This window comes from Artemia franciscana, chromosome 7 (assembly GCF_032884065.1).
Source record: "Artemia franciscana chromosome 7, ASM3288406v1, whole genome shotgun sequence".
In the NCBI taxonomy this organism is placed as follows: domain Eukaryota; kingdom Metazoa; phylum Arthropoda; class Branchiopoda; order Anostraca; family Artemiidae; genus Artemia; species Artemia franciscana.
In genome coordinates, this window is record NC_088869.1 from 15,601,365 (window position 1) to 15,673,453 (window position 72,089).

The 72,089-nt window shown below is 35.5% G+C and overlaps 1 protein-coding gene and 1 long non-coding RNA gene across 3 annotated transcripts; one reads left to right on the plus strand and one right to left on the minus strand.

Moving 5' to 3' along the window:
• Positions 1-429: 429 nt before the first annotated feature.
• On the plus strand, positions 430-33,278 carry LOC136028892 (protein FAM98A-like). 2 transcript variants are annotated; one of them, XM_065706855.1, is made up of 8 exons: positions 430-540; positions 11,477-11,679; positions 15,607-15,764; positions 18,625-18,735; positions 23,423-23,602; positions 27,615-27,799; positions 30,657-30,754; positions 33,047-33,278. In XM_065706855.1, exons 1-8 carry the CDS (start codon positions 503-505, stop codon positions 33,211-33,213), a joined length of 1,140 nt encoding a protein of 379 aa, XP_065562927.1. In that variant the 5' UTR covers positions 430-502; the 3' UTR covers positions 33,214-33,278. The 2 variants fall into 2 exon arrangements, with proteins under 2 accessions (XP_065562927.1, XP_065562926.1); XM_065706854.1 differs by lacking the exon at positions 430-540 and adding an exon at positions 5,179-5,306.
• A 3,148-nt stretch (positions 33,279-36,426) lies between these two features.
• On the minus strand, positions 36,427-59,313 carry LOC136028893 (uncharacterized). The gene is made up of 3 exons (XR_010617902.1): positions 59,252-59,313; positions 45,455-45,558; positions 36,427-36,529 (listed from the first exon to the last, which is right to left on the minus strand). It is a non-coding gene; the product is annotated as an uncharacterized LOC136028893 (long non-coding RNA).
• Between the last annotated feature and the right edge of the window lie 12,776 nt (positions 59,314-72,089).

Sequence of the window (72,089 nt, forward strand, 5' to 3'; positions counted from 1 at the left end):
AAAGGAATATTTTTTTGTTGGTTAGTATTAGTCTGCTAGTTGTGTTTTTTTTGTGCCCCATTTGTTAATAACGAAAAAAATAACATTTGGACAAATTAGAGACAAAGCTCATATAAATACTTTGAAGTCAACAGTAGTTCAGTTAAATGTTCGAGCAGAACATGAATCCAAGAACGAAAATTATTATTTCATTCAGTATTTAGAAGTACATTTAAGTTGGGAGCCCTCCTCACTTTACTTTAAACGCATTTGAAAAATTTAAATGTAATATGTTTAATGTTCTCAGGATAACTCATGGTTATTTGTAGATGACTTAAGAGCTGTCAGAACAGGGAGAGGGGCTGCGCACACGGCTACCGCCGCGCGTGCATATATTTGACTTGCACTCTTTTTGAGCAGAATCCTTCTTTTTTGGCCTTGATTTGGACTCTTCTTACATCCGAAGTTGACAACCCTGCTTAAAGCATTCCTGCTCGATTGTTAATATTTGATATTTGACAGAATGGAGCAGGACATTATTGATTGTTTTCAAGACTTCAAGTAGGTTATACAAAGCTTGGAAAATATACATATTAAAATGCATGTTAATCCCTTGAGCCAGGGCCAATATCTCTGACTCTCTTGCTTCTGCTAGGCTATAAAAAACAAGGCCTTATACAAGATCTAGGCCTAGGCAAATTCAGTTTAATGTTTTGGTAAATATTAAACAGTTCATATTATTGAATTACAAATAAAGTGAACATACCACTAGGTGCCATTTTTATGCTCTTTCTGAGCATATATCAATTGCCTTTCTTGCAAATTCAGTTTTAGCCTAAGCCTTTTTTGGACCCTTGAAGATGATAATTTTTTTGTATATTTTTTTTTAATAAAAAGGGCTAAGACATTCGTTTCAAACTTATTATTTCTTTATGAAATCCATTTTGATAGAGTTAGCCTATATGATCTGCAATAATTGACTTGTCACATTTAGCCTAGCCTAAATTAGATAAAAGAGTTGAAAACAATTTTTCTATTTGCTATGTTTCTTCTGTCAGCTTTATATTTTTCAACATATAAGTGAAATGGCATTTGTAAGCAGCCTAACAGAATACAAATAGAACATTGCAGATTTGTTTTGATTTTTTTTTTCTGTTCAACTTAATCATGTTTGTGAAATGTAGGCTACAACTCTTTACAAAAAGCCATTATTTGTTAGGATTTTATTTTGAACACACCTATTGAATCAGCAGGTACTCTATCTTCAGACAGTTGATTCCATAAGTTTGTTAGGCTACTTGCTGGCTGAAGAAATGGTATCTTTCTAGGACTGAAAAGTATTTTTTGAAGATTTTGGTGAAATGTCTTCTTGCCACAGAACAGTCTTTACCAATATCTTTTTCATTATTTTCATTGAAGATTGCCTTTTTTGTGATTTTGTTGAAAAAATTAAAAGAGGAACAGTAAAATGACCTCTCCTAGATTTAGAAAAATAAGTTTGTCCTCCTTCTTAATTTTTGTGAATTGGTGCAATTGGCTGTTCAGTTCTCTATTCACAGAGCTGTTCCTAGGGGAGAGTGGGGGCAACCAGGTCAGCCTTCCCAGGTATAGCTTGGGGGTTTGTCACACCTCATTTTTCACTTATTGGCTTTTTTATATTTGAGTCAGGAGAGGGGTTTTGTTGGCTAAGTAATTTTTCCCTGGGCATCACCAACCCTAGGAATGGCTCTGTCTATTCAATACTCTGTGTAATTAAATAGGCATCAGCAAACTGCTTCAGACAGAGAGGAAATGAAATGAATATAAATACTTTGAAGTCAACAGTAGTTCAGCTAAATGTTCAAGCAGAACATGAATCCAAGAACGAACAGTCTATTAAAACAATAAAGTTAAAGTGAAAGCTCAAAGACACCAAGAGTAATATTACTAGATTTCTTGTTCTATTCTTTGTCTTAATGTTTATAGTTGTGTTTGTGACAAAGAAGAACTCCCCTCCCCCCTTATGGTGCCAGATATGGTCCTAGGTTGTATACCAAACTATAGATAGCCTAGGCCTAATTCTTGTAATATAATTCTTCCTTTATGATATACAGCATATATCAGTTAATCAAATTTTCATCTTTCTTTCCATTTTTTATCCATATTTTAAAACCATTTTTAAGAATTAAATTTAATTTAATTGCATTGGAATCTACTTTTTCATATTTGCAATATGATGGTATTTGCAATTACATTGCTTTTGTTACATTTTTCATGCTAAGTCACTTTTGCAGAGAAATAGTGATTTTTCTCAATCTCTTGTCAAATTACCTTAAATACATTAAGCAATGTTTTTTTTGCTATGTATCTCTTTAAACTCAGCTATACTCATAGAGTAGAAGTAGTGTAAACTCATAGGAATAAATTGTAATAAGAGCTCTTCATTCTATCCACCTTATAACAACCTTTTTCTTAATTCAGTTCTTGTTTTAATGGACTTCACCTTTCAAATTGTACAGCAGCTTGCAAGCAGTTTCAAGGTTAAAGTGCTAGTATTCATCATGCATTGGAAAATCAAGTAAATTATTATAATTATATAACATTTTAGAATTGTGTTCTTTTTGTGATCTTCATTGATGATGTGTTTTGAAATCCCAAAAATTAAATTGAAGGAAGTGTCTACACACAATACTCATCAACATTACAAAAAATCATAAAGAAATATCAGATGATATCTGACTGCTTCACAAACCTCAACCATTTTACAAGGGGGGAAATGATACCTCCAAACGAAAGGCTCATACTGCTTTGAATAGTTTATGAGTAACAAAGACAACTAATTGTAGAAGCTGAATGTCAAATCTAGGCTGACAATGAAATATAATTTCTGGAGACACAAAATAAGATGATAATAAGATCTTTTTTAATCTCATATGTTGTGTCTACAAAATTTCAGAATAGTGTTTCAGCAGTCTCATTATTAATAAAACAGTCACAAGAAAAACACCTTACACCATTTTTTAATTTTTCCTATTTTTTTAAACCTGAATTTTCAAGCCATTGTGCTTATCAACAGTTGATTGTATAGGAATGAAACAAGATTTTTATATTTATAATGAAGTCCTTGAACCATTGACTTGCAGTTGCTGTTGTTATGTAAAGGTCTTTGTAGGACAAGATACTAATAACAGGGATTTATTTACTTGAATTCAACAAAAGACTTGTGGAACAAAAGATAAAAAAGAAGAAACTCAATACACCAAGAAAGAGAAACACTTATTATTATAGAAGAAATGTATCATTAATGGAGTATTGATTTTATCACTGACTTCTCATAAGTTCTTGACCACTGTTTAATTTGGTTTGCAACCCCAAACATTTTGTTATGGGAATTTGGGTGTTGTCTATGAATAAACTATTTAAATCAAGTCATTTGTTGCAAAAAAAGGTTCACTCTCATGGCTATGGTCCAAACAAGATATCTTTTAGTCAATCAGTTAGCTATGAGAATTAAGATATAGTCGCCCCAAGAGAAATTCATCAAGAAGCACAAAAATTACAAGCATATTTGTCAGAAAACACCAGTTACAAATTGCTAGAAGCACAAACAAAATTTGGGGTGATGTGATTTTAACCAAAAGAAAATCCTTTCTAAAAACACCCTTCCCAGTCTCTTTGCACAGCCCTTACATTCTGGTACCAGAGGACATTCAATGAAGCTCCCTATACAGCATTCAATGAGTAGACATTTAAGTCATTTCTTTAGCCAAAGAGTCATCAATCTGTGGAATCAACTATCTGAGGAAACAGTTTTTGCTACTTCAACCAACACATTCAAGTTTCACCTTGATAAGGAATGGCTCTGCCAGGAGTTTTTTTTACAATTGAGAGCTGAGTCCTCCACTTGAGTGTATATCAACAACCACTACCTACATCAAACGAATTCTTTTTCATCACTGTAGCATCACAAGGATAGAAAATCCTTATGTTGCTCCAAGCTATAATTTAAGGTAGGTAATTTAAGGTAAAGCTTCAAGAAGAATGCTCTGACCTTGAGTGAACTGGTATCAGTTTTTGAACTCTCACAGCCACATCTCTAGGAAGCTGAGATCTAAGAAAGACAAACAGAGGTGGGAATAAGCTCCTGTACATGGGATGGAGAAGGAGAGTTGAGCCAACTTTCCGTGACAATTTCTCTCAATGGATAAAATGGGGATTAAATTCAAATACTTGTAGCTAAAAAAAAGCAAGGAACTGAGAAACTCCATAGAGTATTTGTAGTGATCACCAATTTGACTTTCTTCTTTTGCTAGAAAAAAATAACAAGCAGGACATGTACATTTTAATAGTGGGGAGACAAAAATGTAGAAGGTTAATTTAGTTTATCCTTTAGAACCTGGAATTTCTTTATTATTTTCTGAATTTGGATTGCAATGTCTGAAAATTTTACAGTCAATCTTGTATCTTCATTCCAAGTTAGACCAGAAGTGATACTACTCCTGGTAGATTTGTGCTTAGTTCTATCAGTGTAAATTAATTGAAGTATTGTTGGATTGACTGAATATTCTCTACCGTATCTACTCTACCAACAAGTTTCAAGCCATTTCCATAGAGGCTTACTTTGTTGTCAAGGATTGTAGACACACCATTTGTGTATACATAGAATATAATAGGCCCTAAGACTACACCTCTGGGTACTTCACTTCCAACTTCAACCACCAAAGAGAAGAATGTCTTTTCTCCCCCATCAAAGATTCTAACTGTGTTTTTTGATTTGCTAAAAGTTGTGTCACCAATTTAACTGCATCCTCACTCCAGTGGCTTGCAGCTTAACTTTGAGTCTTTTATAGCAAACATTGTCTAAAGTTTTTTCCAAGTCTAGTAGTATTATAGGAACTGGAAACCATGTAAATCTTTTTGTTGGGTTCAACTCCTTCAGCCAAGTCTTTCAGTCTACCATAGTGACTGTAATTGAGGATATAGGACTTATGAAATTATAAGCAGTGGGGCTTGAGAGGAGACATTATTAGGTGGATAAATACAGAGATAAAGTAAGGTACTGTAAAATGCAGAGGCCTTGTTTTATAAAATTACAGCATTTTTGAATGCCCTCTATGAATAACAGCTGGTAATATGTGCCCCTGGATTCAAGCAGCTGTGATGTTATTATGACCTACCTACATTGCGACCTGGCCCTGTAATATTATGCAAATACACCTCAATCGGATAATTTTAATGAAGCTGACACATCACCATGATGTATGTACTGGCAGCAAAAACCAGACAAAATCTGGCAGCAAATGCAAAATTGCTGTTTCTGTGCAAAAGTGCAGCTGTGTGTATCTAAGGTTATTTGTCTCTTCTCATTTTAGTACTTATCAAATTGGGGACATTTTTATGAATAGCTTAAGCTCAAGGTATTAAATTTCACCCAATAAGATTGTTTAAATATTACAAGAAATAAAAGTGCAATATGACCAATTTTCAAAAATGATAACTATTATGTTAATAGTGTCCCAATTATGTTAATGCCCATAAAGTGACTTAATGCGCAATGTTTTTACTCATGTATTTGCACAATCCACTGCTTTGAATTAGACATCATATCTAAAGAAAATTATTTATTTATTTGTTGATACTAAATTTAATAATTTGTACAAACCTTGTTGCACTAGATATTATAGCATTAAAGACACACGCACACAAACTAGTAAAACATGCTTTATAACAACATACACATGTATAGAATAATGAATATCATGACATTCAATTGCATGGAGTTTTTTATTTTTTCTTTATTTTGATGTAAAGATTTTCCAAAAAATTACAATAGAAATATTTATGCACATACTTTAAAAGTTAGAAGTAAACAGTCATTGGAATCAAAAGGGACCAGAATTCCAATTTATCATTTTTTATCTTCATCCCCCTAGCCTGTTGAGATTTTATTTTTATAAATGGGTTAATGCTGAATTCTTGCTGGTTTAAAAATTAATAGTAAATGCAATTTTTTCGCCAATATCTGCAGCATGATATCATTTCTGTGAAATTATATAGGATACACTGCAAGCTTTTGCACATGAACAATTTTTTTTCACATTTATTGCAGTTGGCCAGTGGTGCAGACTTGATATCAATTTATTGGAGTTTCAAGCGTACTCTAGTGCTCATCTCCTCTGTGATTTTAATAGTTTATGGCAATTTATATCAATTTGCTCAAATTTTGGGGAGATTTAAAAAGTTTTTTGGCCCTTTTTTAGGAGTTCATAATTTTAGTACACTGATACATCTAATTGAGGGACTGTTGAAAATTATATGATTGTGTTCCAACTATGACAGTTGTAAATGTTCTGATTCCCCAATGTATGATCTTTGAAATGGTGCAGAATTTTTGAATTTTAGTAGATTCTTTAAGTTAAATTATGATATAATCTTATCACTTGATTCTCTGCTCAATGCCGTTTCCAGATATTGTGATCAGCACTGTAACATTTGTATCATAGTTAATTTTGTTGGTATTATAGCTAGTGTGGAAGAGCCATCTTGCCACAAGATTTCCATCAGATATTCAGTTTCTGTACAATATCCATGATGAGCTTCAGTATCTTGAAAAGTAGCTAAATTAAATATTAAAACTTTTAGGAATATAAGCAAAGCCTAAATCATGCCCCAAGTCAATAAGGTCTTTTAAAGCCGGCTTTACATCTCTATCCTTTCCTCTCCAAATGATACTGAGCTTACATAAACTTAGACAAGTTTTGTGTTCTGAAGGTACACCATTCTAATTAGATCTACAGTACTAATGAAGCCCAGGGAAAGGGATTGAGCTTTGTACTTTTGCTGAATTCTGATTCTTTAAGGTTTTAAAGACTTTCGAAAAAATTACTTTAAATTTTTTTTACTCTTAATATGGCCTAAGGTCCTACTAAGACCACCGGAATTGTGTTTTCAAAATCCAGAGCCAAAGAAATAAAAACTCAAGCCAAAATTAAAAAGATTTTTTTTTCCCAAAGTTACAGTTGCCATTGGACCTGTCTTCTGTCCAGTATTCTAGGCATTAGAACTAGAAAAGCAGTCAAGATAGGGACTTGAAAATATGTTTTTATGACCTACTAGAGGGTCTAGATCTATTCCTGAAAGTACTGTTTGCCAAATTCAACTGCTTTCCAGGGCAAGGTAATATTCAGTTACCAGTATTGCTGTGTAGTTGCTGAGAAACTGAAATTATTGTCAGATTCTAGATAAGTGGCTTTTCACTATCTGGAAAAGTAGTTTAGTTTGGCAAAATAACTTTCAGGAATGGTTTCAAGCCTAAAATGTGCCCCAGGCTTGAAAGGTATATTTAAGTATTTACCTCTACCCCTTCAAAGCACATTGACATTCAATTAACTTGGACAAACTTTGTGTTATAAAAGTGGAACTTTCAGGAACGGATCTATAGCACAAATGAAGCTCAAGGTAAGTGTTTTGTTTCTTATACTCTTGCCCAATGCTGATTCTAGTAGCTATCAAGATTTTATAAAAATATATTTTAAAAGTATTCTTCAAATTCTAATGCAGATTAAGATTCTTCTTATATCACTGGAATTACGCTATGTTTCCCAAATTTTGTAGATGAAGGAATACAGACTCAAACCGAAATTGTGAAACAATAATGTTCTCTGTCAACTTCAAGACAGTTTTAAGACCTGTCTACTATGCAACATTTAGGAGCTGTTTGAAAGTGTTGAAAATACATGACATTTCCATTATGTTCCATGTCATGGGACTTCAAGTTCCATGATTTTCTGCAGGCTCTAAATCCGTTCCTGAAAGTTTTGTCACCTGGCTCAACTATTCTCCAAGTCTGCGTACTTACAGCCTTCTAAAATTCGAATAAGTATGTATCATTATGAAGTACTCACTTTAATGAATTTGAGTTGAATGTACAACTTCAACAAAAACGCATCTCCATTTAATTTTTAACGAGTCAAACTTAATACTATTGGTAAACCACTTTCAACCAGTTAATGTTTAGTAAAGCTTAAACATGGATGATGGATGAGAACACGAGAACACTAGCCTTTCAAAGGGTTTGATACCACCCTTGTGGTAATTTATGTTTGGCTTCATTGTTCATTATGTATTTTTTTTTTCTATTTTTTCATTCATAATAATTTCTCCATGTCTTAGGTTTGATGCCGTATATAACATTATATATGTTTTTAAAGAATTATTTTTACTTTTCATGTATTTTATTATTTTATTAATATTTTTTTATTATTGTTATTTTTTTTACATACCATGACTAGAAGAACACACTAGTCTAAATATTGTTTTGCATTTGAAGACTCCCAATAAACACTTCAGTGTTTGTTTCCTGTACCAAGGAAAAGTCCTTTGATCTTTTCGTGCAAACAGGGGAAGTCCCCTCTTGACTTTGGTCTGAAGGCTCCTCCCACCCACACACATGCATTCATAGAATACATGTGTTTCCTTTTTTCCTGTGTTCAGTGCTCCCTCCCCCCTAGTGTTGAACTCAGCTGTACCTATTTATTACTCTAGCATAAATTAAGCAATTTGTTGACAATGTTCTGCTAAATCTGACATTATTGCTTTACATAATGGTAATTTTTTATATCTAACATCAAGAAATCCCCTCAAGTGATGGAGCCCCTCTGTTTTCTTGTAATAGTACCAAAGTTATCTGACATTATCTTCAATTTAAAGGTGCAGAATTTGGGTAATTTTATGGATTGAATCCCAGTCAAGGACACAAACTAAAACCCACAAATTCTTACCTTCAATGCACACTAGAGAATTCTTACACAAATCTAAACCAAAAAGCAGGGCTTGTATGAAAATGCGGTTTGATGAAAACTTGATATGGTTTATATTTGGTGATGTAGTATTACTACTACTAACAACTCACTGCAGCAACAAGCTGCCTGAAGCCAATACAGCTACGTACGCTCCTCCTCCATCCGAATCTATTATATATATATATATATATATATATATATATATATATATATATATATATATATATATATATATATATATATATATATATATATATATATATATATATATATATATATACTAGCTTTTGGGGTGGCGCTTTGCGCCACCCCAACACCTAGTTAGTGGGAGTGCATCGCGCCCCCCCCCCCGCGCGCGTAAGTTGTTACGTGCCATATTAGTTACGCGCCATTGTAGTTGTGTCCCTGTGTCCCACCTGTGAATATAGATAAAAGAGAAAAGATTTCTCTTTTCGTTATAGATATATATGTTTTTAACTACGTAAAACTTGCGAATATACAACATTCTTCGATGTCCCATTGTCTGTGCATATAAATAGATTGTCAGGTTTACCGACTCTTGAACATGCGCCATAAAATTGTCCACGGGAAAAACAATCTGTATTCAGATCTATACCTCATTATTCTTATGATGGCCCTTGAGCTTTGTTGATGGTGATTGCTAATCGAACATTCCCTGTGTCCCGGTCGTCATTTATATTCCCAGTATCCCGGTCGTCATTTGTGTCCCAGTGTCCCAGTCTGTAATTTCTCTTTGAGCATCCCGTTCGTCATTTATATTCCCTGTGTCCCGGTCGTCATTTGTGTCCCGGTGTCCCGATCTGTAATTTATCTTTGAGTGTCCCGGTCGTCATTTATATATCCCGGTCGTTATTTGTGTCCCAGTGCCCCAGTCTGCAATTTCTCTTTGAGTCTCCCGGTCGTCATTTATATTCCCTGTGTCCCGGCTTTTAGTTTTCTTTTTCTCCTTTATTTTTCAGTTTTTTTCCTTTTTTTAGTTTTTTTTCTTTTTCAGTTTTTATTTTTTTAGTTTTTTTATTAGTTTTTCTTTTTTTTTCTTTTTAGTTTTTTTTTGTAGTTTTTACTTTTTTTAATTATTTTTTTAGTTTTTTCTTTTTTAGTTTTTAGTTTTTTTTTGTTTTTTTTTAGTTTTTTAGCTTTTTTAGTTTTTTTTTAGTATTTTCTTATTAGTTTTTTTTGTAGTTTTTACCTTTTTTAGTTTTTTTTCTTCTTTCGTATTAATGCTAAAGCCAAGGTTCAAACCTGGAGCCTCTCGGACCTAGAACCTGAAACATAACGCTTTACCAACTCAGCTACTTCGGCTTGAATACATTCGTTTTGAGCAGCTTCCTCGGGTGTTGCCATTTTAGGTTCTTCAGTCATTTTACAATTAGAAATTTCTCTTTCAACGATCTTCTTACAATTAAAAATTTGTCTTTGGACGATATTCTTAAATACCTGTGTCCTGGTCGTCATTTATATTCCCTGTGTCCCGGTCGTCATTTGTGTCCCGGTATCCCAGTCTGTAATTTCTCTTTGAGTGTCCCGGTCGTCATTTATATTCCCTCTGTCCCGGTCGTCATTTGTGTCCCGGTCTGTAATTTCTCTTTGAGTGTTTTTTCTTTTTAGTTTTTTTTTAGTTTTTTACCTTTTTTCTTTTTTTCAGTTTTCTTTTTCTTCTTTATTTTTCAGCGTCACTATGAAATACATATCACCGAACCTTTGTTTTTTTTAACTAAAATCTGGTAGGCATTGATGACCTATCCAAGTCAAAATCCCAAACCCAATCATCATCGCTATCATTTTCAGTTTTGATATGTTTTGACTCTCGCTGTCCAGGTGGATTTTCATCTAACTGCGCGATTTTGCGTTCTTTAGCCGCAAGCCTGTTTTCTTGCTGTTCTTGTGATTCCTCGGCACGCTTTCTTTTCTTACTTTCTCTATCAGCCGCAAGTTTTTTGGCATAGACTCTTTGAGCAGCTTCCTCGGCTGTTGCCATTGTAGGTTCTTCAGTCATTTTACAATTAAACATTTTTCCGTCCACGATCTTCTTACAATTAAAAATTTGAACGTCTTTGAACGGTTTTCTTAAATACTTTTAGCCTTCTTTTTTCACTTTCTCTTTTAGCAGCAAGTCTGGTTTCGCGTTGCTCTTGTGATTCCTCGGCACGCTTTCTTTTCTTACTTTCTCTATCAGCAGCAAGTTTTTTGGCATAGACTCTTTGAGCAGCTTCCTCGGCTGTTGACATTGTAGGTTCTTCAGTCATTTTACAATTAAACATTTTTCTGTGAACGAATGTCTTAAATACCTCTAATGACGTCATCGTCATAATGATGACATGACGACCTGATGACATGACGTCACTCGACACACACACACAGACAACTTATTTATTTATATATATATATATATATATATATATATATATATATATATATATATATATATGTATATATATATATATATACATATACATATATATATATATATATATATATATATATATATATATATATATATATATATATTGTATATATATGTATTGTTGTATCTTCCACTAATAAAGATGCAAATATGTCAACTCAACATTTATATTCTTGACCCTCTCTCCATCTTCCTTTGAAAATCATCTGTATAGCTCCTATATCTCCTTGAACATGTGTGTATCTATTCTATTTTCAAAGACGTAGTTGCAATCTTGGCTTCTTTTTTTCAGATTCCAAGAAAACTTCCAGTCAGATGATTTGGAAAAGATTTTGAAATGTAGCCTTGCTGGGGAACAGTTTACAACAGTTATTAATTGGATCTCATTGAAGCTAGCTAAGATAGGCAAAACAGAAGAAATAGTCCATCCTGTTGCCTCTGAGCTTGAAGTTGACTCTTTCTTAATTGAATTGTCCTCTCTTTTGAGGGAACTTAGTAAGTGCATTTAAATCTGACAGTTAATTGTTTTCACGAACTTCTTTAATGGATTTTTTTTCCTATCAAAATTTCAATTGTGGTAAAAAGCTTTGTTATTGCTTAATCAGTATTTTTGCTGAAATATTCAAATATGTCTTGTAAAGTATTTGAAATTTGTTTGACATGCCTAAGACATCAAAGGGAAAGTAAGAAATATTTAGTTGGTAATATTAAACTGTCCCATAAATTGGATAAGTGATGCTGGTAAAGATTATCTGAAAGGTGATTCATTTCTCTTTCTTGAGATAATTATTTATGAATCCTGTCAACTGTTTAAACATCTTGTCTTTTGTCAAGTGTTAACAACTATCAAATAGAAGAAACAGAAAATATTTGACACAAACTTGTAACACCAAATCAGACAAAATATGGTCTCTAAAGCAGCATTTGATATATTTTACATTATAAAACAGAAAAGAAAAAGTCATGTAAAAATAGTTTTATTTGTCTATGAAGGGATACATCAGCTTTAAGATATATCAAAGATTTCAATGTAGCTGCCAATAGACACAGCTTTGGAGCTGGTGTTTAATAGGATTTTAAACTTCCGGCTGTTTCAGCTTGCCTCTAGGATCTATGTTGCCTAAACAGTAGGTAAATAGCAAGACTTCTCCTCTATCCCATTCCGTTTTCAGCTTCACTCTTCACTCCTTCCCTGAACTTCCACTCCTGCAGGTAGTCTGAATGAGAGGCAAAGCTGGCATATTCCTTTTTCACGATTGTATAAAAATGATGTAATTTTCACTTGTTAGATTTTGTATATCATCCCTCCATCTATCCCAGGATTGAACTAAGGTAGATAGCCATAGAAGTAAGGAATGATCAAGGTTTTTGGTTTGACTCATGACAGAAAATGTTGACTGGACTTGTATGCAAGAAGTGGTAACTGAATCCGCTTGGACTCGCAGGCAAACAAGTGACCTAAGCCTAATAGGCTTGCCCGCTTAGAGTCTCAGACAGACTTCCGGATTTTAGGTTTGACACATGACATACAAGTCCCCTGGATTCGCGGGCGAATGGGTAGACCTATAGGTTTCCAAGTGTTTTGGTAAACGTCTTGGGCAAACGGCAGGAGTAGCTATGACTCTCCAGTTGGGCAAATACTTGTGTGTTAGCTTTTGGAGAGCCACTCCAACCTAGAGTTTCGGACAGGTTGACCAAATTTTAGAATTGACACATGACCATTAAGTCGCCTGGAAATAAAGGCAAATAAGTGTCCAGTCCAAAGCCTAACAGGGCTTGGCCACCTGCCTTGAGTGTCAGGTTAGGTTAGGTCATCCCATTTGCGGTCATGTTCCCATCCCATTTGAGGATGTCCTGCTGTTTGTTTAGCCGTAGGTGGATAGCCATAAAGCACAATTGTTTGCAACGTAGCATTCTTCAAAAGTAAAACATGACCTAACAATCTTAACCTTTCTCTTATCATAAATTCAATTGCCATAACAGTATATGCACACAACCATGACAGTAGAGAATATAAAAATGGATAATAATTATTTCTAGTATAATTGGCACTTCAAATTAGGTGTTAGACAACTATTGCTGATAACCAACAACGCTCTGACTAGAAGAACACAATTTAAACTTTCTGTTAGCATTGCAGCACAGAAAGTTCAATGTCTAAATACTTTTGTCATTTATTTTAGGCATAAGATGCTATATCATTTTATTTAAACTTCCCCTCCCTCCTGCACTAATACAATGTAGGAACATACATTAAAATTAAAGAAAAAAAAATTACAAAGTAATTACATAATTAACAGTTCAAGTTTGCTATTTAGACAAATATTAATAATAACCAACAACATGCTGAATAGAAGAAAAAATAATTTAAATATTTTTTTGCATTACAACACGGGAATTTTTTATACATCAGACACTACCAAATTCAATTTAAACTTCCCTTCTCCCATCCCTCTCCTATTCCAAGGTAGGAATATACATTAAAATGAAAAAAAAAATAAAAAGTAGATAATAGATAATTTAATAATTGGCAGTTCAGATTAGCTGTTAGACAAATATAGGTGATAATTCACAACATGCTCATTAGACGAACATAATTTGCATTTTCTGTTAACATTATAACACAGAAAGTTTTATGTCTAAACAGCTTTGTTAAGTATTTTAGGCACAAGATACTATCAAATTCAATTTAAATTTCCATCCCCCCCCCTCGTCTAAGGTAGCAACATGCATTCAAATGAAAGAAAAACTAAAAAAGTAGATAATAATTAATTCTACAATTAACTGTTATACAAATCTTCGTTTTAATGGGTTTTTTTTGCTCTGCTCATTATATAAGCTGATTGTGCAAGAATTTGGAAATTTGTATTCATAATTTGTCAAGTTGTAGTACAACAGTTAACTAGAATTGACCAATACTATGGCCGAAAAATATAACAGAGAAAGGAGTATGTGACATTAAATTGTCTAGACAGTTTAATGTCACAATGAAAGGGTCATAGAAAAGAGGAATATTAGGCCAAAGTAATCCTAACTTTTAACCCTTTAAATATTGCAAAATTTTCAGCCCAACATTTCAATTGCAGGATTTACATGGTAATTTCAAACATTACAAAATTTAGCATCAATAGCCAATATATTTAACACCCTGTACATAAAGTAGATAGTATCTTTAAATATTGATATTGCGTTTTGGCTTAAAAATTTCAAAAGTGTCTCAAGAACACAAGGACAAATATGTCCCTTATTCTTCAGAGATTTAAGGCTTCAGGGAATATTTGTTGTATAATATAGGGAATATAGATGATAATGGAATATTCTTTTCAGGGCTCAATATAGGATTTAAACATACTCTTTTAAGAGTTTTTCTTGAGGATAGCCCTTGTATGGGGGACTTCTCCTTGGGTAAGGTGGAGAGGAAGACTGCAGGGTTCCTATTTTCGCAATTTTTATCCTTTAACGTTTTTTATGAATTTCCTGACTTGGCAAGGAGGTGTATGTCTTAGCACTTCTCCAGATTTTATCCCTATCTTGGACAGTTTCTCTACAATGCCTAATCTACATTGTATGGTTAGCCCAAATATAATCTTTCAGATAAAGGGAGGATAAAACTGGGATCTAAAAATACAGGTTTTGTGGCTGATAAATATCTGTCTGTTTGATTAAACCCTATCTTTGTACTCTACAATTGGTTCGCTGAAGTTAACCCATATGTGACAGTCTTTCTCAGGGCACATGACTTTCTTGGATTATCTATTTTTGTACATAGAGAGCTAAAACCTATGCTTGGTAGTTCACAAACCTGTTGAATTTGAATACGTCAATTTGTCAATATTGTTCCAGTTTTGGGTGTTCTCCCTTTTTTTTTAAATTATGTACGAATTTCTTTTGTTAATAGCTGTTGATATAAACCTATAACTATATGTAGCTTTACGATATATTAAATTACATGCCCGGCGTTAGGAGTGTATATATTGTTATTAAGCTTCGATTTTCTGGGGTTTTCTCAGTGGACGACTACTTGAGTTTAAAGTCTTGCCATGTCCCCATTTTCTCCAATGTCTGTATTAGAGTAAGTTATCACTAGTAGGCCTAATATTTAGGACAACATTTCTCTTCTCTTTTTATTTACTGTGGCATATCAACAGTTATTAATATAAGACAAATTATGCATAATTTAAAAAAGGGAGCAAAATGCTCAAAACTGGGAGTAATCTCGAAAAAATTACAGAGTAGAATTTGACTGGTTTGTAGACTCCCAAGCATAGTTTTCATCCTCAAAGTACGAAAGTACATAATCCGAAACGTAAATTTCTCTTTTGTGTTCTTTATTTTTCCCTTTTCTTTCCTTTTTTCCTTTTTTGTTATTTCCCATTCCTTTTACTCTGCTTGTCTTATTGTGTTTTTGTTGAACTATTTCAGGATGTCCCTACTCTATTATCATTGAAGGATCTCTTAAGGAGAATCTCCAAAAACGAGATGCAAGACTACTGTTGCTTTTTTTCCTTTCGTCAGAGCTACAGGCCTCTGCTATGATTTTAGCTGATGCTCCCGTTGATAAAAGCATGCAGATTGAAATTGTGAGTACTTTGAATACAAATGCTTAGCTTTCACACAATAAGATAAGATAATATTTTCAAAAGATTTAATAAATTTATTTAGTTTTTAAGTTTTAGTTAAAACAGAACAGAAACAACCAAAACAATAATACAAACGTTAAAAATTAATCAAACAAGAAATCTATTAAATAAAAAAATGGTAAATACAAAATTAACTCAAATTAATAAAATATAACATTCAAAAGTTTTGTAACGATCTTTGTACAATTAATAACGGAAAAATGAAAGAGGGGGGGGGGGAGTAAGATATGCTTTATCGATAAACGACTATTAAAATCTATGAAAAATAACTGAATCCACTTTCCAAGTCAATTTTTTTTAAATCGAAACATTTGGAATAAAAAACAATACAAGTCAAAACGTAACGATCGTAACATTTCGTAACGATCTTTGTACAAATAATAGCGAAAAAACGAAGAGTGGGGGGATAAGATGTGCTTTATTGATAAACGACTATTACAAGCTACGAATTCACTTTCCAAGTAAAAAAAAAAAATTTAATCGAAACATTTGGAATCAAAACATAATACAAGTCAAAACCATTAAGAATAAGAGAACCTGACAGAAATATTGATAACTGGAAAATGATTATTTAAAAGATTAGAATAAAAAGTAGAGCTCAAAAATTGAAAAACATTAAAAAAGAGCCAAAGAAACATCACAAATGGACAAAACGAAAATTGCAACAGAAAAGGATGAAAAGGGTAAATTTTTTAACTATTCATGTATGCAGTGTTTTCTCTTTTGTATTTAATATACTCCATAACTATCCTTTTGCATATGATGCGGATTAAAAGTAAATTATTATTATTATTATTATCAATAACTATTGGCGGATGAAATTCCTCATGCTATTTTTTGATTCAATTTTGAATTTTGTACGGCAAGGTTTAAAAAGAAACTCGACTTCTTTTTTTTATCTCATAGTTTAAAAAAAGAAAAGAGAAAGAAAACCCTAGAGGAGTGGCAACTCTGTCACTGAGCGACAGCTAATGCCTCATTTCTAGCTGTTTTAATGTTTTTGTTGTTTTTTTCTGTCTTAAATTTACCGTATTAGCAAGTTCAATTAATTCAAAACTTGAGGTTGGACAGCGAATAACCTACAAGCATACCGGTAATTGGGAAAAATGCTAATTCTTTTGGCCGTATTCAGCAGAAGGTTAGGGGCTTTGAACTATGTTGAAGGTATGATGAACTATGAACTATGATGAAAGTTCAAGAGATCTTACTCAATTGCAGGTAAAAGGGTGGTGTTTCCACAGGTTGGTTTAAACATAACGCTGCTATTATGAATAATTTTACATTTGATCAGGACCAAGCATAACCGAAAAAGAAAACAGACTGAGAGGAAAGACCCAGTTACGTTATAAGACCCTATTTTCGATTTTTTTTTTTTTCATGGTCTCGGTCTGGTCATGCTTAAGTCGTTTTCTTCTATTGCTCATGGATATGGTAGTTCTAGGTTACCCTAGGTTCATATTACTAGGTTGTCCTAGGAATGTCCAGTTTCGAAATTTCGAATACGAATTCCTTCAGATCCTTTGATACGTAAATTTTTGGTTTCCTTCGTTTATTTGACAAGATTGAATGAAGGTAACAAAGACTGAGACAACGATGCGAGCGAAAGAAGTAGTTTATTTTGACCCCCGCCACCACCACCATCAAAAAAGAAAGCCTTTGACTTTAAAGTTAGTATATTTAACTAAACTAATTGGTTGTTTTGCTTTTCTTGTCTTCGATTTGCCGTATAATTGAAACCCTGTACCCTTGGTATCCATGGCACTCTTGTAATTTTCTATAAATTCACTACTGCTTGAGTCTGTGAAGCTTTTACTGCACTCAAATTTTCGAAATTTTTAAATTTCTTATATATTCTCAAAAAATAACCTGATTTTATCAAAAGAGGAGAATAGGCTAAAATTAAGAATCTGTTTTGATTGTTCCGTTAGAGATTTATTTTATCTAAATCACTCTCAATTATCATAGTTGTCACTAAGGAACGTTGTTTCATTTTTCTTTCACTTTCCTACTATTTTCCTTGCATAAGGAAGCTACAACAATTTTGGCTGCTATAACCAAAAACAGAATACGCTATTTTAGTGGAGGATCGATATATATATATATATATATATATATATATATATATATATATATATATATATATATATATATATATATATATATATATTAATGAGTACATTGATGACGCTAAGCTGGACCATATCCTCTGCATCTGCACATTGACGTTTCAAATAACAATGTACTAAATGGAATTCCTTGGCGATGGAAATTCAAGCTGTTCTCCAGCAGCAATACAAATCAAAGCCAATTGACGTCTCTTAGCACAATCAGAAAGTTTGCTTGTTTTTTATAGTGTTACTTTGTATGGGTGTTTATACCGCCTGTATAGTTCCAGGTACTGGTGGAACTTGTTAACCAGTTACTGGTTGAAGTCATTCTTCCATTTTGCTGTTTAATTCAATGAGTAATCTATACTATCTGGGGCGGTAGAAATTCATGTAAACGCTGCGTCAAAGTTTCATCCATTGCTTTCTACTTTTTTAGGAGTTAGCACAACTTTTTGAATATATTGATAACAATTGCTTATTTTGAAAGTTGAATCTAAAAGCATCTCCTTGGGCTTTTAGAAGCCCCACCACCAAGTCTAGCACAACCTAAACTTGAGTGCTGGGAACTTTTGCTGGTCAGTACTGGATATTGTCAGCACTGACACTAATCATTATTTCTGCGGGATTTAATGCCACTTTTCAAATATACTCGTAAAATCTTCTTAGACCAGTAAGATTTCTTTATTTTCCAGGTTGAATCTGAAACCGCAAAGAATTTACGATTGGCATTGCAAGGACTGGGGTTATCAAAACCACCTACAAATATTTCAGCTAGCCAGCTCTTTGGAAAATTAGAATCTAAGGTAAAATATTGGATCAATACTTTTAAATAAACAATAAGTCAGTTTTGCGCCTCATGAGTGGAAAGCTTAAGCAATTTCCATTTACTTTCCACATTTGTCAAAGTTATTCTGTTGGATTAGGAAATATATCCGTCCGACGGATTTGGATCCATTTTATTTAATATTACGAGCCCCCCTTAAGGGGATCTCTGATTGAACCCTCAAGAATGATGACTTTCAGCATTCTTGGTGCAGTAGTATAACCCCTTCTCTTTGGCTGTGGTAAGTCTGAATCTTAGATAAGACAAATTTTCGTCCTAGAGAAGACTAGAGAAACTTAAAGGTCGAAATTAACACACGTAGAAAAAAAAATAATTCGTTTTCAAAATGGACAAAAAGTAAAAAAAAATTTTTTTGAAAATCTGTGAATGGAAGTGGAAACTGGAATTACTGTAGAAAAAATCACCAACGCTATCTATCATACGTTCCTTGGCATTTTTCAAACTTGGTATTCTTGGCAGTTCATCACTTTTTTTAATAAAAAAAAAAAATGATTATGTTTTTTCATAAACTGAGATAAGACATTTGTTATACACTAGTTTTTCCAATTATTACCTTAGACCTTAGATCCTCCTGTGCCTCCAGAGGCGCCCAGGGCGTCCAAGAAGAGTCTCCAGTCGTCTCTGAAGCTTGCGGCTGCGACGATGTCTTCCCACTCCGGCTGTATTGAGGCGTGAAGGTGCCGCAGGTCGTTGTTGTAGGTACGACGGAGTGAATTTTTGGGTCTTCCTCTTTGGCGTGTGCCTTCGGGTAACCAGAAAAAAGTAGACTTGAAAATTCTGGAATCGTCCATGAGCAGCACGTGTCCGAGGTAGCTCCATCTGCGCCTTCGTATGGTCTCGATGAGGGACGGTTGACCTGTAATTTTTCTAATGTGCTCGTTCGGTACATTCTGGGTCTAATGAATGCCGAGAAGTCTACGTAGGCACAAGTTTTCAAACGACTGAATTCTCCTCTCGAGCCCAATTATAGTAACTATAATATTTCTGCCTTATTCTTATACTATAGAATGCCAGGAAATGCCAAACACTAGATGGCAGTGGCAATTGTCATAACACGAGCACCAATTTCCACTTCTTAAGTTAACCGTGCTCTATGTTACAGCCCAGTTGGTTAAACTCAAGACTCAATTCATTTGTCTAATCTGTTTTCCTGCAGCTTAGTTAGCCCTCAAGGTGCTTAAATGCTTGCATTGTTTTGACGTTGGTTGTACTTATCTATTTGCCTGCACAAAATTTGGAAATCCAGATCTACAGCATCGAGATTTTATTTTTACTGTATCCTGGTGATTTACCGAAAATCTTCCTTATAGGCAAATTGACGTTGATAAAAGTTGAGAAAATGTGTGGCATATTCTCGGCCACTTTCATGTAACATTTATGTTGTGTGGTAGAGAACTTCGCCTTGTAAAGAACAACATTTACTCCACTGTAAACACAATTTAAAGTTTCGAATGGGGAGAAATCCTATTGCAGGACAGGCTCTAGTTTTAACTTTTCAAAACTGGAAAAAGTTTTGGTGATCCTATATTAACTTACATTATTTAGTGTGCATTCCCAAGGCCAGAACATGATTTGCGCTTTACTAAAAAAAAATTAAAACTTTTCACTTTTATAACTTTAATTAATCAAATATTATTTAATATTTTAAGGAATAAATATCAGCGTATGTATATTAAGCTGACAATACACATTCATTTGTATTTTCTTGGGAAATCATAGGGTTTGAACCCTACTAATGTCAATTTTTCCTCGTTTTGAGTTTGACTCGGTTATTTATTGTAATTTCTGTTCGTTTTGGTTTTCATTATTTATCAATAGTGATTTGTGGCAGTTTTACGCTTGGTAGATTGTTTGATTTTATTTTTGCTCATTTCTATGGCACTTGGTATTTACCAAGTGCGGACGCTGGGGAGTTGGGGGACGGTTAATTCGGAAAAGTTAAAAAATGAGGTATTTTTAACTTACGAACAGGTGATATTTGATATTTACGAAATTTGATGTTTAGAAGGATATCATGTCGCTGAGCTCTTATTTTAAATCCCGACCGGATCCGGTGACATTGGGGGGAGTTGGAGGGGGAAACCTAAAATCTTTGAAAACACTTAATGTGGAGTGACCGGGATGAAACTTGGTGGGAAAAATAAGCAAAAGTCTTAGATACGTGATTGAAATAACTGGAACAGATTCGCTCTCATTGGGGGAGTTGGGGGGAGGGTTAATTCTAAAAAATTAGAAAAAATGAGGTATTTTTAACTTACGAAGGAGGGATCGGATCTTAATGAAATTTGATATTTAGAAAGATATCATGTCACGGAGCTCTTATTTTAAATCCCGACCGGATCTGGTGACATTGGGGGGAGTTGGAGGGGGAAACCTAATATCTTGGAAAACACTTAGAGTGGAGGGATCGGGATGAAACTTGGTGGGGAAAATAAGCACAAGTCTTAGATACGTGATTGACATAACTGAAACAGATTCGCTCTCATTGGGGGAGTTGGGGGGAGGGTTAGTTCTAAAAATTAGAAGTTTTAACTTACGAAGGAGGGATCGGATCTCAATGAAATTTTATATTTAGAAGGACCTCGTAACTCAGATCTCTTATTTTAAATCCCAACCGGATCCATTGTCATTGGGGGGAGTTGGGGGGAGGGGGGGGTAACTGGAAATCTTGGAAAACGCTTAGAGTGGAGGATGAAACTTTCTGGGAAGAATAAGCACAAGTCCTACGTACTTGATTGACATAACTGGACTGAATCCGCTCTCTCTGGGGCAGTTGGAGGGAGTGTTAATTCGGAAAAATTTGAAAAATTGAGGTATTTTTAACTTAAGAACGGGTGACCGTTCGTGAGGTATTTTTAAATTTGATATTTAGAAGGAACTCATGTCTCAGAGCTCTTATTTTAAATCCTGACCAAATCTGGTGACATTGGGGGGGAGTTGGAGGGGGAAACCGGAAATCTTGGAAAACGCTTAGAGTGGAGAGATCGAGATGGAACTTGGTAGAATAAGCAAATGTCTTAGATACGTGATTGACGTAACTGGACTGGATCCACTCAATTTTGGGGAGTTAGGGGGGTCCAGTGCTTTGGCTAGATCGGTGCTTCTGGACGTGCTAGGACGATGAAAATTGACAGGCGTGTCAGGGACCCGTACAAATTGACTTTATAAAGTCGTTTTCCCCGATTCGACCATCTGGGATGGCTGAAGGGAGAGAAAAATTACAAAAAATGAGGTATTTTTAACTTACGAGTGGGTGATCGGATCTTAATGAATTTTGATATTTAGAAGGATCTCGTGTCTTAGAGCTCTTATTTCAAATTTCCACCGGCACTAAGCCTCTGATTTTCCTTTTAAATTAATCTATTGATTCTTAGAATTTCGATAGAGCTCATGCCATATGAGCTCTTGGCTCTTCCGACCTCGTCACAAGTGCCATATGATCTCTTAGCTTTGGTTGGTTTAATGGAGTTCTTTGCTTTTTTGAAAAACTTAATTTGTGGAATAAGTTTTTTTAAATAATTTTCTTTAAAACTCAAAGCGGATTGTGTACGTGTTCATAGTTTGGATTTAGAGATGCCATATATAACTAATGGGTCTTGGGCCTGCTCTACCCCTGGCCAAACAAGTATCGAAACAAGGATCCAAATATTAATCCGGGACGGGGAAGGGCAGGACAAAGGGCATTTCGGGTGTATCGTGATTTGCAAGGCTTCATTGGTAATAACTGACAATTTATGAATTTTCAATGGAGCAGAAATAGGGTTTAGAGTCTGAAATGTCTGAAACAGAAAGAAAATCCAATAAGTTAGGGGTTGAACCTTAATTTTGAAACTTTACTTTGTTATATTGTACATTGTATTGTATCAGATTAACGACGGTTCTTGACTACTAAGGTCCCTGGGTCGGCCCTGCAGTGCATTGCTGCAGCATGATTCGATCTCTGGGTCCCGTATTACCAAGCTAAGGTCAAACCCACTGCGCCACCACAGGACATTTATATTGTACATTAGATTATGTCAAATTGTCTTTGAGCTAACCCTGTGGTAGCAAAATGGCCTGATGCTCTGCTAGACTCACTGCTGCAAGGCTCGGCAACAAAGTTGCTACTTGCCCTTTAAAAAAAAAGACCCTGAAACTGAAAAGTCGATTTGACTCCCCATGCGTTAGCAATGGCTTCGGAGGATCTCTACAATGTGGTTTTTGGTTATGACGATTCCAATGCTGCAGTTTCCATTTCGACCCAGCACCGTTTTTGCGTTTTTCAAAATTCCCACAAAGCTATTTTCGGAATAAAATTTTACCATTAAGATTAATTAAAATAATAAAGTTACCATCATTAAATTAGCTTCAGACGAGGATTCTTTTCCACTTGACATTTTTTTCAAAACGCATTTTTAAATTTTCTGTTACTATGGGCTATGACTCGTTCTTTAGGAGGGTGTCTCTACGAAGGCAACCACGATCCTTTGAGCTATGGTTGTTTGAACATTTTATACCTGTTTTCTATAAAGTAAATATACCTGTGTAAATGCCATCAGTAAATAAAGTCCCACTAGAGGGCTCTTAGAAGTGCAGTAACTGTTTTTCAGAACGTGTCAGTTAAGACATGTAGCATTGGCGACATGTTCTCAATCTTTATTTTCTAGCTACGAGAAGTTGTTTCCAAGGCTCCGCCCACTATAATAAGTCAACCATTATTTACATACGGTTTGACAGAAAAACAGTGGTTCTTACTTCAAGCTATCTACGAAGATATGGTCAAAGAGTACAAGATGAGAAGGGAAACCCTATTGAAGAGAGTTGATGTTACCATTCAGAGTTTTACGGTAATGTAGTTTTTAGTTCTCATGTTGTTAAAATATATATCAAAGTAGTTTTATACAATAAAAATGGCCCCAAAAAAGGAAATTTGGTTTTTTGCCTAATTTTAGTACTAAAAAATATGAAATTTAAGAAAATTGTACGTAGTAAGTGCAAAAGTTGTACATCATATTCTGTTAAAATAGTTATTTTATGGACTTGCTTTAGCTTGAATGCACAGCTATTTGACATAGAACAATGCTCTGTGATTATTTCTTATGAACGAAATTGGTGATTTTAGAAGTAAATTTGTAAAAAACTGTATTTTTATTTACTCTAGCGCCGAAAACCGTCCTGTTTGCATGTGACAAATACTGTTATTCTATCCACCTAAAAAGTAATGAAACTGTCTATGAACAGGATTTTATTCCTCCGATTTTTAGCGATGTACCCCCTCTCCACGCACAACTTTAATCTCCTTATAAAAACTTAGGGTACTTGACTTCTCAACACCAGTAAGCCAAACCTAAATCTCCTGGACCCGAAGGTACGATTCTAATATACCAAGAAAATCATCGGGTTTGCAATAGGAACCCTGTTTTCATTTCATGCTCACGGAAAGCCAACATTATCCAGCAAGGCATTAACCTGTTTTTCGCCATGTTGCCTTTTTAGAAGAATGCAACGTCTCATTGCAAGCCGCCTTTAGACGGGCAAACATCTGCAACCAAAACTTAATGATCTGTGTGGTCCTCCTATGTCGCAGACTTGGTAAGTCCAGGTCACCTTTAAGAACCAAGCTGCTAAAGTTATTTTGTAGAACTACTACTTTTCTAAAATACATAAACTGCAGAGACTCCAATTGTCTCACCTTGGGGGCCCTCTCGACCCAAAAGTATAATCGGCAACTGGTAGGACTTTAGTCATGAAAAGGTACTTATGCATCTTCATGTTCATAATTCCTATCGCGTGTTTTTGTTGAAGAGCACGTGCGGCTGGCTTTCCACGAGAAATCATCAACTTAGTGGGTTCGATCTAGTTCCCACTTGCCGCGAGCATGAATTCCAAGTATTTGTATCGGGGGCTACTTTTATTTACTCATCTTTATAAGTGAACGAGAAATCATGGTATCTTCCGGGCTTCCTACTACCATTCTTCGATTCTAAGTAAGCTTCAGCTAAATTCAGCAGATTTTGGAGCTCCTCGGTTGACTTGGCCGCTAAAGCTGCGTCAGTAGTGAACAGTAAACAAGAAAACATGGTATTCGCTAGTGGGACAACCAGAGCCCATCTCTGTTTAAGGTACTCTACCAAACCATTAATATACAAAGTGAAGAGCTTTGGTAAGAGCGTACCTCCTTGACAGGCTTCTTAAAGTTCTGAATAGCTTATGTATGCCTTGCTTGACAGTAATATTACCGATAAAGTAATCTCATGCAAATTAACAATTTAATAAAAGGCCCAGGTAGCCCAGTGTTAACAAAGTAATGGAACAAGGTATGCCTATCAATAATATCGAATGGTTTTCCGAAGTCAAGGAAGGTGACATATAGCTTACCCTTCCCCTGCAATATTTTCCTATGAGAGCTTGGAATGTATAAAGACACGATCTGTAATTGAATTGTCTTTCTGGTATCTACCTTGCCTCTTTCTGATAATGTTACCCTTATCTAGCCAGAACTCCAAAAATCAAAATCTTATTTAAAATAAATTTACTTTTTTACCAAAAAAATATTGCTTCTCCGGGGTACGGTGCCATATCTGACTGACTTTTCTGCCTGATTCGCTGTGGTTCATTCTTTACTATTCTAACTAAGAAAATGCCATAGGCTTTTTCCTGTGTGTTATAATAAATAATTAATCAAGGTTGAAGAAAGGATTTGAAAAGGGACCCCAAGCACCATGACTGCGTCCCTGGGCTACAACACTGAGCCTTAAGATTGTTTCATCAAGTAGAGACTCTTACAAAATAAAAATGAATTGGTTAGTGGATCTACCTGGAAAGTTAAACTAAGAATTATATTATCAAGTTGATAAAATGTGTATAAGTGGTTCAAATCAACAGAATAACCTGTAATGGACGGGATTATTGGAGGTTTTTTTAAATTTAAATTTATTTGTTATTCTGTCGGTGTTTATTGAAAAATCACATTTTTTGCATTTCAATAAAAAAAGAGCATGTTTAATAGGCCTTGAATGGCTAGTTTGATTGCGGTACATTTAGTTGCTGGAATCATGGTTCCAGCAATAGCTGGAACCTAGTAAAGAGTGAACCACGGCCCAAAGTAACCAAAAGTTTAATAATGCATTTTTAAGAAAACTGTATAGTGATACGAAATTTCTGTTTATAGCTGATTCAGGAATGGTTATTACTACTTAAATTAATGTTAGTATTAAATTGTTATTTTGAACACAAAATTTGTAGGAATTTTAAAAAAGAACCCAAACTCCTCGGAAATGGTGTCGGATCCAAAGGAAAAGTACGCCATTGAAAATGCCATTGTTGAAAACCCTATTCAAGACACAAACGTCTTGAACAACAGGAAAAAACGCTTGTTTGCATGGCTAGCACCGATCACCACTTTTTTTTTTCTTCGCCGCTAGCGGGGCACTGGAACATCATAGATACCTGTTTAAGGGCTCATTTAAAAGTTGATGTTTCTATTTAATTGATTTAATAAATTTGACTTGACAATGCGACCATAAGGTGCCATATGACTCCCAAAAAGTGTACTTTTGGTGCCGTTATCGGATCAGAAAGGCTGGGAAAAATGAAACGAGTACCATCATAATATCCATGATTAGAAACCATAATTCTAAGGCTTACAATCCCACTTCTTCTGTATTCCTTCATCTCAACCCAACAGAAAATGTTCAACTAACAATATATAATTAATGTCAACAATTTTATTAACAAAAAGGAACCTCAATGTGACCACAAGTCGCACTAAAGCAAAAAAAAAGTATATAGAAAAACAATATATCAGCTAGAAGGACAAATAACCTTCACTTGGACCTTTATTGTACCAGATCCTTGTAGAAACCTTTTGATACGATTCTTTAGTTATGGTACACTTTCTGCTTGATAAACGAAATATGGAACCAAATTCCAAACTGATGGGCCTGTATGTCTTGTCAAATGGTTCGCTCCCTTTATGCTCAGTGGCTCAGATGTAAGACTAGCAGCATTCCTATGCGAATAATCATTATAAAACGAATTGAAGTTAAAAATGTTCTATAAAAAATCTAGTGCAAGAGCATTCAGATGCTGAAATACAACAACTCTCATTTTATGTTCTCTTACTTCACCAGCATTAAAAATAATAAGATTTCTTAGAAAATGATTTCGGTGCTAACAGTACCACGATCATATCTGCCTATCAACCTTATAGCCAATTCTGCAGAAGTTTCAATTGCTAGTTTTTTTAATTTTGGTAACTATGGGCCGAGGGTAGTTCCTTGCGAGTGTGAACAAATTGGTTATCTAAAAATTTATATTTGATGTTTTGTAGGGCTAGGGGTGAATGGGTAGTCAGAAGGGCACGTAAAAGAGGCTAAAATTAACCTCGATTCTTGAAAGGAGAACTAGAACTTCTAATTTCTAGTTGAATGATAGCTCCTCGGATGGTTTAAGGACACACATCCCGTGCGACATGGCTGGGAAAAATAAATAAATTATGCATTAAAGACCTGTGTACTTTTTTAATGCAATCAATAACAAAAAGTTATGTTCATTCTAGGACACATTAGGATAGTTTTTGAAGAACATGATTCAACATCCAATAAAGATAAATAAAAAATTGAAGGTTGAACAGTAGGTTTACAAAAAAAAGGGGGGGGGGGTAATTTGACAGAATGCAAAACCCATTGAATTTAGAAGATTCACGCAGAAGTATAAACAAAAATAAACTTATATAACAAATAGAGCAATTGACAAATGAAAAGTGTCCTATTTTTTTTCAATTTATGTTACATCTGTCAGGTTTGTTGTTTTTACCTTTTGTATTCGCATTAATGCATTTGTTATCGTTCTGCCTAGTGGTCATCTCGTGTAAAAGGAAAGTTGGACGAAATTGCCAAAGTTTATGGTCAAATGCGGTCAGAAATGCATCCTGAGCCAGGAGTGAGACTTGCGCACATTTTGGCCGCACGTCAAGACCTTGCCATTCTTGAAAAGACAACTAGCGCCTCAGTTCGTGAAAAAACCAAAACTGATATCAATAGGTATGAGCTTCAGTATTATTTTTTTCTGGTTTAATAAAACAAACAGGGCATAAGTAAGATTTTACTTCAAGTACGGGTATTTTTGTCACCCTCCGTGGTTACGCAGGAGTCTTAGTATTTTAAGAGGTCTCGGCAGATTTTTCCACTGTTAATTCTGAGAATTTTGTGTTATTGTTAAGTTCAATCAAATAGTTTTTCCAGAATTATTTTGACGTCAACTTTTCTTCCTTCAAATTGTTTGGTAAACCAAGAAATCCAATCATAGGAAACCATTTTTGGTATCGAAACCATTGTTACTTGATATCCTTTTGTTTTCGAATGAATCTTTTACTTTTAATTAGCATCTCTGGAATCATCACATGGGAAATCCCATCTGCAATTACAAAAGTTTCTGAAAATTCACACATCGAATCTACCGACTCCTCGATGACGAAATCACTGCTTTATCTGTTCATTTAGCAGATGAATATTACTCGGATTGTTTATCATAGCTGCTTGCTGGCTTACGCCCACAAACATAATCTTTAGACACAAAGGCTACGGCATTCAGAGGTGTTTGGGTATTTATTGAAGGTTTTATTCTTACGAGGGTAACTAGAAAATTCTGTGGCAGCTTTGCAGATATTAAAATCCAATCCCAGGAAACCATTTGTTTGGTATTGACACCATTGCTACTTGATATCCTTTTGTTTTCATATGAGTCTTTCACTTTTAATTAGCATCCCTGCAATCTTCATAGGACTCGTAAATGTACACTGTCTTTTCCTCTGATCAACTCAATTATCATCTTCGTTACTAAAAATATTGAACTTCCTCTTATTCCGCCAGTATTAGTATTGTATCTCTTGTTGTATTGAGTATCCACCCGAATTTTCCCCGAAATTTTACTTATTTGCCATCTTCAATAAAAAATTAAACCAAAAATGCTTTGGTTTGATTTTTTTGTGTTTTCAGTTCTTATCATTTAAATTTTTCTAATATTTCCTTTTCACAACCAGTACGCTCTTGCCGTGTTTTGATTGTTTTCGGCATCCCTCTCAACATTGACTTAAAGTTTCACTCTAAAACCCTAAGCGGTTTTTGAGATCAAGGATCGAACGCACCTTTCCCACTAAAAAACTTTATATGTCAAGAAGTGGGAGAGCTTGTATGAATTAGTATTTGCCCTGAAGCTGTCGGGAGCTTTGTCAATCCTACAATTGTAGTTATTTTATCTTTGGACTATTCTGAATAATCCGATTATCTCAAATTTTTGATTGGATGTATTGGGGGGGGGGTAACCTCTGTTCACTTTTGACGCTATATAGCGTAGCCTCTTGATTGTCTAGTTTAATGCCAGTTTTAATATTATTTAAGTTTTTTGTATGTTTGAATGCTGTTTTTGGTTGTATATGTTTTGTATGGTATATATATGTAATATATGGATTTTTTGGGGGTTTTGCCCACACATTTATAATAAGAAGACTAGTCACAACTAGAACTTGTTCCGAAATTCATTTAATATACAATAAGTATCTAATAGGCCCTTCCCTTCTTCTGTTCGTTATCCCTTGGTCCTACAGTTCATAGTCCTTTCAAACCCCTTTCTCTCCTGAAATGTGGGAGGGGGTAGGTAACGCCTCCCCCTCTCGAAATGTTTGTCTGACTCGTAAAAACGTAACAAAAATGAATACAAACAATTTTATGATTTGTTTTTTAAAGTTTTTTGTAAACTCCCCCCCCCCTCCGACGGCTTAGGTGACAACCCTCGTCAAACCCACATAGATGGAATTCTGACAACGTCCCTAAACCAGACTAGTAAATAAAAGGAAAGTAATAAAATTACAATTTGAAACATATTCCCATTCGTTTAATGCCATTGTTCTGGTATGTGGTTTCCAACTGAAGGTATTCTCTGCCTAGGGTCTGGCATGCGTTTATCTGACTACAGTCGTCTTGTTTCAGTGAATGTGCCGTTGTAAGAGTTTGTATATATAACGCTCCTCTGAAAGAGAAGATAAAAATACTATAAGATATGGTTCAATCTAAAATTGGAGAAATATAGGTAAAGCTTTAGTTTGGTCACAAGCTGTCTAAACTGGAAACTATGCTGCCAAGCAACACAGTTTCCATACTATGGCACTTAGAAATGCTAATTCTAGAAGCGCATACTTTTTTTTGCTTTCTAAAATCCTCCTTCAACAAACTAAAAAAGCGTAAAGTAGGCAGGGTTTTGAAGCCGAGGGAAATGTTGGGATTGTACAATATGAAAGAAATTATATTTTAAATACTAATTCCAGTTATCACTGGTAATTTGTGTATAGTAGGAAGTCGAAAGATAAGTAAAAAATACTCACGCATCCATCAATGTTAATATCCATCAATGTTCACTTTCATTTTCGAGTTTAAACTAGCCAGCTGTATCGGAACAAAACAAACGTCCGATTTTGCTTACAGATAACATTACTATAGAGCGAAGCGTATTAGTCCGTGAGCCCCGCGGCTCACGGACATTTTATTATTTATTGTTATATTATTTAATTATCACTGTTACCCAAAACACCGTTTGAAGGATAGCATCATCTTGTATGCGAAAATTTGGGGTTTTATTGAAAAATAGATGTATTTTATATATTATGATTTTTTTTAATTACGAGATGTAACATTTCCTTTAAAAGAAGCCCTTAAACAGCTCTCTATGATGTTCTACTGTCCCGCTAGCTGCGGAGAAGGACTCTTAAAGCTACGGGTCTTGGATGATGTGAATAAAGTATACCTTATCTTATTTATTTACTGAAAATAAATCCTGTGTATTTTAAGCTACCAATCTTTTTTATCACTCTCAAAATCTTATTCAGCGTTCTTTTCAACTCTTTAGGGTAATCATTGGAATGGTACCCGACAGAGGGGGTAGATGTACCGAGCAAGCTCCTGTCCCTGAGATGCCATCCTGGCAGAAGAGACATGCTCCTCCTGGTAAGCATTCCCTTTCTTCCCTTATCTCTTCTCCTATTCTGCGATTTGTTATCCATGCCATGGTTGTTTTTTTTTTCTTAGAGTTTGATATTTTTTTTTCCTTTTTTTATGAGAAGAATTGTCCTTTATTCTTCTAATAAGAATTGTACTGTATTCTTTATTCTCAAATGGAACATGGGGCTGATCCTTAAACAATTAGAGGCGAATGCATTCCGTGGCTAGATGCAGGGTCGTCTCCTGGATGTTACTCTTATCACAGTTACACTTCTTAGAGACTTAATTTTTTTTAGTATTAATATAACTAAGGTTTATACATTTAGTTCTAAGGTTTTTTTGTTAAGTCTAGAAATTACTGAATAAGTTCTTTTTCAGTTTTGAGTTTTACATCTTGTTTTTAAGATGTTTCCTCGTAAACGTACAAAATTAAAAGTCACCGAATTGCATTCGAGATGTATATTCACGTATGCTATTAAAACATTATTTTAAACGAAGTACAGTTAAATTTTGCCGTGTTTTGCGCAGAAATTTTAAAGGAACCCAAGGTTCTCATTGTAGACTATTTATAAACTAAAAAAAAACTATCTTGTAAATCTTTTGTGTTACATATTTGTGACTTTTTTTCTTTCTTCATGCCTCTAATACTCGGCTCAATGATTAACATTAAGCTAAACCTAAATGTGTTGGCGGCTAGCTACTGGTGTTTTCTCTTGTATGTAGGGAGTTCTTAAATTTATCAGGCATAAAAAAAACAAGACTGTTTTTTAAAAACAAAAAACAAGAACTCGCAAATGGTTTTGCGAGTTCAGAGGACTAGAATAGGTTTGATAATTAATGTTCAGAAGACTGAGTCGCTAAGGCTAGGAATAAGTGAAGATGAAAAGGTGGCGTTGATGAACGAAAAGATCAATCAGGTGGGCAGCTTCACTTACCTTGGTAGTATTATTAGTAAAGACGGTGGGAGCAGTGAAGACATTAAAAGTAGCATAGCCAAGACTATCCAAGAATAGGCAAAACAAGTTTTTTTTTCTTTTCGCAGTTAAAAAAAAGTTTGGAAGAATATGAAGATAAGTCTGCAAACCAAGATTAGAATATTAGAAGCTACTGTGATGACAATGGTCAAATATGGCATTGAAGCTTGAGTGCTTCGAAAAGCGGATGAAGATTTGCTAGATGTTTTCCAGAGAACATATTGCCGAAGATTGTCCTTTTCGGCTAACCGCCTAGGGTTAAACGGAAAGCAGGTTGTCCCCATCTGGAATGGGAGGACGTCATAAAAAAAGATTTAAAGGAAATGTGAACTTCCTGGGAGGGCGTAAAAAGGGAGGCTTTGAATAGACTGGGATGGAATAGGGTCGTGGGTAGCTGTGTTGGCCTCAGACGGCTTAAGAATGCGGTGATTTGTTAATAATAGTTGTAGTCTTCACATTAATATGTGAATGATTAAAATACAAATTCCCGCTATTGAAATTTAAGTTTCAAATAATCAATCTCAAAAATATCTTACGCTTCTTTCAATCAGATTTTCACGTATTTATGTTTATGTAACTAAACCGGCTTGAAATTTTTAGTGTCCAGTCTAGAAATTTGTTTGGTTTACTTGTTTTTCTAAATAAATATGTCGCTTTATTCGGAATCCACAGTGAATTATTGAGGCTGTTCTTTGGTGTGTAATAGACCAGGGAGAAACACGTGAGTATGAATATGGGCAGAGAATGCAGAGTTTAAATTTCAGGTTAGGTTTTTTCCCGGAAGGAAATTTTTCGGCAAATTAAATCATTATTGTATCGGTACGATACTGGTATAATCGGTATCGACATCAGATTCCAAAAATCCATATAGGTCGGGCCCTAATAGAAACCATTATCAACTCGAAAATACCACATTTTGTCTGGTTTTATAAAAAGAGACAGTTTTATTGACTCTTGTGTAACTCATCTAAATGTGGATATGATCAATTTGAGTACGAAAGTATTGACATAACCTCTTAAAAATGTTTCCAGGGAGAGTGGGGCAAGTGCTATTCGTATTTTGTTTTTACCAGGATTAATGGAAGTATTTTTTCTAGTTTTCATCTTGTGATACATCTTTTGTATGAACAAAAGATGTATCAAGATTTTGTATAAAGATGTGTGATACATCTTGAGTAGGATTTGCGGTTTCAGATTATTTCTTTCAAACTTTTCAATTCTGAATGGATGGGACTTGCTCCTTGTTGGTTCTTTCTGAAGCTGAAAGCAATGATTTTCTGTTTTCTTTTTGCTCTATTGCTTATATTTGGTTTTCTTTTTTCAGCATCTCAACGAGGAGGGTATCAAGGACGTGGCGGGAGAGGTGGAGGAGGTCGCGGTGGACGCGTTCAAGGTGGATGGACTCAAAATCAAGAAAAGGTTGGAGGTGGGTGGGGCGGATCTCAGGACCAAGGCTATCAAAGTGGCGGTGGATACAGAAACCGTTATTGATCACTGTGATGACTATTTGGAGTTTTATATTGTTTTATTTAACGAATTAGAAATTAGATGCTCTGGTTCGTTTCTATTTTTCTTTAGTGCCTCTGGCGAGTATAACGCCTCTTTTGGTCATTGGAAAAAGTAAGATCTCAGCAGTTCGATGACCGAGAAACGGGCTTTGCAAATTCACAATTTGTAATTTGAGTACAGTGACCTTTAAGATGAACTGTGTATTTTCATTGAGAGAATGATCAATGCAGCATTATATATGGTCTCCTAATTCAATAGGATATTGGGAAAAAACCTGAGATTCAATAAAACTAAATAAAAAACTGTTTTAGTAATAAAGTGAAAGGTTTACGAAAAACAGCAATCCCAGTGTTTCTTCGGTTTAACATTCCCTCAAAATAGTAGGCTGAAATCGTTATCAGTAACTAATGCACTCGACGCGCGTTGCTGCGATGGAACAAAGCTCAAGGAATTACACCTTCAACAATTCAGAATGGTAGCCTCAACGACATGGACCATCATCTTTGCAGTAGTCTTGCACTGCGGCAAAGTGGTGAGATTTCAGGGGAAAATGATTGGCACACCAATTTTTAACATTAAAATTTGCTGTGGCGTACCTCGCAAATCTAGTGAATTTAAGAATTCTGTTGCGTAATGATAATTCTTTGTTGATTCTAAAACAGTATCAATGGACTTGTATGTTACGGCTTCGCCTGGTATTCCGTTTCAAATGCTGAAATTGATTTCATTGGCCTTGTTGTTTGTAGCTGCTAATACAGCACATTCTTAGAGCATCTAATGGTTTCAGTATTTGCGCGCTATAGTAGGGAAAGCCTTTTCCTGCAGTAAAAAAATATTAGTTTATGTTTGTTTATAAAAATGAAAAAAACAAGAAAAAGAAACTGGAACTCAGAACGTATCTCTGGTTTTATGAATCAATAATGAACCAACCAATGATAATGGTAAGGAAAACGAAAATAACAGGGATGGTTTTGTAAGCGGCGATGAAAGGAAGATGGGTAATATGCAATACGTATTTTGAAACAGAAACCAATTTTCAAGGGCTAAACGTATTATTGTACTTATTGGAATAAAGACCTAATAGAAATCAACTTTTCTGAAAACCTTAATTTGTGATTTACAACCTATAGACACGTCGCTACCAGTATGAGCAGTTGTTCATTAACTCGTAATTCGGGGGGGGGGGGGTCTAAATATTAAGAAAGTAAAACAGTTCAAAATAGGGATAAAACCTTTTAATCGACAGTGAACAGATATAAAATTTTTAACTGGATATTTCGAACACATATACAGTGTTCATCATCAGTTTTACTGCTTTTACGTTGCTTTTACATTTACATTGCTTTTACACTGCTAGTTTATTTATCAGTTTTACATTTAGTTTTACTGCTGAGAATGAACACTATTTTTAACTGTTTTACTTGCGTCATGGAAAGGCAGTGTGGTCTTCGAAGTTATCAATGTTAAAAAAAGATTTATTTGTAGTAATCAAAGTGGCATAATTTTGCATGATACAAAAATTTGATAGGAAAATAAAAAAAGACAGTTATTAAACTGTTACTGAGTATTTTTCAGGTCCAGAAAAACGTAATTTTGGTATCAAAAGCTCTATTATCCAAAAATTTCTATAGACAAAAACGATATTTAACATAAGTGGGAGAAGAGAGAAACCCTAAAATAACTTAAAAGCGAACAGAGATATCAGAAAAAGAAGTGAATGATCAATGTTGTTCTTGAGCATAGTATATATATATATATACACTATTTGATTACCTGGATACAAGCAGCTACTGCAGATTTACCTCTTATTTCTCCAAGTCAGAATTTGAGGTACTGACCTTGCAGCACCTTAAGAAATTTAAAATTTGATCTCCAAAACTGTTCAGGAGATATTGTGGATGTGGATTTTCTAACATTGTTGAATATAGTGTCTGACCATTTACATTGCTACTTCAGTATGAATACATTCTGGTCCCACAGGGGGTTAAAGTGCCAAAGCTTCTAGGCAGATTTGAGATGCAAAATGTTTGACCCTTCTCTATTCCTTCCCAAGCCTCAAATTCGAGGCCTAACACCCCTCTTAAAATACTCCCTGAAAGTTTCCTTTCCAAAGTTGATCTTAAGATATTGTAGATATATATATATATATATATATATATATATATATATATATATATATATATATATATATATATATATATATATATATATATATATATATATATATATATATATATATATATATATATATATAAATATATATATATATATATATATATATATATATATATATATATATATATATATATATATATATATATATATATATATATATATATATATATATATATATATATATATATATATATATATATATATATATATATATATATATATATATATATATATATATATATAAATATATATAACATATATAACAAATAATTAAATAAATAAAAATATAACGGAACCTTATTAATAAGAGTAATTAATATTATCAGTATTAATATATATATATATATATATATATATATATATATATATATATATATATATATATATATATATATATATATACGGACAGTAGCGAAAAGTTTCTCCAAACATGACACACATTTCATAGCGCGCAATCTGGGAAGTTCCAAAACCGTCAGAGCAATAGTTTCAGTTGTTACTTGGTTTCCCATCGGATAGGATCATAGCTTATATATGACAGGTTTCCCTTTCCAATAAGCTCGTCGTGATGCGCAAAATAATTGTCATTGCGCGTGCGCGAAGGCGGGTCATGAAGAGCGGTTTAGCTTGTGTGGTTTTAGACGTGTTTCAATAATCTTTAATAATCGTATCGTTCGTATATATACTTATACAGTGTTCTTGAGTGACAAAATCGTATTTAAGTCTCGATTTTACGAAATAAATATGCCTACTGATTTATCAAAGTCGAATTTTATATTCTGTAGTGATATCTTTCAGATAATATAACTTTTTTAAACAACCTGGATCTTCTCTCATCAAATGAAGGATTTTGACCAATCCGTGAGCTTCTGGTGAAACATTCCAATTGAAAATTTCCTTACATGACAAATAAGCTTTCATTGTGCTCTTCTTCCAATCTACTCTTGGCATGACATTGCTAATCTAAGAAAACAATGACGGACAATCTTAAAATCACAAATAGACAAGTTGTAAGACAAGTTGTAAATTTACGAAAACTTAAACTAAAAAAATAAATACAAAAATTATCAGTCACTGATACTTCTTATTTTCTTTTTCTCTTTGTAGACTGTCTCCATTCCCACTAAAAAATGAAAAAATAATTAAATAAATAAAAATAGAACGGAACCTTATTAATAAGAGTAATTAATATCAGTAAACGACCAAAACCTATATAGGCTCTTGGTAAATTTTGCGATGAACAATGTTCAATATAATGCAGTAATTTGTTTATTTTATTGTTTTATGTTCTTGTTAAAAAAAAAAAAAATCTGTTTTCTAGTGCTTTTTTACGACATTTACATTTCTCGAATCTCGATCTTGTCTATTCTTGGCTGTTCTATTGAACAATGTTCTGTCATGGACGGGAATATAGAGGGAAACTTTACTTTTGCTTCAAATGAAAGCCCCCATATTATGTGACACATTTGGGTTCGGCAAGAAAAATAAGTTGGTCTTGTTTAAAAACTATTTTTGGAGAATGTTCCAATAAAAATTAATAGGCATTGGAACCTTGAAGTTAATTAGTTAATGGAAATTTAAACAGGGAAAACTGTACAAGTTAAGAACTGGATGAAAACAAGTTGAATAATAAATAATTCAAGAACAAACCTCACAACTTGCTCCCTAATTTTTCAACATTTAAAGGGCTTGACTCAAACTTCAATTGGCAACCCGAAGATAATTTTGCGTAAAATTTTTTGTGAAAATTATAAGCACTAAAAAATCATAATGAAATCATTTAACATTCGGGCTTGTGCACTTTTTCCAGAATTCGTGTTTTTCACAGAGGAAATATACAGTTTTGCATAGAATTGTATTTTAGGGGCCTATAACCGGTTAGTTTTCAGTCAATGTTGACAGATATGCAAAACAGTTCACTATACCAATCCGAAGTTTACTTGTTTTAGGGTAAATTATTAGTTCAGCGAAACATCCAAACAATTAAACATGGCCAAACATTGTTCCATTAATGAGTTGTCCTGGAATAAATCCAACAAAGGTACAAAGATCACATTTCAAAGGTAAACATTATATCATCATAAGCATTCATAGCAAAAAATGTTGTTTTTCCAGGTTATTCTTTGTTTTGTTTTTTTCGCTGCCGCAACAGACACTACAACTTCCAAGAGGTTGTCATTCGTGACTTACACAGGGACAAATATTAAGAAGGGACGCAGAATGCAGCCGAATAATCATGATTTTCATAAATGTTCCTGTATATTCCTGTAGATAGTCTATTATCTCAGTGTAATTCGCCATTTATGCTGTCTTGATGACCCTCCCCACTTTCCTAAATGTATCCCCTACCTAGGCAAGATTATGCTCACTGAGATGATGAAGCCTGTAAGTATTTTCATTTTGTCCATATTGATATAAACTCTATTTCTATTTGTTCTATACCTCCCAGAAGCCTTAATCAACAAAAAAAAGGAAATGAAAGACAAAGAAGTAGATCAAACAGCTAAAACATAAAAGAAAATAACAGAGATGAAAAAAAAATACCATACAATAAAAACAATGAAAGAAACACATCCAAAAGACAACATTCTCTTTTCTGTAAAAGTTCTAAACAACCCCAGAATGCTCTGCATTCATTGTCTCTTTAAATAACTTTCTTGTGTGTTCTTTTTGTTTCATTCCGTAGCCAAAGACTTTTGGAACCAACCATTTCTTATTATACTTGTTCGGTACCAGGGTACTGAGCTCCGTATGGTGAAAAGAAAAACATTTTTTAATCTCTTTCGAATTTTTTTTATTCCATTTTATCTTATTCGCTGTAGAAAGTAAAGCCATTAGGGTATTGGACGTTTGGATATTTGTGACGTCATTCCAAGGCCGTGTCCAGGGTGGGTAGGGGCTTGAACCCCCCTCCCCGAAATGTTGGTTCGACTCGTAAAAACGTAGCAAAAATGAATATAAAACAACTATTGATGCGTTTTTTAACGTTTTTCTTTGTAGAACTCCCAAAAAATCTTTTTGTAAAGCCCCCACCCCCGAAATAAATCCTGGATACGGCCCTGCGTAATTCACATTTAAAATTTTTTTTTTCAGAATTAAGGACCTAAACGAGTTTTCCCAAAGTCATGACCTATCTATCTTTTTTTGCAGTAGAAAATGGTAGTATGTCAACTTTCAGAAAATATTTTAGTACGGTTTTCGAGAGAACATTTACAGATAAATAAATATTATTACTATTTATAGAAAACTCGGCTTTGTTACAAAGGGAAAAGAAAAACAAAAGTAAAATATCACTATACAGCTATGACAAGGTAACTATGGTTGAAGAAGTTGGCTCCAACTCCAAGCATGTCTTGAAATCTTGTGGTTGTGTTTCTCCATGTTTAGCATCAGCTATAGTAGGATCTACTATGTGAAGACTGTTGATGAGTTTTGAATTGCGTGTCCAATTTGGATATCTCAGTAGGTATTTTTGCGAAACGGAAAACAATGGAGCGGATTTTCAATCTACCAACATTTGTAAGAATCTTCCAGAAGAGTACAATTTAGAGGATATGGGGGAAAGCAACAGTGTCGTACAGCGTTGCGAGATAATGACGATTGAACGAAGCTTAGCAGAGACTATGGAAGCATAGGAAGCTGATATGCGGCGTTTGATGACTTCTGTTAGGAGATGACGAGTACGAGAAATGGTATTTCCAATGGAAATACCAAGATAAACAATTTGGTCAGACAGACAGATCTTTTGGATTCCCAAGTACAATGTCATGAGGAAGTGGGCCTTTCCAGTTAAAAAGCATGACGTCAGACTTTGCAACATTAAATTCAAGACCAGATTTTAAATATTCTGCTTACAGTTTTTGGAAAGTTTCAGAAATTTTGTCCAAAGTTCGGCTAATGTTAAAAATATCGTCAGCATAAATGACTAAAGGGACATTGAGGCCAGAGAGAACGCAAGACATCTCGCACTGGTCCTGAGTTTTGAAGACGTAAAATATCAAGGTGAGACAATTGCACCTTGCTTGGCTCCTCTTTTAACTGGTATATATCTATCCAGTCGCCTTGCCATTTCATCTTGCTTAAGAGGGATTTTAAAACGGACTCGTAGATTAGCATACATATCCTTTTAAGATCTAATGATAGCCGGATTTACTCCTCTTTTAACAGCGTTTAAAAGCATAAGGGGGTGGATCAGGGAGTCAAAGGGGTGACGAACATCTCAAATCGCCAAGGTGAGTGAACTACCTGTAAAAGAAGCATCAAGCAGAGCATTAGTAACAACTGTAAGGACGTCTGCACATCCAATGCCATCTTGAAAGTCAAACTGATGTTGAGGCGTGTAACATTTCTCTTCAAGCTCTTTCATAAACAGTAGTTCATAAAGCTTGAATAAACTGGTTGAAACAGTTATGGGCCTAAAACATGAGCATTGATTGGAGCTTTTTTGTTTTTTTGGAACAGGAGAAAGATCTCCCACGCACAATGTTGACGGAACCAAGCCTTGTGCACAATATCATCTGCAGCAGTAACATTAGATGTTCTAAAAGCGAAGGACCATCATTTTTGATGTGTAGAGCGTGAATTCCATCTATGCCTCGTGACACCTTTTGCTTAAGGTGCATAATAGCATCAGCCACAGAAGTTACAGACACTGTAAAATCAGAGTCAGAGAATGCCTACAAAAATTGGTCAAACTCTTCAGAATATTTGTGTTCAAGTTGGGTGTCTGGTGGAGAGAATTCGGCCTCATAGAAAGAATATCACTCAGATACAGGAACATCAGCAGCACAAAGTATCACAAAGGGAGGTTTTGGGGACCCTTGGACAAATTGTCGGCCAAAGGAAATGAGGGTTATCTTTGATTTTTTGTGCAGACAGTTCTGTGATTTTCCTGCAGGTATTTTGAACCTCCTTGGCAAAATTTTTCTTTGCTGCGATGCGGATGAAATTAACAGGATCGGATCGTGGTTGGTCGCATTCAATCCATAGATGTAGCCAAAACTTTGCTGAATCAACATATTGGGAGAGACTTTGTTTTTCACGCCACTTGGGTACTGTTCCTGGATGGCGATGCTTCAATGAAACAGCACAAGATTCTGCATATTATAAAGCATGACATATCTCTGCACAATAAATATCAAGGAGAATGCATTTTCCTCAGCGGGCAGATGTGAGTGCTTGATTAGCAGAACAAACGGTGCCTTAATCTTAAAAAGGATGTTAGAAACACTGTCGATTAATACCAAATTATGTACATATGATGAATTCAGTGTTTTTGGGTGACTAATGGGTATCTGAGAAGTTTGATTTGGTGAGATAGAAAACGATACAGGCAGGTGATAAGATACTAAATTATCGCAAAGAACCTTCAGTTGAGAGACACCTAAGGAGGAAGAAGCGATAACGAGGTCTATGTTGGACGTGGACGAGGAATTGTGAATGTATGTGAAATCTTGGTCTTTATCAACAACATACAAATGATTATCCAATATTTCAACAATCAGAGAAGAGCGGGCAGATGGAGCAGTTAGGTTAGAGTTAAAATCTCCAACAATTAGACATGCAGAATTACTAGAAATAATCCTAAAAAGGCGTCCAGGCGTATCATTATGGTAATCAGTTGACAAATAAACATTACAAATAAAAATATTATCAACTTTAACCGCAGGATCACAGGATTCTACTGACAGCCAACGTGAAGTGGAATTCACGTAAGTCACAAGACCTTTCGACGGTTTACCGCCAGCTCTATTTTGCTTTGCAAGTGCAAGTGAATTTATCTCTAGTATCCAAAAGACTAAAGCTTAACTGACTTAAAAGATGCTCTTATAAGCAAATCACATCATGTTTTGACACGAGCTCATCAAGAACTGAAGACTTTTGGACAAGCCCGCCGTTAATGTTTAGAGTTAAGCATCTCATATTGACATTATGACTGACTATTGGCGCTTTTACCATGTGGGTTAAGCTGAATCTTGGCTGGGCGATCATTTGGACATTTCACTCTGTAACAGGTGTGGCCACCAGCCTTGCATAACACGAAGAACATACTAGCTGTGCACACGTTTGAACGGTTACATGATTGGTAGAATCCTATGGACCACAAATAGCGCCTGATTGGCAATTCATTGCTATGTGAACTACCTCGTGATACTTAAAGCATCGACGGAGAAGGAAGAGAAATTCTTGAACAGGTAGACGTTCATAACCAATGCGCATTGATGCTTTTAGGAAAAAGCCAAGGTCACTACGAGTCTCGAACTGCACTTTAAAGGTGCGAGAAGCGCCACACTGTCTTATCTTTGTGCATTTGGGGATTAGTTGCTAAATATCAGAAAGGTCTAAGGATTTGGGGTCTTGCTCTTGCGACGGCTGTGAAGACTGGTTCTTTTATACAAGCACTTATAGATGGCTAAGCGGCTTTCACACTCTCAACTATTTTGTTAGCCGCTGATTTGGAGCGCCCAACAATTTTCCAGTCGTTATTCGATCGCTTACGATCTGTAATGTCATTTGAAGCCTCTTTGCATATGATGTCAATAAACTGTTTACGGTGATGAGGATCCCTAATATCTTGTGGACAATTTTTAAGTAATACGGCAAACGATGGCTTTACGCTTTGCGAAATGTAGGTAGCAGAGGTTGATGCGTTGTTAACTTTTTCCGCATTCGAACAGTTCAAATTTAAGAGCGCACGAGTCGTAACGTCAAAAAATCCATCTATCCTTCGGGAGCTCTCGTTCACTTTTGAAGCTAGTGTAGCAGAAACAGCATCGCCGATGACTGGAGTTTCATAGGGACTGAAAACAACAAAGCGCAGTATGTTTTTCTTCTCTTTGCGGCTGATACGAGGAGCTTACACATGTCACTAATATTTTTGTTGTCTTTGACATGACTGATAACTCGGCCTTGTGTGTTAAGTTCACGATAAAGAAATTTCTTTGCTGATAAGATCGCATCATGCGCAAAAAAATTCACAGCCGAGGTTACAATGCATTCTATTTTCACACCCTCGGATAGCGATCGCACAAAAAAAATTAGTACAGCATTCAAAAAAAAATTTTTCCCTCGTGTTTGTCTTTCAGTAACTAAGCATAATCCAAGAATCATGGCAGTCCAAAACAGAAATCGGATGGTATCGAAAAGGTAGCAGGTTAAAATTTCAGAGACTTGAAATGCCAATAAGCGAGGAAAGCGTAGGCTTCTGCTATCTATTCCCCGCAGTTTAAGGGAGACAAAACTCCCGGCAGGTCAACGACACTTGCAACAGAAAACATCCTCTCTTCAGCACGCTTATTAGTGAAGTTGGCAAAAATAATAAATCAGCCAAATCATTCGATAATTATTATCATAGGATTATCTCTCACTTATTGAAATGCTGAGTAATAATTTTATTCAGGTCCTGAGCTATAATCCTTTGCCCAATATTGCAAAATATAACTAGCTTCACAGGGATTAAAATTCACTGAAAAAGCATACTGATCCGATAATTAATAATATCAAATTGTAGACACAGTTTTCACCTTGAACTCCGAATCAATTAAATAAAAAAAACAAGTTTTTTTAACGGGAAGTAAGGAGCGACATTAAAATTTAAAACGAACAGAAATTACTTCGTATATGAAAGGGCTGCTTCCTCATCAACACCCCGCTCTTTACGCTAAAGTTTGACTCTTTCTCTTAATTCTACTTTTTAAAACAGTAAAAAACTTTAGCGTAAAGAGTGGGGCGTTGATGAGGAAGCAGCCCTTTCATATACGAAGTAATTACTATTCGTTTTAAGTTTTAATGAACTTTTTTTTCATTAAAAATTTTTTTTTCATTCCTCCTTACTTCCCGTTAAAAAAAACTTGTTTTTTTTTATTTAATTTCTGAAAGTTTTTGAATTAATGCATGTTTTGATTTTGGCTCTCCGCAGATGAATAATTAAAACAAAATTTTCATATTTATTTTTTTGGTTAATTGGCTTTCTCGTAGTTTTGATCGAGTCATTTTGAGGAAAAAAGGAGCAGGGGAGGAGGCCTAGTTACCCTCCGATTTTTTGGTTACTTAAAAAGGCAACTAGAACTTTTAATTTTTTACGAATGTTTATTAGTAAAAGATATACGAAACTTACAAATTAGCTTACGTAACAAACTTCTGTGTTCTCATGTTTTTATTACGTATATGAAGGGATTCACCCCCTCGTCAGTACCACGCTCTTTACACTAAGGCTTAAATCTTGTCCCAATTTCTTAAGAATGACCCCTGAATCACAAAAGCCATAGACTAAATAGTTGAAATTACTAAAAATGCTTTAGTGTAAAGAGCGAGGTATTAGGAGGAGGTGAGCCCATCATACACGTAATAATTTCTGTTCGTTTTAAGTTTTAATGCTTCTCCTTACTTTCAGTTGAAAAAACTTTTTCATAGATATTTTTTCATTTTTTTTTTAAATAATGCTACAAAATCCTGCTCTGCCTTCATGAAACTTTTCTTCCCCCATAACAAATTCTTCCAAGGAAAGTTCCCCCAACATATCCCCCTTTTCTCGCCCCCGCCCCCTCAACCTAAAAATCCCCCAGAAAACGTCTGTACTCTTCCAAATAACCATTACTATATGTAAGCACTGGTCAAAGTTTGTAACTTGTGGCCCCTCCCACGGGGATTGTGGGGGAGTATGTCGTCCCCAAAGACATATTTATAAGGTTTTTTGACTACGCTAAATAAAATGGCTATCTCAGAATTTTGATCCGGTGACTTTAGGAAAATAATTAGCGTGGGAGGGGGCCTAGGTGCCCTCCAATTTTTTTGATCACTTAAAAAGGGCACTAGAACTTTTCATTTCCGTTAGAATGAACCCTCTCGCAAGATTCTCGGACCACTGGGTCGATACGATCACCCCTGAAAAAAAAATAAACAAAAAAATAAACACGCATCCGTGATGTGCCTTCTGGCAAAAAATACAAAATTCCACATTTTTGTAGATAGGAGCTTGAAACTTCTACAATAGGGTTCTATGATATGCTGAATCTGATGGTGTGATTTTCGTTAAGATTCTATGACTTTTAGGGGTTGTTTCCCCCTATTTTCTAAAATTAGGCAAATTTTCTCAGGCTCGTAACTTTTGATGGGTAAGATTAAATTTGATGAAACTTATATATTTAAAATCAGCATTAAAATGCGATTATTTTGATGTAGCTATTGGTATCAAAATTTCATTTTTTAGAATTTTGGTTACCACGAACTGTTTGATACTGATATTACATATACACAATTAGTGTTCTTTTAAAATACTCGTTTTTCATTTTTCAATATACTGACTAAAGGTTGTACGAGATTTTGGAAGGAGGGAGCTATTATGGGTAGAAAGCCAGTATCTGCGCGTGGGCCAGCTTACATGTCTACTGTCTAAGTAATATATCTGGTGTAATTTGAAATGAGATAGCATGCCCCTTTTAGGTATATGTATATGCCGATTTTCAGAACGTTCTTAATTTTTATTATTTGAGCTATTTTGGAAAGCAATATTGGTTAATTAAAAGCTTGTTTTTGAAAACAGAATTTAAGCTCATCCAACACTCGTAGTGAGACCAAGTAATAAATGTTTCCTGACTGTCTGATGCTTCAAAAATTTGAAACGGTACTCAAACATATTTTTTTTAAAGAAAAAGTGAGAGGGGGGCTGTATGATCCCCTAGAAAAAAATTGTCATAGTTTTTCCCACACTTTCATGCAATCCTCAATTAAATCTCATCTTTGTCACTATTTTGAGCATTTATCTCCACTGACAAGAACTTTAAGTAACATATAGTTTTTAATTAAATACATTTTTGCCCACCCCCACCCTCAGAAACAATCTGCAGGCACTAAAGGTTTAACTGTAGTATGGGACCATTTCTTATAGTCAGCTAACCACTTGTACTTACTTTAGTTACATAATAATTATGTTTTTCCTTTTTCACTTCCAAGTACTCAAATGATCCTTTTTGAAACACCGACAAAAATGAAAGTCAATACGATAAAGGAAAACAAGTTCACAAGAAATAATGGCAAAATAGTTACAAACCTAATGGATCAAATCGTAGAAATTCAAGCTTATCTCCTAATCTATCTCTAACAACATTGACAAAATGACTGGATAATGTGCTCTGCACTTGGACCAGAACTTTCCTAAAGAAAAGAATATAATTAAAATATATAAATCCACACAATTGAACAGAGAGTAGCAACTTGCTGGACTGGCATGAACAAAAGAATCCATCCCAATGTTTCTACTTATAAAATGAAAATTCATTTTTTGAAAAGGAACTAAAAAAAAAAACAGCAGAATTTGCAGAGCTCAATGTGGTATATTCACACAAAGATTAAAATATTCACATTTTATCTGCCAAAAAAGAGGAAAATATCTCTGAATGTTAAACAAATAGTTTTCCATGATGTCACGGTCAACCTGAAAAATCTGTGATTTTATCTTTTCAATGAAATGCTGAATAATTTCAACAATTTAACAAAATTGAGAAGGCGGGAAAATGTAAGCATTTGCTTGAAATAGTCTTGTTTTTCTTTAAAAAAAAAAACTATGTTTCTAAAATTTCTTTTAATGTGGCCCATCTAATTACAACCAAGCCTTGAGCCACAAAATGTATTGGGACCTCAGAAAAACTATAGAACTACTATTGAGCCCTAAAAAACATCTATAGAACTACTATATAACAAAAGCAATCTAATAAGTATTAATTGATGACAAATACAGACCAGATTTGAAAACAAGGGTCTTGACAGAAGAATGAACATTTAACATAATCATTTTTTATGGCACTTGGTATTAACCAAGTGACATATAGCGATCGCAAATTCTGTCGGTCTGTCTGTCTGTCTGTCGGTCCCAGTTTTGCTACTTCAGGCACTTCCAGGCAAGCTAAGACGATGAAACATGGCAGGCGTATCAGGGACCGGACCAGATTAAATTAGAAATAGTACTTCTACCGATTTGACCATCTGGCGGGGGGGGGAGTGGGGGCCGGTTAATTCGAAAAAAATAGAAAAAATGAGGTATTTTTAACTTACGAAGGAGTGATCGGATCTTAATGAAATATGAAGTTTGGAAATATATCGTGTCTCAGAGCTCTTATTTCCAATCCCGACTGGATCCGGTGACACTGGTAGGATTGAGGGGGGACCTAAAATCTTGGAAAACGCTTAGAGTGGAGGGATTGAGATGAAACTTGGTGGGAAAAATAAGCACAAGTTCTAGATACATGATTGACATAACCAACACGGATCCGCTCTTTTTGGGGGAGTGGGGGGGGATTAATTCTGAAAAATTAGAAAAATGAGGTATTTTTAACTTACGAAGGAGTGATCGGATCTTAATGAAATTTGATATTTGGAAGGATATCATGTCTCAGAGCTCTTATATTAAAGCTCAACCTTGTCTGGTGAAGGAGATGTTGGATGGGGGGAGCCTAAACTCTTGGAAAATGCTTAGAGTGGAGGGATCAGGATGAAACCTGGTGAGAAAAATAAGCAAAAGTCCTAGATACGGGATTAACATAACCGGAACGGATCTGCTCTCTTTGGGGGAGTTGGGGGGAGGTTAATTCTAAAAATAAAAAAAATAGGCATTTTTAACTTGCGAAAGAGTGATCTTATCTTGATGAAATTTCATATTCAGAAGGATCTCGACACTTAGATCTCTTATTTTTTATCTTGACCGGGTCCAGTGTCATTAGGGGGGGGGGGGTTGAGTTTTGGAAAACGCTTAACGCGGAGAGATCAGGATGAAACTTGGTGGAAAGAATAAGCACAAGTCCAAGATAGATGATTGACACAACCGGACCGGATCCGCTCTCTTTGGTGGAGTTGGAGGGGGGGAGTAATTCGGAAAAATTAGAAAAAATGAGGTATTTGTAACTTACGAACGGGTGATCAGATCTTAATGAATTTTACACCTAGAAGGATCTTGTGCTTTAAAACTCTCATTTTAAATCCCGACCAGATGAAGGGAGTTGGAGGGGGAAGCCGGAATTCTTGGAAAACGTGAAATCGAGGTATCTTACGAATGGGTGATCGGATCTCAATGAAACTGGATATGTAAAAGAATCTTATGTTTCAGATGCTCCATTTTCAATTCGAATCGGATCCGGGGACATAGAGGGTTGGAGGGGGGGGGAACAGAAATCTTGGAAACCGGAAATCTTGGAAAACGCTTGATGAAACTTGATGGGAAGAATAAGCACAAGTTTTGGATGCAAGATTTACATAATTGGCACGGATCCGTTCTATTTGAGGGAGCTGGGGGTTATTAATTTAGAAAAGTTAGAAAAATTGAGGTATTTTTAACTTGAGCTGAGGTATTTTGAGCGGATGATAATAAAATTTGATATTTAGAAGGATCTCATGGCTCAGAGCTCTTATTTCAAATCCCGACCAGATCTGTTGACAATGGGGGGAGCTAAATGGGGAAACCAGCAATCTTGGAAATGCTTATAAATGTCGTAGATACGTGACTGACGTAACCGGACTGGATCCGCTCTCTTTGGGAGAGTTAGATGGTGGGGTTTACTGCTTTGGCAAGTTCGGTGTGTCTGGACGTGCTAGGACGATGAAAATTGGTCGGCGTGTCAGGGAGCTGTACAAATTGATAAAGTCGTTTTCCCCGATTCGAACATCTGGGGGGCTGAAGGGAGATGAAAAATTAGAAAAATTGAGGTAATTTTAACTTGCGAGTGGGTGATCGGATCTAAATGAATTTTGATATTTAGAAGGACCTCGTGAGTGCCAGTCGGGATATTGGTTTCATTTACGCCTGCTTCGTGCCCTCGGAGTGCAAGTCCAGTTCCACACCATGCCCACACAATTTTTGGTAAGTTATGTTAATTAATTGTTCTCAGTCTGGCCACAGGGATTCCGCCGGGATGATTTTTAACCTTAAAGTTCTTGAGAAAAGCCCCCTAGATTTATTGGAATTATTAAACAGTTCAGATGGTAGTCTACCGAATAAATGTGATATTGGGATTAGTAATTTAGTTATTTGTAGATATAGTTCAACTCTGTGTAAGGTTTCAAAACGATCTGATTGTCTACGGACTCTACACCTTAACATCCAAGGCCTTTCGTCATCTCTGGATCAGCTAAAACTTATATGCGAAGATTCTTCACGTCCCGACGTTTTAGGTATTTGCGAAACGTTTGTTACAGAGCGAACGGATTTATTACTGGAACTACCTGGATACAACTGCGAAAAAATACATAGTAAAATGTTAAGTAAAGGAGGATTGGCACTATATATCTCCGACGCGATTCCATACACGGTCCGACACGATCTTTCTAAGAACATTGGAGGAGTTTTAGAATCACTTTTTGTTGAAACCAATCCTGGTAAATCTGGTATTTTGATCATTGGAGAGGTATATCGTTCCCCTAGTGGCTCTTTGGTGACTTTTCTGCAGATCCTTCGTGAAATCCTTGAAGCTATACAGAACCAGCCATGCGAAACGGTTGTCATGGGTGATTTCAATGTCAATCTCCTAGACTACGAGGGTTCGTTTCCTGCAGACTTCGTATCCGATATGCTTGCATCTGGACTACTACCATCAGTCATTATACCCACAAGGGTTACTGAGAAATCAGCAACTCTGATTGATAATATATCTTCGTCACTGACATTTCAGAATAGCTTCGTTATTGTTAGTGATATATCTGACCATTTCCCAGTTTTATCAGATCTTCTGTTGCCGAACATGAAGGCTCCACGGTTTAGCCCCTCAACATCGCCTTACTTCGTTACGGAAAAGAACCTTGAAGCTTTAAAGACTAAACTGCAAGAATGTTCATGGGAATTTATAGATGAAAAAGATGACTTGGACTCTAATTTTGACAAATTTTACTCTAAAGTAAAAGATTGTTTTATAGAATGCTGCACCAGAAGACCTCCTAATCAGCCTCGAAGAAAATATCAACCTTTTAACCCTTGGATGACAGAAGGACTTCTGACAAGCTCCAGCCGCAAACTCTACTTATGGAAAAGATACAAAAGTTCTCCTACAGCTCGTCACCTACAAGAATTCAAAACTTACAAGAATTTATTCAAATCATTGATTCGCAGAGCGAAAAGCTCGTATTATGCGTCAAAGTTTCTGGAGTGCAAAACGGACATGAGAAAAACTTGGAAAGTCATCAATTCTGTCATTAGACCATCATCTCATAGTCCTGACATTCCAACGAAGCTTGATGTTGTCGGGGTACTGATCGAGGAAACTTGTGAGATTAAGAACTCCCTTACATCATATTTTGCTTCAGTTGGCGAAAAGACTGTCAAGGGACTTGGTGGAAGCGCGATTTCCCTCACACAGGATCAACATCTGTTCATGGGACCCCCTTGCCTTAAATCTATTGTTATAGAGCTTGTATTGGAATCAGAGGTGGCAAGACACATTCAAGGTTCAAAAGGTGCATCATCATCTGGCCCAGACTACATATCAACTAAAGCTGTGCAAACTATATTCCCTTCAATTCTGGGCCCTTTAACAAAGCTTATTAATATGTCGTTTGAAAAAGGAAAGTTTCCGAGGTCCTTAAAAACTGCGAGAGTGATAGCCCTGTTTAAGGGTGGGAACAGAAGTGACCCGTCAAATTACCGACCAATTTCCCTTCTTTCAGTGTTTTCAAAAATATTTGAAAAGCCGATGCAAAAAAGGCTCACAAGTTTTTTACAATCTAAGGAGTTTTTGCACAATCATCAGTTCGGATTTCGATCGAAACATACTACGGAGCAAGCGTGCACTACACTCATCAGTTTTCTTCATACCGCTTTAGATTCTGGAAAAATACCAGCCGCTATTTTCCTTGATGTGCGGAAAGCTTTTGATAGTCTTACTCATAAGATCCTTCTTGATAAACTGTCTCATATAGGAATACGAGGTTCAGCCCTATCATGGTTCCATTCTTATTTACAAGATAGAACGATTTCCATGGACCCTGACTCATTAAACTCCATTGGTGTAGACTATGGAGTACCACAAGGATCGATTCTTGGTCCTACTCTGTTTTTAATATACATCAACGATTTATTTAGAGCGGTAAAGAACGCGATTCCTTCTGCGTGTTGTACTCTATGTCACGAAAAGGAAAAAACGGTGGCATCTTCTGTTATTCTGCCATCCCCTAATGAAGATTTAGTTGCCTTCGCTGACGACAGCAACATCCTATGTGCTGAAGACACGGAACAAGCTTTGGAGGTTAAACTTCACATGCTTATGGAGTGCTCTTACCACTGGTTTGATACTAACCGACTTGCTTTAAATATCGCTAAATCACACTTTCTCATATTTTCTAGAACTGGTAAGGCATGCCCGTCCTTATCAACTATATCTACCTCGAAAGGACCTTTGTCTCGACCTAACGTAAGATACGTGCGTTTCCTTGGAATTTTGTTGGATGAGAATCTTTCTTTTAGAAACCACATGAAGATGGTCCAAGCAAAAATATCACGTAATCTTGGGATTATTCGGAAACTTACACATTTTCGGACCCTGTATTTTTCACTCATTCAGCCATATTTAACTTACTGCAACTCGATTTGGATGTCTACTTTCCAGTCTCTGCTCCATCCGATTAAAGTAATTCATCAAAAGGCTCGCCAGTTAGTTAACAAATTTAATAAAGGATATCGAAAAGAGCTTTTGAATACTTATGCACTCTATGTCGTCTCTTGCTCTTCAATGATTTTCAAGTATCTTCATGGTGAACTGCCTCGCTATTTCAATTCTTTCTTTCCCAATTTAGTTAATTCAAGGAGCTCTCATAATCTACGCAATAAAGACCACCTACTATTACCTCAAACTAAGACTCAAACATTCAGCCATATTTAACTTACTGCAACTCGATTTGGATGTCTACTTTCCAGTCTCTGCTCCATCCGATTAAAGTAATTCATCAAAAGGCTCGCCAGTTAGTTAACGAATTTAATAAAGGATATCGAAAAGAGCTTTTGAATACTTGTGCACTCTATGTCGTCTCTTGCTCTTCAATGATTTTCAAGTATCTTCATGGTGAACTGCCTCGCTGTTTCAATTCTTTCTTTCCCGATTTAGTTAATTCAAGGAGCTCTCATAATCTACGGAATAAAGCCCACCTACTATTACCTCAAACTAAGACTGTAAGATCAGATTTTAGTCCCCGAATAGCATGTAGTAAAGTATGTAACAGTCTTCCTGATAATGTCCGTAGCATTCATTCGTTTGATGCCATTAAAACCCAACTAAAAATATTTTTGGTTGATAAATATAATGGGGAATAAATTTGAGAAAAAATTTATTTTTGAATTGGTTTGAATTAATATTGTTATATGTTTAATAATACGATGAATAATGAGGGTAGGGCGACATCCCTAAATGCTAGGCTTGAGCACGTTTATTTATATAATTTTAATTGTTGTGATTTTGTGATGCTGGGAGATGGTGTGGACTTGGATTTGAATTTCGAGGACGAAGTGGTAAGTAAAAATAAAACAAAATTATTTAATTGGATTTCTTGTTTTTTTTAAGAAGAGACTCTTTATTTGGTATTTATTTTTGGTTTAACCCCTATGTAACAGGCCATGGAGCCTTGTAGGGGTAGAAAGTTATTGTTGTCCATTTATTTTGATGTTAATAACCTGAACTGAACTCAGAGCTCTTATTTTAAATCCCAACCGGCATTAAGCCTCTGATTTTCCTTTTAAAGCAATCTATTGATTCTTAAAATTTTGCTAGAGCTTATACCATATGATCTCTTGGCTCTTCCGACCTCGTCACAAGTGCCATATGAGCTCTTAACTCTTGTTTTTATACTGGAGCTAGATTTTTAGACGTGCTAATAATCTCTTCTATAAGTACAAAGCATTAACTCCTTTAAAATTTTCCTGATTTTAGGAACAGTATATCTAACAAATTTGGAGGTTGTGGCGGTGGTGAAGCTAGGGTGCACACTTATCTCGTGGTACAGAATCTATGGGGACTCTATTCCGATAGTATATTTGCTGCCACTACTAACAACCCATTGATACATCAAGCCAAATAAGACCAATGCTGTGAACGCTATGAAATAGCTAACTTTGTCATCTCAGTTTAGCTTATTTTGTGCTGGTTCAACTGAGTTTTCTGCAGTGATGGTGTAAGTAACCAAAGACTTTGTGTTGCTGACCTTGTTTAGTGCTATTGTCATGCAAATTAAATACGAAAAGATCATTATATTTAAACTTTGTTCACCTTGCTTGGTGGTGGCGCCATTTACATTTTGTAGCTTGCTCCAATTTGGACTTCTAAGGGCGCCCCAGATGGCTCTACCATAGCCATAACATCTATCAAACGCTCTTATCGCGGAAAATGTGGAGGTAGACTCGAAAGGAGGATGAAGATATTAGTGTTAATTTCAACTAGGATCAAGGTAGACGAAGTTGCTTAGTACCAGTAAATGACTTTCCTGTTCATAAAACGCCGCCTATGCTAACTCCTTGGTATAGGGAACCGGTTTTAATTAGCGACTGTGACAAAACGCCACCTACTCTACGTCCTCAGTGATTTTCAGCCGAACAAAAGCTGCGTAATATACTCATGCATAACGTGCGTTCCTTGAACAACTAAATTGACGAACTCGAAAACATAATTAAGCAGAACAACGTCTCAATCGCAATAATAAGTGAATGCTGGGACATTACTTCTGAATTAGCGCACATTAGAGGCTACAATGGCTACTTTATTACTCGTCAAACTGTGGCCAGAATTGTCGTGGAGGCGGCGGAAGACTTTACTTTTGGGGCTATATACCGTTAAAAGCTGTTAAGTGATCCAATTGACTCCAAACATGATGTATTGTGGACAGAATGTAAACCAACACATTTATCAAGAAAATCTTCATGTTTGATAGTCGCTTTGGTCTATTACCAGTGCCAGAAACAGGAATGAACTTATTGAGCATAAATTGTTTTTCGTAGATAAAATGCTCCAAAATTATGCCTCACCTGCCTTTGTGATTGCTGATGACTTTAACCAAACAAACAGTGGGTTTCCAGTGTCTTGGATTTACAGCTAGTTGTCGCAATACCGAACCATCAGAGTAGCAGTATACTTGACTTGATCTTAACAAACCTTACAGACTTCTATGATGCACCGCGGTCCCTTGGACCCTACCAGAATTCCGATTATTTCATAATTTTCTGGGAAGCAAATTCAGCAATCCCTAATACCAAACGAGTCAAAATTACCATGCGACCAATAACAAGAGATTCGATTTCTGCATTTGATCGCTGGATCGGTAACTACGAATTTGATGGGATTTACTCCAAGCTAGACGTCAATGTCAAAGTCAGCAAGCTAAATAGCCTAATTCAGGAGAAGTTCCAAGCTTGTTTTCCGACTAAAGTCCTTTCTAAGTTTGAGAACACATTTAAGTACGTAGACGGCTTGTAAGTTCTTCTGAAATATCTCACAGAAAACACCAAGGCAGCTCTAAATTCAGTGATGTAATCATAAGCAACTTTAAAGACCAATGTAATATCAACAGCCTTCAAATCAACGAAGGAAAAACCAAAATCCTTCGCTTTAATGCTCTTAAAAGGGAATTTGTCAGTCCTCCTCCATCGTATCCAAGTGTGTCTTCGGCTTTAATTCTCGGTGTAACATTTAGGGTCGACTGCTCGTCTAGTTGTCATGTTGATACAATCACTAAGAAGGCAAATGGTGCGATATGTAACCTTATCTTATTACGTTGAATTGGTTTTTCTGTGTCCCAACTAAAGACGGCCTATCTTAAAAACATCCAACCAATTCTCAAGTATGCTTGCCCTGTATGGGGGCCTCAAGTCAACAACACAGGTTACCTAAGCGATCAACTTGAGTCACTACGAAAAACAGCCTTTAAAGTTATTCTTTCAGACGCATATATAAGTTATGAATCAGCATTATCTGTCCAACAACTACCGTCCATTTGCGAACTTCGTTTGGGTTTGACCTGCAAAGTCGGCCAATTTCTTCTTGGCAGTGAAAAACATAGAGAAACTCTACCACCAGTTATGAGGAATAAAAAAAAAAAAACAAGGTCAGCTAACAAAGTGAGACTGCAATTGCCTACTACAAGAACAAACCATTTCGCCAATTCGTTTGTTCCTTTTTACATGTCAGTGTTTACCAAGTTATAGTATCGTGTTTTTCTTGTTTTCGTTGTAAGTAGGCTACTTGCGCCATTCATTTGAAATTTTTATTCTAAACTATGATTAATCGTATAGATAAAACTATTCTAATCCAAATTTGTTCGAAGATTTGCTCTTAACCCCTCCCATGCAGTTCCAATGTCACCTAAATCCTTTTTACAACCTTTCTCTTCCTTATAATAGGGACGGTCTGCATTTTGTTTGGCCTCATATGAATGGCCAAAAAGCACAATCTTTGGTAATCCATAATGCATCATCTATAAAACATGACCCATGGATCTTAACACAGTAAATCCACCTACCTTTGTATCCCTAAGTTTATCAAAAGTCCCTTCCATAGGAGAGAAATGAGTCACAAACAATATTTTCAAAGATCTTAATGATGCCTAATTTAGGGTATATTCCTGTTTCTGAAAGTTACACTTGCTTGATTATCATCAACAGCAGGCTCTTATGAATGAACAGAGCCCAAAAAAAACTTTTGCATAATGCCTAAGTCTATATCTACCCTCATTTTTAGCAAGGGGGGATGCTAGGACACAGTTGGAACAGTAGCAACTGTCAAATTCAGGCAGCAGTGTATAACCCTAGACTAAATACAAAACTAAAAGAAACCAATATAACAATGAAATTTTAGTTTGTAATATGCAGAAAGTTTCTATTAATCATGTTTTCTTCCATTTCCATCCCCTGTCTAAGTGATATATTTATCAAATTATCCTGACTATTTCACAATGGCATGATGCAATTGACCAAGTTAAGAACAATATAGGAATTGAAATTTCTGATGGGGAGCTTTTTTCTATTATGGGGAGTAGTTGAGTTAAGAGGCTGAAAGTTTCAGGAATGGGTCCAGAGTCTAAATCATAATCTGGAAATGTCTTATAAATCCTCTACCTCCCCCTCCTAAAGAGTAGTTAATATAGATCAATTTAGATTAATCTTTTGGAATAAATGTAGAACTTACAAAAAAAAACAATCTACAGCAAAAAAAAAGAGTAAAAATCGCCTTATGGATTTGCTATGCCCTGATTTTCAAGTAAAAAGGTATCTGGCAAAATCTATCATAAATATGAAAAAAAAAAACGATTATTCCATATCACAAGATAAAGCTTCCTATAGTGGGTGCTTACAATAGTTGAATTAATATTCAGATAATTACAAGTTTGGTCATAGATTTATATATATATATATATATATATATATATATATATATATATATATATATATATATATATATATATATATATATATATATATATATATATATATATATATATATATATATATATATATATATGTACATATGTAAACATGTACAGAATATGGAACATGTAAATATGCAGGCCTCCAATATGATAGCTAAGGGGTGGAAACCAGTAGTTTATTTGTTCTATTTGTTTGTAGTTCATTTGTTGGAAACCAGTAGTTCAAGTTCTTACTGGAGCCAATAGTTCATTTGATTATACTTTATCTTAAAAAAAAAACTAAACAAGCCTTAGAGAGTATTGCTTTACAAAAGTTCAATTTTGATTGAAGGCTTATTCCCTGTCTAGTCAATTCATTGTGGTTCTGTTTTCAAAGCCTAGAGCTAAAGAAAAGCAAAGTTAAACCAAAATTAAGGAAAAAATATATTTTTCCAAAGTTAAGACTTCTAGAGTTATGGCTTCCATGCAATATTCTAAGCCTTAGAAATGGGAAAGTGGTAGAGATATGAGATTGAACATACTTAACCAAAGCTTAGTTTAGGTGTTGTGCCTATTCCTGACCATTTCATTCTCTTGACTTAAGAAATTTCCAATATAAGAAAAAACTACTCATCTACAATTTTACAAAATGTTCATTCAATGAAGAGATGTGATGATTAAAGCTATGAAAAATAACGTGTAAACACATTATATAGGGTTATTTCTGGACCTATTTTGGGAGGGCTGCAATTGACATGGTGGCAACCATCACATTCAGGGGCTTAAATTGGTGTGGGCTAGGGGGACAACTGCTCACAAGACTACAGTTTGACCCCCCCCAAGCTAAAATTTATCATTTTCAAAAATCTTGTCAAAACTATGAACTACATAATTCAAGCATCTGTAGAAACACATCAGTTTTCTTTAGTAAATCTTTTCCTTTATGGAACCATATGGCTCATTTTTCACTTGACTTGAGAAAATTGGCTCCAACCTTGCCCTCTCCCCCAGGGATCTTAACAAAATTATGCCCCTGATTGTATTTGGAGAGTGCTGATTAAAAGCAATTAAATTTTTGTCAATTGATACCCTTGATCACTATAAGCAAATATGATGATCACTATCATGAAAATTCATTTCATGCCCCCCCCCCCCTAAAAAAAATATAGCCCTAGACTGTGCATTAAACAACAACAAAAAACTTTAATAATTAAGTTTTTATTTTATAATATGAAGAAAGCTCTATTAACCATACTTTCATGTTTTCTCCAAGTTTTTAGCTTATTTTCAATTAATATATTTATTCAAATGTTGTAATCCTTTTGCAAAGATAGTGTTTTTGACTAGGAGAAAATAGGCAAAACCTGCTGACCAAGAGGTACAACAATTCAAGCAATAAAAAAATGTACCAATAGATAAAGATCAACATTCTGAAGGAGATACTATGATAACAAAAGAGCAGCATCATTTGGTTCCCAATCATTTCTGAATATGAAATGGGTTCTTGATTTTCTTTATTAGCAATTTTCAGTTATTTGATGACTCTGGCAATTGTATTCTTCCTCCCTCTATGCATGTTCTAGATGGAGTAACTTGGGGAAGCGTTTTTGGTCCCACAATATTTAATATCTTCATCAATGATGATCCTTCTATTATTAGCAGTAAATCAACTATTTATGCAGATAACCTGACACTTCTTGGACCAGCTTTGTCCTATGGAGATAATGTCCTGCAAAAAAAACTTCAACTACTAGGTCAATGACCTGAGGCCTGGTTTCTTGAATTCAATGTTGCCAAGTGCCATTTCATTCATTTGGCAAAGTGAATTCTTTATATTCTTATTTTTTCTTAGGCCACCCACTCTCTTCTGTAAATAATGAAGGATCCTGGTGTCACTACTGACAATTAACTAAAATTCAGCACTTGTTCTAAGAGGTCTGCTGCTGGGGCTAGTTGAACCAAGACATTGATTAAGTGCACTGCTTTCACTAGTTCCCCTAAAGTCATCAGTCTTCATTAAGGGACTTGTGCATCCTAAGCTTAAATTTGGACTGTCTCTTGCCTCTCTATATTTTAAAAGACATAATGGGTCTTGAAGATGTGCCACTAAAGTGATATCTGACATGCTGGAGCTTTCCTACCCTGTAAGACCGTCAAAGCTGAACCTGCCTACATTCTCCCAGCATTATTCCCTGCAGTTGATACCAACTCAAGAACTAAAGATCCTCATCTGAAACTTGTTAAGCAGTCTACAGTATCTAGAGTCTGTACTCAATTTTTTTCATCATGCATTGTCAACAATTGGAACAAACTATCCAACAAAACAGTTATTGCTGAATCTGTTGATGTTTTCAAATGAAGGCTATATGCTCAGTAATTCTCCTGAGAGTGCAAACTCAATTGGGATGCTACTGAGCATGGAGCATGGTCACTAATGAAATTTGTATAAAACTTAAGTCATCATTCTAGAGGTTTACAAGGAGAAATTATTGCTCCTAGCTATAATTTAATGTAACACATGAATAATGAAAATTTTACTTTATAACATGCAGCAAGTTTCTACTAAAGATGTTTTTCTCTTTTCTTTCATTTTAATTCATGTTTTTTAGTCCTTTTTAAATTAGATAATTTCACTGAAATCTATTCAGATACTTGTTAACAAAATCTAAAAAAAGGTATAATATGCAACATATTTGCTATGTACATTGGCAAAAAAAGAAGATTCTAATTGTAGTGATTGTTATCTTTATTAACTGTTACTTTAGGGTCCATTTAAGGTAGTCAACAACATCATCCAATGGGGAAATCCATGGAGAATAGCTTATATAATTTGGAGTGGAAACTTTAGGACTATCAAGAAGGAAACATATTTTAAGAAAACAATTCTTAGGCTACTTCATAATCTGCAGAAAAATTGTAGTTAACTAGTCTTCTATACAAAGGACTTATTCAATTTTAGCTTGAAGTTGGAATGTCTCTAGCCTCTTTGTATTTTATAAAAGAAGATGTGCCACCAGAATTATATGGAATGTGGGAAATGCCTTACCCTGCAAGACTGAAACTCCAAAACCTTGTATATAGGAAAAGAAGAGGTGAGGTATTCTAACCTAAAAGGTAAAGAAGGCCAATATACTTCCAGCTTTCTTTCTTCGTGTTGCCCCTAATTCAAGAACAAGAGGTCATTATCTGAACCTTGTAAACCAGTCTGCCATTACCAGAGTCCAGACTAAATTCTTTATCTCAAGAATTGTCAAAAATTAGAATAAATTATCTGAAGACACAGTTGCTGTTGAATCTGTTGATATTCTCAAACGAAGGCTGGATGTTAAGTGGTCCTAGAGGGATTGGAAAATCATCTGTGAAGCTACAGATCATGCAACTGCACTAGGTCACTAAACAATAATAAAAACAGTTTTGATCACCAGCTCTGGAGCTTCACAAGGAAAAATACTAAGATTGCTTCAATAGCAAATTAAGGTATACATACTTACTTTGATTTTGATCTTGCAAACAGTATCCTATTCAAGAACATTTTCTGTGGTATTTTTCTATCTAGGTACGGTTAAAAATAGTATTCATAGATGGTGCGTAAGAGCCGCTATCAAATGTTTTAACAGGATGCGTTGCCTTTCCCAGCTTGAGAAGTTGAAATTACCCAAACTATTGTAGCACCATAAGAGCGGATATGATGGTAACATTCAAGCTCCTCATACATGAAAAGTCTATCACAGACATCTTTTAACCGGTAAAGTCTGCAAGAATGAGACGATACCCCCTGAAAACTTTTCAAGAAGCACGTTAACATAAAACTAAGTGGCAAATTCTTGTACACCCCATTGTTTAGTTTGCAGACCTTATCAGACCAGGATACAGTTTCATCTGTCAGTCTTGATTCATTCAAGTTATCAGCTGATAAGAAATGGTGTACCAAGCCCTCGTGAACAGTTTGGGACCCACCTGACGAAATATGACTTTATATTCAATTACCAGTGGCTTTAGCATCATCCTATCGTTGGTAAGTAAGATTTAAGGTGACTAAGATAACTTGAAAGGAAAAAGTCAAGGTCTGTATAATAAGAAAACTTCAAGAGCTCAATAGGAGATAACTATAATATTTCTGAAAAAATGTATATCCCATTCTCAGGATTTGTAATCAGGCTTATTAAAGTATTTCAAACCTAGCTTAGTAACAAATTAAGATTTTAAAATCACAACCGTTTCAGTATTCTACAGGTCAGTTGCTTAGAAATGAAGCACAACAAGTCGAATTATTTCAACAATGGGTTTCGTGGCACCAAGGAATTTTGTCTACAGGGCAGAGAGGACAAAACATAAGGATTAGATGTAAATGAGGTTAAACTAATCATATGCTTGTCATGAATATATAGAATAATTAGATTTTGTTTCCCCCATTCGACTTTAATCATTCAAAAATTCAAACAATTTTGAAACTTTTTTAAAGGCAGCATTTGCCTCTACATCTTTGGGTGGAATAGTAGGGGTTGGGTATAAAACAGCCATTGGTAATCGAAGCTGACCTTATAGTCTTGCCGGCGATTTTGCTGAACAATTCAGTAGAATCCAATTAGGATTCTTGTTGGAAGAGTTTGAAAAAACAATTTCTTTAAACTACATATTTAAATTTTGTAAGAGTCGGGTATTTATGTTAGAACTTTTAAACTCATTGAAAGCCCATTTGAAGTCATTTACATGATTTTACAATATTTAATGAGTGGAACAATATTGCAAAATACTATGAATAGCTTCAAAGAAGCATTAAGCTGCTTTTTGCTGCTTTTTTCTATTTATTAATTAAAAAAAAATTTCCTAAAACGAAGTTTTTCAAAGAAAAGTAAAAGCCATATTACACTACAGATCAGCAGATACAAATACTTATTAAAATTCAAACTAGAAACGACAATAAATCACTATTAAAGAATATATAAAACCGAAACCGAACAGAAATTAAATAAACAATCATAGCAAACAAACACACAATAGGTACTAATATCAGTGAAAAAATAAACCTTAAAACGAGTGAAACTTAAATTGAATGTGCAAACCAAGCTTCAAACGAACAAAAAACACTGCAAACAAGACTTTGGGCTTTGCTTCCTTCTCTTGCTATTTAAGTATAAAACCTACTGCGTCATTATATTACAATATATTATATTATATTATTAATATTAAGTTTGTATTGCAAATATAATTGTATTACAAGTATATTCTTTTGTACTTATTACAACATTGAATATAAACATAACAATTAGAGTAGAATTAAATTTTGAAGTTATGAGCTTTCAGGAATTTTTGTCATTATATAGCAAATGGTCAATTTAGTTTTATTAGTTCTTTCCAAGACTGTTCAAGACAATTCTACTTTCACTTCAAAAAAGAGTTTGGATGCAGCCCGCTTCCTTAACTGTAAAAGTCTAAACCCTACTCCGTCAATGGCGCTTCACTGAAAATGAATTATAGATATTTTCTTTTGCACTTACTACAGAATTGAAAATGAAAAAAAAAAAACTTAAAGCGAAATAAAATCTTGAACTGATTATCTTTCAACAATTGACGTCATTATATATCAAATATTCAGTTTTATTTTATTTTTTCTTTCCAAGACTGTTCAAGGCACATATAGCATTCACTAAAGCGACAATGACGTAGTAGGTTTTTGACTTTTATAGTGATAGAATGAGGTAAAATCCAAACTCTTGTTTGCACTGATTTTTGTTTGTTTCAAGCTTGATTTACTTTTTCAATTTAAGTTTCACTCGTTTTAAGATTCATTTATATTAGTATCTATTGTATGTTCGTTTGCTATGATTGTTTATTTGATTTCTGTTCGTTTTGGGTTTCGTCTTTGGGATTATTTAATTGTAGTTTCCTGTAATTTATTCTAGTATATTTTCCTATGATTGTTTATTTTATTCCTTTTCGTTTTGGGTTTCATTTATTATTTAATAGTTATTTCTTGTCGTTTCTAATTTGAATTTTAACAGGTATTTATGTCTGCTGGTCTGATGTTTAATAATTATAGCCTTTACTTTTTTTGAAAAACTTCTTTTTCGGAAAGTTTTTCGAAATTAATATTTATTCGTTTTTAATGCGAAAAGTTTCAAGTTTTTAGAGAAGGCCTAATTTCAAAATCCATTTTTTTCAAGAACAAGGTATTAAAACCAATGTACTAAAGTATCAAAGTAAAGGAAGCATCTAAGTAAACAAGGTATGAAGGTAAATTAAGTAGCCTATCAAACTAACAATAAGCAAGTCCCGTAACTCCGAGCCATTTCACCGGGGCTAGGGGGGGGGGCTCAAACCTGGGAACCTATTTATTTGGTCTTTGATCTATTTTGAACAAAATGGCTATCTAAAAATTTTGACTTGATGTCCTTTGGGAGAGTGGGGCGTGGGTTCAATGCCCATTGATCATTTTTGACTCTTAAAAAAAGAACTAACAGTTTCAATTTGAGATCAAATGAGCCCTCTCCAGATTTAATGCGACCACCCCTCCCACAAAAAAAATATATTATAATAATGGGCACCATACATAATGTACAATTCTTTTCCTGGGGGCTATGGAGGATTTTCAACCCCCTAAGTTATAGCAATTTTAATTTAGGACTATTTTAAATAAAATAGCTATTTCAAAATTTTTATAAGATACATATGGAGGGCACTACGGGGAAGGAGCTTGTTACTTTTTAATTATTTTCGATTCTTTAAAAGGGTAGAATAAATTTTGATTTCTGATCAAATGAACTTCCTGCACAGTTTATGCTACTATACCTTCCATAGACGCTTTACATGTTAGCTTTGGGCTGCTAGTGTAACTCACAGCCTTTCCCCCGGGGCTGGGGGAGGGTTGAAACCCGTAACCATAGCTATTTGACATTTGGACGATTTTGAACAAAACTGCAAACTCATAATTTTGTTCAAAAGTATTTAGAAAAAAGGCGTGCGGGAGAGCCTCAGGGTGTAAAGAGGGAGACCTTGAATAGATTAGGTTGGAGAAGGAGCGTGCGTAGCTGTGTTGGTCTCAGGTGGCCTGGTGTTGCAGTGAGTTATTAGCAGTAGTAGTAGTAGATTACTCTTGACTTTTAAAAATGGAGCTAAAACCTTCAGTTCAAATCGAATGACCCTTTTCCGAAGTCTATACGATTACCCCTTTGATAAAAACTTTTTGTATGAACAATGGATAGCTTGTATAACTTACAGCCCTTGCCTTGGGGGCAGTGGGAAATTCTACCAACCCCCGAGGAATAATTATTCCTCGTGGGCTTACAAACACCACCCCTTGCATATGAGGTGCCTCTATAGAAAAAAAAAATTAGAGCCTTATGGCCTCTGAAGCATGGGTGCTCTGAAAAGTGGATGAAGATTTATTAGATTTTATCCAGAGAAATTGCCTACGGATTATTCTGGGTACCCGGCTGACTGACAGTATTTCAAACAGTAGGCTCTTCGAAATATGTGGTTCAATCTCGCTTTCTTGGGTTATAATGAAAGAAAGGTTGAGATGGCTAGGCCATGTTCTGTGGATGAAGGATGACAGGTTTCCGAAGATTGTCCTTTTCGGCCAACCGTGTAGCGCTAGATGGAAAGCAGGCCATCCTCATCTGGGGTTGGAGGATGTCAAAATGAAAGATTAAAAGGAAATTGGAACTTCCTGGGAGGGTGTAAAGAGGGAGGGTTTGAATAGATAGGGACGGAGGAGGAGCGTGCGTAGCTGTGTTGGCCTCAGGTGGCTTGGTGGTGCGGTGAGTTGTTAGTAGTAGCAGTAGCAGTAGTAGTATGGCCTTGGGGTTGCTGGGAGGAGACTAGTTGTCATTAGATCACTTTTACCTCTTAAAAATTGAACTAGAACTTCCAGTTTCAAATCATTTGAGTCCCCTCCAAACTTTATACAACCACCTTTCCCGTAAAAACATTATATGCCCCCGGAGCATAAGTAACAACCCTTCCCCCAGTTTTTATTTTCTATTACTGCGAGGGGGGTATGTGGACCCTGAAGTTTTGTCATTTGATCGTTCGAATATTTCAAACAAAATAGCTATCTCAATATTTTGATCGGATGCATTTGGAGAAAAGAGGGTGATGGAGGTATATGCCCGCCGATCACTTTTGATAACTCTTAGAAAGGTGAACAGGAATTTTAATTTCCAATCAAATGAGCCACCTGTGATGTTTATGTGACCACCCCTTAAAAAAACTTTATCTGCTCCTGGAGCATAACTTACAACCCTTCGCCTAGGCTCTAGGGGGCTGTGTTGACCACTGACTTTTCGTTACTTGATCTTTAAACTATTTTGAACAAAATTGCTATCTCAAATTTAGATCAAATGCATTTGGGGCAAAAGGGGCCATGGGAGGCTAGTTGCCCGATGATCACTTTTGACTCTTAAAAAGGGCACTAGAAATTCCGATTTAAAATTGAAAGTGTCCCCTCCAAAGTTTATACTACCATCTCTTCCATAAGAACATTATATGCCCCCGGTGCATACTTTATGACACTTACTCCGAGGTTTTGGTGGGCTATGTTATCCTGGAGTCTTTGTTATATGATCTTTAGTCTACTTCGAAAAAAAAAAAAAAAACAGCTATAAAAAAAAATCAATCGGACGCGTTTAGGAAAAAGGGGAATGAAGAAGGGGGGTGGGCTAGTTACAACTGGATCACTTTTAACTCTTAAAAAGATAATCGCAACTATCAATTCCTAATCATTTGAGTTCCCTCCGAGGCTGATACGACGACTTCTTCCATTAAACTTTATACGTCCCCGGGCATAAGTTGCAACCCTTCCCCGGGCTCTAGGAGGGGTATGTTGACCCCGAAATTTTGTTATCTTTTCGCATGATCACTGTTGACTCTTAAAAAGGGCACTAGAAATTCCGATTTAAAATCGAATGAGTCCCCTACGAAGTTTATACTACCATCTCTTCCGTAAGAACCTTGTAAGCCCAAGGTGCATACTTTATGACACTTGCCCCCAGGTTTTGGTGGGCTGTGTTATCCCTGGAGTCTTTTTTATATGATATTTGGTCTACTGTGAAAAAAACGGTTATAAAAAAATCAAACGGACGCGTTTGGGAAAAAGAGGATTGAAGAAGGGGGTGGGCTAGTTGCAATCGGATCACTTTTAATTCCTAAAAAGGGGATCAGAATTTTCCATTTTCAATCATTTGAGTTCCCTCCAAGGCTGATACGACCACTTCTTCAATTTAACTTTATATGCCCCCGGGCATAAGTTTCAGCCCTTCCCTGGGCTCTAGGAGGTGTATGTTGACCCCGAAATTTTTGTTATCTTTTCGTTGAACTATTTTAAACAGACTGGCAATCTCAAAATTTTATTCGGATGCATTTACGGAAAAGAAGGTGTGTGTTTTTTTTTTTTGGGGGGGGGGGGTAGATACATTCGAGTCAGCCGGCCAATTTTAAGCTGGATCAAAGAAATTAGAAAATGCAAAGGAGTTGCAAGCTACGAGGGACTTCTTCATAAGGTAGACAAATTCTAACATATTTAATTTCCAATACAATTACATATCTAGGAGAGTGGGGGTGATGTAGGGGTTCCAACGCCCCATCACTCTCCCAGAAATTTTGGTCTGACTATTAAAAACCATAAAAAAAATTTAGGTAAACTTCAGAATTAACATATTAATTCAAAAAATGTATTAACCTAAATTAAACCAAATATAGAAAACAAGAAAAAAATTCTTTTTTTACGCTGATAAAGGCTTCTGGACATAAAATCAAAATATTTAGGTTTCTTTATTAATCAGAGTTTGTTTCATTGTTTTATTTTTTTTTTACCACTGGTTGTATAAAAATATTGTACCCATTATCTCTATATTTCTATTTCTTAAACTTTCTAAAAAAGATTCCTTTGAATCCTTATTGTGTTGCAAGAGCAACACTTTGGTTTTGTCCCGTTTTTTTTCCTATGTCGCCGATATCAGCTTATTCCTGGAAACTGGTAGGAGTCTAAGCTGTGTGGTTTTTACGGAAAGTTGCGGACCTCAGGCCGGATTGATGAATATGACATTACATTTTGGAAAGCTCCGCAGAACTATTGCCTGGGGCCAAAAAGGACGGATTTTGCTTGTCCACGAGCCAGAGCCTATGGTGTGCGAAGTGAAGTAGAGTTATATAGCCTATTTCAGAGAGGAGTATCTGAAGTTGTGCAGCCAAGCTTTCGTTTCATCAAACCATGTTTCTGCTTTCGAGTGGAAAGTTTCATCCGTCACGATGTCTACGATTGAAAAGGATAAAGTTCAGCTGGCTGCAAAGTCAATTTAGTCCCTTCTTTCGATACTATTGTGTTGTTGTTTTTTCAAAGCTGAGGAATAGCCTTTGATCATGTGATTACTGATCGATAGCGACGAAACAAAACCAAAGTGTTGCTCTCGCAACACTTTAGTCGCCGAAGCCGGACAAAGGTTGCCGCAACACTTCACGTTGTCCGGGCAGCGTAGGTCTAGTTTCTTTTTAATTTTCAGCAAAAACCAGGTGATGACCAATCCTGCCTTGCCCCAGTGGGTTTCAGGATGACAGAATTTGTCAAATACGATCTGTTAATAGCGATCTTTTCAGCGATCTTCACGCAACCTTTATTACAACAACATTTGTGTAGGTGGAGGCCAGACTAAGGATCAATGCTATTCTTGAATATCTTCCAGAGATTCTTCCTCTGGTCAGCATCAGCTATCCAAGACTCAAGGGGGTCAGAGGGGCTGATATCGCGACATAGGGTCTTTGAAACGCATCTCAAAGGAATTCCAGTCTTTTTTTCATGATTACTGAGAAGGAGTGTATTTTTGTGTAGCAGCTTCGAACTTAAGTATTTATACGTAAGATCAACAGTTACAACATACTTTATCCCACGTGCAATGATGTCTGGATTGTCCTAGCGATCGAGTTTCTCCATCTTTTAGTGGTCATGTTTCTTGAGCATACAGTAGAATAGATTGGATGGGTACCTCGAATATGTTCATCTCAGTATTTATACGGACCTAAGGCCTTTTCCAGAGAGACTTCTTCACACTGTGAATATGCAGTTCCGGCTTACCCAATTCGTGCTTCAATTTCGGTCTCTACACCATCATTTAGATTTAGGCTAGAGCCTGGAACTCCTGGCTCTACCTGGCGGAACTCCTTTACGGCACCGATGGCTTCACATCCAGTTTAACATCTATATTGTTCAAGTCGTTTGCTTTTACCACTTTTATTTTGAGTTTGCTGATCATGAGACCAGTTAGGGAGGCAGGGGTGGTCGGCATGTGTCATGGTCACTATAAAAATGTAACACAGAGTTATCGTTATTTTGGACTAGTATTGCAGACTGTCAATACGCATGTATTGACATGCATGTCAATACGCATGTATACGCATAGTAGACATTAGAAACTGTACCAGAAGTGCGAAATTCAAACCACAACAGGCTTGAAGTGGTATTTGATTGGGTAAAAGTGACTTTAAACTAGTTAAAGGGCTGTTCAACTGACATAAAGCTATTGAAATGGAATGTGTAATTTTATGTATTTAAGGTGGATCTCCGAGGTTTGAAGCCAATGCTATTTTCCTATAGCAGTGAAATGCGTATTAACAGCAGACATGAGCAGATTCTTTGATGAAAAAATTATTGTGGCTTCATTGAAAGCTTTAACATGAATAGGCCGAACAAATTCGCATTTTTATTCTTTAGAGCTTCATAAAAAATTAATTAGTGGGGACACCTCTAATTTTTAAAAGTAGTAATAAAATTACTTTTAGAAGATGTAGAGAATTGCAAAGTAGCCTCTCGATTTGCCACAAGATTTCAAAATTTTTGGCCGTGAATTTTTTTTTTTATTATCATCAGTTTCCTTTAAAATTTGCTATTTAAGATATCCTTCCTTTACTATTTAAAAGAGTTGTACTAAATATACAGCCTTGATTTTTGTGTCATTTTGTAGATCCTATACTGATTAATAATCCCAAAGATTCTTAAGTTTGTAGTTATAAGAGATGATTTTTAGCAATAATTCTTAGTATTCAAGATTTTCTCCTTTCTCATTGGCTTAAGCACTCCTTAAGGGGTTTGCCAGAATATCATTAAGAATGTTGACATCTCCTTATTATTACGACCAGATTTAAAAGGAAGTTGAAAACATGTATAATTGGCAACAACACCTTGAGGCAATATCATTTTTAACACCTCACACGAATGGGAATTTGTTAGGTTACACAGCTGTTACAAAGCAGATAAAATTATTGGCCTTTAAAAGTAAAGAAACACCGATTGTAGGCCTATAAAATGTATGAACATTATTTTTAAAAAGAACATCATTCTTAAAAACATATCATTTTAAACATTATTGGCCTTTAAAAGTAAAGAAACACCGATTGTAGACCTATAAAATGTATGAACATTATTTTTAAAAAGAACATTATTCTTAAAAACAAATCATTTTAAACATTATTGGCCTTTAAAAGTAAAGAAACACCGATTGTAGACCTATAAAATGTATGAACGTTATTTTTAAAAAGAACATTATTCTTAAAAAGAACATTATTCTTAAAAACACATCATTTTAAACATTATTGGCCTTTAAAAGTAAAGAAACACCGATTGTACGCCTATAAAGTGTATAAACTTTATTTTTAAAAAGAACAATATTCTTAAAGACACATTTTTTTAAACATTGTTGGCCTTTAAAAGTAAAGAAACACTGATTGTAGGCCTTTAAAATGTATGAACATTATTTTTAAAAAGAAAGTTATTCTTAAAAAGAACATTATTCTTAAAAACACATTATTTTAAACATTATCGGCCTTTAAAGGTAAAGAAATAGCGATTTTAGGCCTATAAAATGTATGAATATTATTTTAAAAAAAGAACGTTATTCTTTAAAACACATTATTTTAAACATTATTGGCTCTTAAAAGTAAAGAAACGCCGATTATAGGCCTATAAAATATACGAACATTATTTTTTTTATCTAAAGTTGTAGGATATTCGTCCATTTTAGTTCCATGGGATCTCATTTTATTCCCAATAGTGCCGTATCTTAGAATATTTTGGTTTTTCCCCAACATCTCATATAGTTGACGATTTATAGGCTCGTTCATAAATGACTGATTACCCCGGTTTGGAACCGCGGTAATCATATACTTTGCTTTACGGAGTTAAAGTCATATGTTCCTGAAGGTACATAATAAACATTGGGCAATCTTGCCCTGGGGTCATAAATACAGGTAAGGGAGGAAGGAAACCTCTTAGGGGTATTTAATAAATTTTTGAATCTACTTATATTTATATACTATTCGTCAAAAACAAGAGCTAAGAGCTCATATGGCACTTGTGACGAGCTCAAGAGGAGCCAAGAGCCAAGAGCTCATGTGATATGAGCTCTAGTAAAATTCTAAGAATCAATAGCTTGCTTTAAGAGAAAAATCAAAGGCTTAATGCCGGTCGGGATTTAAAACAAGAGCTCTGAGACACGAGGTCCTTCTAAATATCAAAATTCATTAAGATCCGATCGCCCACTTGTAAGTTAAAAATACCTCAATTTTTCTAATTTGTCCTCTCCCTTCAGCCCCCAAGATGGTCAAATCGGGGAAAACAACTGTAAAGAGTTAATTAGTGCAGCTCCCTGACATGCCTACCAATTTTCATCGTCCTAGCACGTCCGGAAGCGCCAAAATCACCAAAGCACTGAACCACACCACCTAAGTCCCCCAAGGAAAGCGGATCCAGTCCGGTTACGTCAATTACGTATCTACGGCGTTTATAAGCGTTTTCCAAGTTTTCTGGTTTCCCCCTCCAACTCCCCCCCCCAATGTCAATAGATCTGGTCGGTATTTAAAAGAAGAGCTTTGAGACATGAGTTTTTTTAATTATCAGATTTTATTAAGATCCGGTCACCCATTCTTAAGTTAAAAACACTTCAATTTTTCTAATTTTTCCAAATTAACAACTTCCAGCTCCCCCAAAGAGAACGGATCCATACCAATAATGTCAATCGTATCTAAAGCTTGTGCTTATTCTTCCCATCAAGTTTCATTCCGATCTCTCCACTCTAAGCGTTTTCCAAGATTTCTGGTTTCCAAGGTTTCTGTTTTTCCCTCCAACCCTCTATATCCTTGGATCCAATTCGAATTGAAAATGGATTATCTGAGACATAAGATTCTTCTATATATTAAGTTTCATTAAGATCCTATCACCCATTTGTAAGATACCTCGATTTTCACGTTTTCCAAGAATTCCGGTTTCCCCCTCCAGCTCCCTTCAATGTCATCAGATCTGGTCGGGATTTAAAATGAGAGTTTTAAAGCACAAGATCCTTCTAGATATCAAATTTCATTAAGATCTGAACACCCGTTCGGAAGTTACAAATACCTCATTTTTTATAATTTTACCGAATTACCCCCCCCCCACTCCACCAAAGAGAGCAGATCCGAGCCGGTTATGTCAGTCACCTATCTTGGACGTGTGCTTATTCGTTCCACCAAGTTTCATCCTGATCTCTCCGCTTTAAGCGTTTTCCAATATTTCCGCCCCCCCCCCCCCTAATGACACTGGATCTGGTAGGGATTTAAAATGGGAGCCCTGGGTTTCGAGCTCCTTCTAAATATGAAATTTCATTAAGGTACGATCGCTCTTTCATAAGTTAAAACACCTAATTTTGTGTATTTTTTTTTAGAATTAACCCTCCTCCTCCCCCCAACTCCCCTAGAGAGAGCAGATCCGTTCCGGCTATGTCAATCCCGTTTCTAGGACTTGTGCTTATTTTTACCATCAAGTTTCATCACGACCCCTATACTCTAAGCGTTTTCTGAGACATGCTATCCTTGGAAATATCAAATTTCAATAAGGTCCAATCTCTCCTTCGTTAGTTGAAAATACCTTATTTTTTTATTTTTCAGAATTAACCCTCCTCCTCCCAACTCTCCCGAAGAGAGCAGATCCGTTCCAGTTGCGTCAATCTCATATCTAGGACTTACGATGGTTTTTACCACCAAGTTTCATTCCGATCCCCCCACTCTATGCGTTTCCCATAATTTTTGGTTCCCCCTTCCAGTTTCCCCCAATATCACCGGATCCGTTCGGAATTTAAAATAAGAGCTATGAGACACGATATCCTTCCAAACATCAAATTTCATTGATATCTGATGACTCTTTCCTAAGTTAAAAATACCTCATTTTTTCTAATTTGTCGGAATTAACCCTCCCCCCCCAACTCCCCCAAAGAGAGTGGATCCGTCCAGTTACGTCAATCACGTATCTACGATATTTGCTTATTCTACCCACCAAGTTTTATCCCGATATCTTCACTCTAATCATTTTCCAAGATTTTTGGTTTCCCCCTCCGCCTCTGGCTACTGTCACCAGATCTTGTCAGGGTTTGTAACAAGAGTGCTGAAGCACAAGATCCTTCTAAATATAAAGTTTCATTAAGATCTTATCACCCGTCCATAAATTACAAATACCTCATTTTTCTAATTTTTCCAAGTTACCCTCCCCCCAACTCTCCCAAAGAGTGCGGATCTGGTCCAGTTACGGCGGTTACGTATCTTGGATGTGTGCTTATTCTTCCCACCAAATTTCATCCTGACCTCTTCACTCTGAGCGTTTTCCAAGATTTCTGGTCCCGCCCCCACAACTCCCCCCAATGAAACTGGATTCAGTCAGATCTAAAATAAAAGATCTGAGTTGCAAGATCCTTCTAAATATGAGATTTCATTAAGATTCGATCACTCCTTCGTAACTTAAAAATACCTCATTTTTTCGAATTAACCGTCCCTCCACTCCCCTCTACAGACGGTCGTGTCGGATAAATGATTATTTCTAATTTAATCTTGGCAGGTACTGATTTTTCTCATTTTTCACAATTAACCCCCCTCCCTACTTCTCCAAAGAGAGCGGACCCATTCCGAATATGTCAATCACGTATCTAGGATTTGTTCTCATTTTTCCACCAAGTTTCAAACCGGTCTTTTTTTCTGAATTAACCGTCTCCCCACTCCCCACAGATGATCGAATTGGGAAAACGACTATTTCTAATTTAATCTAGTCTGGTTCCTGATACGCCTGCCAAATTTCATCGTCCTAGCTTATCTCGAAGTGACTAAACTAGCAAAACAGGGAAAGACAGACAGACAGACTGACAGAATTTACGATCACTATATGTCACTTTGTAAATACAAAGTGCCACAAAAACTTACTAATACCACAGAAATTTACGAAACTTTTTCTAAGACCTTTTAAGCCCTGGAAGCAAGAGATAAATTAGGGTCTAACTCGGTGTCTTCAAGTATCGCCCTGATTTACGAACAATTAGCTA

Coding starts and splice junctions, on each gene's coding strand:
- LOC136028892 (XM_065706854.1), top strand. CDS start 5,194: ATGAAGCTGACACATCACCATGATGTATGTACTGGCAGCAAAAACCAG. Junction 5,307..11,476: donor TGCAGCTGTGTGTATCTAAG/GTTATTTGTCTC, acceptor TCTTTTTTTCAG/ATTCCAAGAAAACTTCCAGT. Junction 11,680..15,606: donor CTCTCTTTTGAGGGAACTTA/GTAAGTGCATTT, acceptor GAACTATTTCAG/GATGTCCCTACTCTATTATC.